Source organism: Artemia sp. Qi Xiang Cuo, chromosome 1 (genome assembly GCF_049724085.1).
Source record: "Artemia sp. Qi Xiang Cuo chromosome 1, ASM4972408v1, whole genome shotgun sequence".
Taxonomy (NCBI): domain Eukaryota; kingdom Metazoa; phylum Arthropoda; class Branchiopoda; order Anostraca; family Artemiidae; genus Artemia; species Artemia sp. Qi Xiang Cuo.
Genome location: NC_142794.1, coordinates 71410876 through 71473211, shown reverse-complemented (window position 1 = coordinate 71473211; position 62336 = coordinate 71410876). Strand labels below are relative to the sequence as shown.

At 35.7% G+C, this 62336-nt stretch overlaps 2 protein-coding genes across 2 annotated transcripts; both read right to left on the bottom strand.

Moving 5' to 3' along the window:
- Positions 1-1699: 1699 nt before the first annotated feature.
- On the bottom strand, positions 1700-26146 carry tll (nuclear receptor subfamily 2 group E member tailless). The gene is made up of 7 exons (XM_089096062.1): positions 26095-26146; positions 22438-22538; positions 20012-20147; positions 16786-17141; positions 12465-12611; positions 10275-10512; positions 1700-2939 (listed from the first exon to the last, which is right to left on the bottom strand). The coding sequence occupies exons 1-7, from the start codon at positions 26132-26134 to the stop codon at positions 2695-2697; spliced, it is 1263 nt and encodes a 420-aa protein (XP_088952188.1). The 5' UTR covers positions 26135-26146; the 3' UTR covers positions 1700-2694.
- Positions 26147-29268: 3122 nt separating this feature from the next.
- Positions 29269-29616, bottom strand: LOC148956678 (uncharacterized). Its single transcript, XM_089091709.1, has one exon. It carries the CDS (start codon positions 29614-29616, stop codon positions 29269-29271), a length of 348 nt encoding a protein of 115 aa, XP_088947835.1.
- Between the last annotated feature and the right edge of the window lie 32720 nt (positions 29617-62336).

Here is a 62336-nt window from a genome sequence, read left to right as displayed (position 1 = left end):
TACTATCAAAGTAGTTTGTTCAAAGTAAAACATTAAAACTAAGATTAAGAAAATCAAATAAAAATTTGTAATTCAATATTTTTAATTTTGAATACCAAAAGCCAGTATATTTGACACTTTTATGATTTATAACTGTAAAAAATTTAATTCTTATCAAAGTGGCAACTAGATAAATACAATCATTCCTAGAAGAAAATGATAATGAAGTACAAAAATAGTATCCGTTAAGGAGGAAAATATAGAAATTCCCAGCATTCCACTCAGGGAAAATATTTCTGATTATAGTGGCTTCATATATCAGCTCATGGGTACCATTGCAATGCAAGCAAAAGTTGACGGCATATTCTTACCGAAATTGTCCCTTGTAGTTTTCTATAATTATACAAACTTTCTTGTGCTCTAATAGCTGCACTAATTACTAATAAGCAAATACATATTTAGGATCGCTATAAAAAGCTGATTCTTTGGTTAAATGTTATCAGTATTTAGGGTCTTATACTTTCGTTATTGACAAGGATCGTTATTTACTTACCATTCATTAAAATGAAGAATTTGATTTTTTGCTTTACTCCAACCGAATCATATAGAAAAAATGTTTGTGGAAAACTGGTTAGGGGTCACTCAGTCATAAATTAGAGCTTATATTTTCCTTATTAAGGGTCAAAATCTATTGGCAGGCAGCCAACAATGGGGCAGCACACGTTTTTTCCATGGTTTTCCCCTATTCTTGTCTCTTTTATTTGGTTTCCTTATAATTAGTTTATAGTCCCAAATTTACAGGGGGAGCATGCCCCCCCCTTCCGGCGCCCATGAAGAATGCCTATCTTTTTCATTACAAAATCAATTGACGACGTGCAAAATCTATAACCCTTTTCCCAGGCACGGTGTAGGTCTTGATTCTTAAAATGGAATTAGAACTTTCAATTCTCTGTGTTGACGACCTCTTTCTGCTCTCGGGGTATTGCAGATATCCTTAATAATGTGTTTTATACCGAAACTAGAGTTTCAACTCAATATTCTTCCCCGTGTTGGATGTACTGAAGACACGCCATTTTGACAACCTGTGTACGCAGTGCGTCGTTTGATTTAGTTCAGGAGTCCCCTGAACATTCCATAATGTTCTATTTTAATATACCCTTGGCCCTTCCTGAAATAACACAGATGCGTCCTTCTGACAAACCGTATGCTCATAGTTAGTTTTTCAATTTAGTTCAAAATCTTCCTCAATATTCCCTTTAAGTTTCTACTTAATACCATTAGCCGTTCTTGATATATTGCAAATACACCATTTTGACAACCTGGATGCACACAGTGTCTTCTGGTTTAGTTCATTATCCTCCCCGGTCTCTCTTGAATGTCTCAACTTAATACCACTAGCAGTGCCCTAGATATTGCTGGTACGCTATTTTGATGACCCGCCTGTACATGGTGTCTTTAGGTTTAGTTCAACACGTCCCTCAAGATTCCCTGAAAATGTTAGCTAATTCCTTTAGGCGTTTGAAAGACATTTTAAGTATAACCCTTTTGACAACCCAGATGCAGCTAGTGTCTTTTGATTCAGTTTAAGCTCCCATCCAACATTCGTTGAAAGTTTCAAAGTGATACCCTTGGCTGTTTTAGAGATATTGGAGATACACATTCTGAAAAAAAGTTCCAAATAAATTTATTCACAACTCCATCTATAAATCTTGTGAATACATTGACAAAAAGGCAAAAGCAAGGCAACGAATTAACAACTTATATCACAGTAGTGCAAAAACACAAATTTTATAAATTCAAATAAGTAAATTTTCAAATATAGAAGGATAAAAATAACAAAAACAAAAGAAGGATTGAGTCATTCCTTAAGCAATGGCATCAATGCAGAATTATGACATTCGTATATCCTTTCCTGAGGAATTATAAATAAATAGAACTAAACCGGCAATAGAGCTTTTCGTAATAACATATTGAAATGATATAATATAAAACTTTCTTCTTTTACATATCATGGGATCTTTTATTTTAAAAATATTTTACTTAACTGAAATTTAAGCCTTCTTCACTGTAGAAAAGTCTCCAAAACAAAATTTTAGGCACAAAAGTTGAACATTTTTTTTTAAACTTCATTTGACGAATTATGAATGTTTGGATCAGAAACCTCTTTATAAAACAAAATTTTGCGGCTTCGCAAGTTTTGCGGCTAAACTGTGTTTATTTATTCCGTTTGTAAAGGTTTTTTTTACAGTCTCTATGGCTTCATACTAAGGCTACACAGTATATATGTAGCTAGTTAACATCTGAATGGAATACCCATTCAGCCTTTTTTTTAGCCAGAAAATTTTCTTTTAATATCGTTAACCCATTCTTTGGGTTAGTTCCTTTCTGCTTGTTTAGTAGCCTAAGCTACCTTGATGTCCAAAATAATAACACCCCGAAAATTTCTTTTATAATAAAAATTTCATTTAAATGATCTCATACGGACCCTGAGTATTCAAAAGCATATTTTTAAAAGAATTTAAATGTGAAAACGATACAGCCAAAAGGCCTTTCTGTTGGTCTCTTGAAGTTTAAAGAAAAAGAAATGTCTTGTTCAGAAGAAATATGCTCATAATTTATTTACGTAACTTTTTCGCAAAGAACTGCATTTCAATGAAAACAAATATTTTGAAAAACATTCAACTCGTATTATTATAAATCGCCACCACAGAGACACTACAAGTCACTTGATTTGTACATATCACAAATTATTCTCTCAATTGGAATATTTCCAATGGTCCTTCTAAAAAATAGTTCTTCAATTGTCAAAGAATTGAGGAGCCGAAGACTTGGAAGGAGTAAAAGCAAGCGGCCAAATCGTAGAGGTTGAGAGGGGTACGCAGCTGTGACATAGCGGTTCAAGGTCAACTGAGCTTGGTCTTGTAAAGCAGCTGCAGTTGGTATTTCTTGCCCACTGACACCTAAAAGGAATAGAAATGTCACCGTATGATGATAAATAGCACAGATTTATTCACTAGAGAAAGTTGTTTTTTTTCTAACCGTCATCTCTTTACTGATGGTTAACTCTTTTTGCTTTAATGTTTTATCTTCAAGTACCCTGATGCACTTGCCTATTTGCAATGCGACAGAAAAGTGGAAATAATAATCTATTTAGCTTATTTTAATAATTACTTTTGGCACAAACACAGATACGCGTTAACCTTGGGGGTGGGGGGGGGGGGTAATTTGGAAACTATAGAACAAATTTTTCAGCGAAGGGGACTAAAAGAAAAAGAAGGGATAAAAGTATTTTTTGTACAAATTTTTGAAACTTCTCATACCAGGATCTGTCTGACTAATCTTAGGACAAAATATTCTCTTATTCCTTTGCATATACTATTAAAAATGAATCAAAATGAACTCCAAGGGAGCTGTTTCCCGACCTGAGAACTCAAATCGGGATAGAGCAATGTATCAACCAAACCGAAATTTATGTATAATTGTGATGACACGTGCTTGTGCCAATGATTTCTTTTTGAGAGGCTTGGGGCTCGGTAAATTTGTAAAATATATCTAACTAGAATAATTAAGTAGGGCCTGCATAAAATTTAGGGTAGAAATAAACTGGACTAGGGAAATTTGGGAAAGTGAAGACTTCAGAAAAGATATCTTTTTTGCTTAAATTTATGCGTAAAAATTAATTTTTGGGTTCTTTCGATCGATTCGTGGTTTTTTTTTCATGTTTTTCTTTTTGCTTCTTTTTATTATTAGAAAATTTATGTTATCTTTCAAAGGTACACGTTTTTGACTATTGGGATGAAAAGAAAGATACCTTATAAAAACGAAAGAAACAGACCATCCAGCAGCATTGTGGTTATAAAATTAATTTTGATGAGTTTCCGTCATATATGTCCAGGAATGATAAGTTATATTTTTACCACCTGCTTAAAAGATCGTCCATAATGCCAAAGAACGACGCAACACTTTTACATTGCCATCAAACAGTTCGTGGTACCGAAATGTAAGTAAGGAGCAACCTGGCTCAATGGTAACTCTATGGTAACTCAATGGGAAACTCTAGAAAACGGTATTTTGATACCAATAGATACATCAAAAGAGTGAGATTTTAATCAAAAGTTACGCGCCTGAGAAAATTTGGCTGATTTTCGAAAAAATGGGGAAAGACCCCCCTAAAAGGTATAGAGCCTTAATGAAAATCACACCATCAAATTCATCGTATCAGAGAACCCTGCTGTAGAGGTTTCAAGCTCCTATCTACAAAAATTTGCATTTTTGCCAGAAGAAAGATCACGGATGCGTGTTTATTTATTTTTTTCCCCAGGGGTGATCGTATCGACCCAGTGGTCCTAGAATATCGTGGGAGGGATTGGAATGGGAATTAAAAGTTCTAGTGCCCTTTTTAAGTGACCAAAAAAATGGGGGGCAACTAGGCCCCCTCCCACGCACATTTTTTCCCAAAGTCACCCTATCAAAATTTTGAGATAGCCATTTTGTTCCTCAGGCTCAAAAATATGATAATGAAATCTTTTAGGATGACTTAATCCCCCAAAGTCCCCGGGTGGAGGGCTGAAAGCTATGAACATTACCCAATGTTAACATACAGTATTGGTTATTGGGAAGTATATAGACGTTTTAAGGGGGGATTTTTTCTGGTAGTGGGGGGGGGGTCAGGGCTTACGTGGGAAGATCTTCCCATGGGGAAAGTTTTCATGGGGGAAGGGACATTGCTATGAAGGGGGCGCCGGATTTCTCAGCATTATTTAAAAAAAGATCAGAAATTAAATTAAAAAAAAACAGTTTTTCAACTGAAAGTAAGCAGCAACATCAAAACTTAAAACGAACAGAAAATATTACATATATGATTGGGTTCACCCTCTAGTCAATACCTCGCTCTTTAAGCCAAAGATTTTTTAGTACTTTCATAAGAGCTATTTATTATACTTAACAGCCTTTGTGATTAAGGGGTTATTTTTTAAGAATTGGAACAAAATTCGAACTTTAGCTTAAAGAGCAAGGTAATGACTAGGGGGCGAACCCCCTAATATAAGTATTAAAAATATATGAATATAGAAGTTCGTTACGTAAGTTAATTCGTAAGTTAAAATTAAATAAGTTTCGAGAAAGCCATTTAACCAAATAAAAGTAAAATAAATATGCAAATTTTGTTTTAATTAGTCATGTACGGTGAGCCAAAATCAAAACCTACATTAATTCAAAAACGTTCAAAATTAAATAAAAAAAAACAAGTTTTTTTTTAACTGAAAGCAAGGAACGACGTTAAAACTTAAAACGAATAGAAATTATTCCGTATATGAAAGGGGCTGTCCCCTCCTCAACGCCTCGCTCTTTACGCTAAAGTTTGACTTTCTCACAACTCTATTTTTGTAAACCATAAAAAACTTTAGCGTAAAGTGCGAGGCGTTGAGGAAGGGACAGCTCCTTTCGTATACGGAATAATTTCTGTTCATTTTAAGTTTTAACGTCGTTCCTTACTTTCAGATAAAAAAACTTGTTTTTTATATTTAATAACTATTAAATTTGACGCGTCATCACATTTGATTCTTCCTAAATTTAACCCAGTTTTCCAGATTAAAAAGTTTATTTTGATCTTTGACATAAAGGGAATTTTACCTAAATGCCATTTTCCTTTGGAATTAGTTTGGAAAAGATTTACTGACAATAATGATATATGTGTGTACTAAGCTTCTTTATTTGAAAAACTTGGATTTTCTAGGTAGAATTGTTCTATTATCGACTCTAGCAGCCTCACGTAAACAGGTTTGCAAGAATGAACAGTATACTTTAAACAAGGTCGTACCCAGGGGGTAAGGGGGTTTGAATCCCACCCCCCCCCCCTCGAAATGTTTTTCTGACTCGTAAAAACGTAACAAAAATGGATATAAACAATTTTGTATGCATATTTTGAGGTTTTTTGTGTGTAACCCCCCCCCCCCCCAAAAAAAAAATCTTTGAGTAGCACCCCCCCCCCCGAAAAAAAAATCCGGGGTTCCGCATTCACTTTAAAGTGAATCAATCAAGTGATAATTTTCTTAAATTACCAAGTACCTTGACAATGAAATATGATTATTTGAATTGCGTAAATGAAGATTTCTAACCTTATATATCTTTTAAAATTTGTAAAAATGGGAAATTCAAATTTTAATGTGCAGACAACCGTTTGGAATTATGAAGTTTTTATTAGTATACTGGCTGCAAAATAAAAAACAAATATAATGAAACGTGCGCTAAAAATAAGTAAAAAACATATGGCACCAAACAGCTTGAGAAATTGTAGCTGCACCTTCTGATCCTGATTGGTGCCATTTTTTTTTTTTTTTTTGCTTATTTGGTTGCTGATTTTGCCTATGTTTCTTTCCTTTTTAGTTTGGTGCGTGCTATCACCAAAAATTACATATGAAGATTTTTTTCTTTAAAAATCGGAATTCCTGAATTTTTTCATTTTTTTTTAGTTACAAATGGTTGTGTAAGTGCCACTTGCCAACCCAAATAATCACATTTCATTGTCACTGTCGATGGTATTTTAAAAGCTTTCGGATCAGAAGAGACTTCCCGTTGTCATTTTCTTTATATAACAGGTGTTTATTAGTTCCTAGAATGGTCTGAGAAATTACTTAAATTTCAATATTAATACATAAAAAGCCAAAAATGTTAAAAAAAACTTATATTGATTGAAGGTCATTGTGCAATCAATCAATCAATCAATTTATTCAACCAATAAATTTATGACAAAAACACTTCAACATAGAATCCATTCCAAGCCTAAAGTATCAACTAAGGCAATTCGATAAAATAAAATATCAACTGAGCAATTCGATAAGGCAGTAAATCTTTACAATTTCAAAGGAAATTCAAAGGATAGCGACTGTAGCTTTCCTTTGAAGGTATAGTTGTCTTTGGGAATCAAGTAACCGCTAATGTTTGAATTAGTAAATTTAATCAATTAGTTTTCCCAATTTATTTTCACAGTCCATTGTTAAAACGCTGAAGAAAAATTGGTAATTAGCTAAAATCTTCACGATTTAGAAGAAAAATGTTAAAAAATGATGATTTTCAAGCATGAATAGACCTAAGCTGGACTCAGGAGGTAAAGAACCCTTGGCACTTTAATAATCCCGAATATGCATGGAAGTAGCCGATAGTTATGTTACTAAACTAAAATTGCTTCATCTGAATTGGCATGTCATAAAAACTGCAATTTACAAGAGTCACATAACTGAATAAATATATTTCAGGCGCTTCAACTGTCATTAGATACCTAGGCTCTGGGCCTTCCAGTTTTTTTTTAATTATCATGCTGATCTTTTTCAATTTGTGAAAACTTCCCTTAATTATAAACCAACACAAATTGTCAGAGGTCATTGTAAATTGAATTCATTTTTACCCATTTCACATTTCAACCTGTGATTGTTGTGATGAAAAGACTTGGTTCCATAATTGTTTTTAGTGTAAAATTTATGAAAATGAAATAATTGAAATACAAATCAAATTAGAAGAGTTTTCGGATACTAGTATATTTAACATTCATGTTATGGTTTAATAAAGAGGCTCGGCACGCGTTTTAGGTATATTTAAACAAAACAAAAAGATTAGATATTGTATTAACTTTTTTCCATTCTCTCTTTTTCATCTTCTTTTCTTTTTTAGTGGATTTCACCTCTTTCTTGTTTTTCCATTTCTTTGTGCTATTTATTTTTCTTTTCCGACCTCTGACGCTACTACTTTTACTAATAACAACTGACCGCAGCACCAAGCCGCTCGAAGGCAAAACAGCTACGTACACCCCTCTCCATCTCAATCTATTCAAACCTTCCTCTTTACACCCCCCCTAGGAAGTTCTCAATTACCCTAAATCTTTCCTTACGACATTCTCCCACCTTAACCGTGGATGACTTGCTTTTCGTTTAGCACTAGACGGTTGGCCGAGAAAGAAAATATTTGGCAATCTGTCATCCTTCATCCGCAGAATGTGCCCTAGCCATCTCAACCTTTCTCATGTTATAACCCTGGAAAGTGGGATTGAACCACACTTTTTGTAAAGTCTACTGTTTGAAATACAGTCAGTCAGTCGGGTACTCAAAACAATTCATAAGCAATTTCTCTGAAAAGCCTCTTGCAAATCTTCCTCTGTTTTTCGGATCGCCCATACTTCCGAACCCTGTTTGACCACTGTCATCACAGTAGCTTCCAATATTCTAATCTTAGTTCGCAGACTTATCTTCTTATTCTTCCAATTTTTCAACTGTAAAAAAACCAACTTCTGATATTTTTATGCTCTATTTCGTAGATCGGATAGTGAAAAACTCTATATGGGTTTTTTGACTTAGACAAATTTATCCATTCATTCATGCCTATAGGCTTTATTCCATAAAAAAAAAACAAGTTTTTTCAACAGAAAGTAAGGAGTGACATTAAAACTTAAAACGAACAGAAATCATTACGTATATGAGGGGTTCGTCCCCTATTAAGCATCTCATTCTTTACATTAAAGTTCGAATTTTGTTCGAATCACAAACCCCTTAATCACAAAGGCCGTTTAAATAGATAGATTTTTTGACAACAGTAAAAGAAACATTAGTGTAAAGAGCGAGGCATTGAATAGGGGGAAAACCCCCTCATATACGTAATAATGTCTGTTCGTTTTAAGTTTTAATGTTGCTCCTTACTTTCTGTTGAAAAAAATAGTTTTTTATTTAATTTCTGATCGTTTTTTAAATAATGCTGAGAAATCCGCCCTCTCTTCAAAGAAATGTCCCTTCCCCCAGGGAAAATCCTCCATGGAAAGATTCTCCCACGTAACTCCCTCCTCCGACCCCCCCCCCACCAGAAAAAAATCCCTTCTGAAAACGTCTGTATACTTGCCAATAAATGTAAACAATGGGCAAAGTTCATAACTTGCAGCCCTTCCCCCGGGAACTGCGGGGGATTAAGTTACTCTCAAAGACATATTTATTAGATTTTTGACTATGCTGAACAAAATGGTTATCTTAAAATTTTGATTGGGTGACTTCAGGAAAAAAATGAGCATACCCTCACCCCCTAATCTGCAAATATATAGCCCAAATTATATTATTATATAAACTAAAATGTTATATTTTCATCGTGTTTTGGTATATTTCATTAATATTAATCTAACTTCATTTCTCGAGTGTGTTCTGGATTGTACGGGAGTACCTATAATTGCATCGAAATTGTAGCGCAACCTAAAAGAACTAACAATTTCAAACCAAGTTTTATTCTAATCCTCTAAAATTTGTAATCAATTAAATATCCATGTTTATTTGGTTTCATTCTAAATTACCTAAGAGTGTAGGCAGAAAATCGCAGTTATAAGTCTCTGAACTAAATACAACCGTTAGGGCCAAAGGTTATTATGTAGAACTTGGGTTTAATCTATGGGTATTTGTGCATTACATTCTACACACGAAAGAAGTCAAGTTTGGTTAATGCTAATGAAATAAAATAAAATAGGATGAAAATATAATAGTTTAGAAACAAATTTCGGCTATATATTTGCACTTTAGGGGGGGGTAAAACATAGCATATGTTAAACACGTAACCTAACCTAAACTAGCTACCTTTTTCTCCCCTAAACCCCAAAAGACAACAGTTTAAATATTGTAAAACGAATAAGAAATCACGCTTTGCGATCCATTTATTCATTGCAAATACCCGTTTGTCTGGTTTCCTGTAGTATTTCCTTGTACAGTCTCCAGCGCCATGTAGAATTTAATGCACAATTACCAATCTATGTTATGAAGAATGCATGCGTTAAAAAGATGTATACTTTTGGCAAATCTACCTCATGTGTCGGAAACTGATAAGAAAGACATCTACTTTTTCTCAGTTCAATATAGAAGAAATTGAAAAGCATATAATAAACCTAACTCAGGTTTCGTGTATGGGTCATTATAGCTAAAGTTTTGATTTAGCCGAGCAACGCTAGATGTCAATGACTGTACGTTCTTTCTCAGAGAAAAAGCAGATGTCTTTCTTATCAGTTTCCGACACTCTTTGGAAAGAACAATGAATTTCAACTCAAGATGAAATGTCACATAATGCCTTTTGAATGACCGTGTACAAAATGAGGCCTGCTGCCAAGATTTTACATTGGGTTTCTGATTTATTTTGGGTCAATGATTCAACCCGAACAATTACTTAAATGCCTATTTTGCCATAAAAGCCCAATTTTTTTTTGTTTATTAAGAAGCCCCTACCCCTCCTTACGGTTAAAAAGGTGTAAAAATACATTAACCATCTAAGACAAAAGAACTTACTTGATTTGAAGAGAATAACCGCCCTGAGGCAAGCAAACTCAGTTGTATCAATATTCATCTGTCGCAGTTTCGAAACCGCTTCTTGAAGGACTTTGAGCTCACTTAAAAGGCTTAGCTGTTTCTCAGAGCTATGATGTGATGCTGAAGTAGCTATGATTGGTCCAGCCTCTATAGGGAGCATGAACTGGGCGGCACCAAGAATAAATAGCTCTCTCCAACTATCTTCAAGCAGAAGTATCTGTTAATAAAGATACTTTTAATTTGTGTTTTTAGTTTGGGCAAATAATATGGAATATAAATAAATCTAATATTTTCTATTATGATATTTATGTAAAGAGAAACGATGAAACTGTTTTCAGATGATTTGAAAATAAATTTGAATGTGCTGTAGTTTTTGTTTACTGATAAGATTACCTTGAAAGTCCAAAACAGAATGGCTAAAAAATTGGTTTTATTTATTTAAAAAGTCAAAAAAAAAGCTTAATCAATAAAGTTATGAGGTCAGACCAAGTTCTAAGAGAAATAATTAATTACTGTTAAGCATGAAAGCTAAAATACTTAAATGTGAATTACAAAATATCTGAAGTTGATTTTTTTTTTTATTTCTAATGCCTTTAATTAAGTTAAAAGGTCTTAAATCATGTAACCAATTTCAAATTAACTAAATAAGAAACATACTCGCTATAATGAAAAAATCAATGATGCAAGTCAAAGTACAGTTAAAGAAGAGTGTTTTAACTGGTGCTCCGTAAATATATATTTCGCTTGCTTACCCCATCCTTTGGAGCAGGGGTGGATCTAGAGAAAAATCTTAGGGAGGGGGCGGGGTGCAATGTGACAAGGGCACCAATGAGGAAAAATTTGGAGGGGGTCCAATTTGACAAAGGTGCCAATAACTGACCAAATGGACAAATTTATTCTAAAAAAGAGTGAAAAAATAAAAAAACTGGGAAAGAGGGCACCAGAAAAATCTTGGGGAAGAGAGGTCCAGGCCCCCGGCCCCCTGGATCCGCCAGTGCCTTGGAGAAATTTCTGCGGCCACTCTTCGGAATTCATAGAATGGTGCTAAAAGAAAACGGTTTTCCAGCTAATTTTAAAACGACATCGGGAATTTTACTTATTAGATAATTGCCAAAGACACCTTCAATCTTTTACATTCCTTACTAGAAACAATGCTACCTTATATTGCATAATTACAAGTACTAAGGACAGTGAAAAAGAAATCTGATTATTGGAATTATGGTTAAAATTAGGAAAAACGAGGAATTTAGTTATAAATGAAAAAAATTCAATGTGCAGTTATGCAGTTTTGGTATTAGTGGGCATCAAATTAAAAAGGAAAAGGAATAAAAAAAACGTGGGCTAAATATCATAAAAATATATGGCACCAAACTGCTTAAGAAGGTGTAGCTCTCCTTTAAAGAAGTAGTTTTCATTGGAAGCAACAGGATTCTAATGTTTGATTTTTACGGGGGAGAAGTATTTTCGTTGTTAACTAATTCGTTTAGCATGTGCATTTTCACGGCTCGGCACAGCAACACTGTCCAGACTCAGCAGCACTTTCTTTTACCATGTTGTTGGAGGCTAATTCGTAACAAATAATTCTTGTTCGAGGATACCAAGTAAAGCTTCTTTCGTGTGATTAGGGTTTTTTGGGGTGGGGTGGGGGTAAAAGGTGGTAACGGTTTTCCATCTGCGTTTGTAGCATCGACTTAATAATCGAAAAAAAAATTATTTCTTAGGAGACATATTCCTTTTACTTGCATTTTACGACCAATTCACAAGTAAAATATATATATTTGAGGGGGGATTGAAGTCCAGTAGCCCCCCTCACACTTTTCCCTAGTTACAGCCCTGGCTTCGAAAATTTCACTTGAGACGGTTGCAAAAGATATTTTTCTTTCTCTCTATTTTACACCACAAGACGAACATGTTGGTATATAATAGCGATAAGACGGGATTTGCAAGCGCGGTCAATAGGCAACCAAACTAGGTATCACCAGGGCTACAAATTAATATATATATATATATATATATATATATATATATATATATATATATATATATATATATATATATATATATATATATATATATATATATATATATATATATATATATATATATATATATATATATATATATATATATATATATTCTCCATTTAAAAGGGACAGATATTGTAAATACCTGATCTCGCTCTGGTAAGGTAGTAAAAGCTGGAACTGTTTTTGCCCATCGAACGTTTATAAAAAGTAATCTGGCCGCCGACTCACAGATGGTCGAAGAGCCAAGTAGGGCTTGTAACGGGTTGACTGGAAGGATACTTTCGCAAAACTGGAAAAGAAGAAAGTACGATCAAAATGAGGACAGGTACTCAAGGCTTGTTACAATTTTCAAAATGATCACCGAGCAAAAAAAAAATTGAGTCAATATCAATATCAAAAACAAGCAAAAAGTATGCAACAGATAAAATCCCTTTTAAAGCAACTTGCTTACGTATGCTGATTAACCTCATTAATGTAAATAAATTCCGAGGAATTTCAGGTCAAACCCCTAAATTTAAGTGGACTCAAACTGAATTCTTTACTTTGTAATAGAATTGTATAAGACCTTGAAAGAGATCCTTTTGCTACGAACTAATGGCCCCTGGTGAATTTAGTGAGCAATGAACAAAAGCATAGCAATGTGGATTGGGTTCACTGTGGCTATTGAAGGAGATTATGTGTTTTTAGAGACCTTCAGTGACAGAAAATAAACGTTTCTGATTACTTGAGATGATTACTGTGCTGTAAACTGAGGATCCTTGGTCTACACTGCTCAAAGGGTTGATGTGGAGAAGTACTGTTGTTGCCTTGTGCATCATTCAGCGTGGAAACACCTAAACAAGTCAGTAACTATGAAAACTCCAGGAAATTTCATCGTACAAGCTCATCGCTCAACAACTTTATGTCTGAGTCAATGCACGAATTAGAACTGTTTCTCAACAATATAGCATTTCATCAGTGATATAAATGCCATTGAAACTCAATGTCTTCATTGTTGGAAGGGTAAGAATGAAAACTCCACGAAATTTCATCGTACAAGCTCACTGCTCAACAACTTTACGTCTGAGTCAATGCACGAATTAGAACTGTTTCTCAACAATATAGCATTTCATCAATGATATAAATGCCATTGAAACTCAATGTCTTCATTGTTGGTAGGGTAAGAATGAAAACTCCACGAAATTTCATCGTACAAGCTCACCGCTCAACAACTTTACGTCTGAGTCAATGCACGAATTAGAACTGTTTCTCAAAAATATAGCATTTCATCAATGATATAAATGCCATTGAAACTCAATGTCTTCATTGTGGGAAGGGTAAGAATGAAAACTCCACGAAATTTCATCGTACAAGCTCACCGCTCAACAACTTTACGTCTTAGTCAATGCACGAATTAGAACTGTTTCTAAAAAATATAGCATTTCATCAATGATATAAATGCCATTGAAACTCAATGTCTTCATTGTTGGAAGGGTAAGAATGAAAACTCCACGAAATTTCATCGTACAAGCTCACCGCTCAACAACTTTACATCTGAGTCAATGCACGAATTAGAACTGTTTCTCAAAAATATAGCATTTCATCAATGATATAAATGCCATTGAAACTCAATGTCTTCATTGTTGGAAGGGTAAGAATGAAAACTCCACGAAATTTTATCGTACAAGCTCACCGCTCAACAACTTTACGTCTGAGTCAATGCACGAATTAGAAGTGTTTCTCAACAATATAGCATTTCATCAATGATATAAATGGCATTGAAACATCAATGTCTTCATTGTTGGTAGGGTAAGAATGAAAACTCCACGAAATTTCATCGTACAAGCTCACCGCTCAACAACTTTACGTCTGAGTCAATGCTCGAATTAGATCTGTTTCTCAAAAATATAGCATTTCATCAATGATATAAATGCCATTGAAACTCAATGTCTTCATTGTTGGAAGGGTAAGAATGAAAACTCCACGAAATTTTATCGTACAAGCTCACCGCTCAACAACTTTACGTCTGAGTCAATGCACGAATTAGAAGTGTTTCTCAAAAATATAGCATTTCATCAATGATATAAATGACATTGAAACTCAATGTCTTCAGTGTTGGAAGGGTAAGAATGAAAACTCCACGAAATTTCATCGTACAAGCTCACCGCTCAACAACTTTACGTCTGAGTCAATGCACGAATTAGAACTGTTTCTAAACAATATAGCATTTCATCAATGATATAAATGCCATTGAAACTCAATGTCTTCATTGTTGGAAGGGTAAGAATGAAAACTCCACGAAATTTCATCGTACAAGCTCACCGCTCAACAACTTTACGTCTGAGTCAATGCACGAATTAGAACTGTTTCTCAAAAATATAGAATTTCATCAATGATATAAATGCCATTGAAACTCAGTGTCTTCATTGTCTTCATGAAAACTCCACGAAATTTTATCGTACAAGCTCACCGCTCAACAACTTTACGTCTGAGTCAATGCACGAATTAGAACTGTTTCTCAAAAATATAGCATTTCATCAATGATATAAATGCCATTGAAACTCAATGTCTTCATTGTTGGAAGGGTAAGAATGAAAACTCCACGAAATTTAATCGTACAAGCTCACCGCTCAACAACTTTACGTCTGAGTCAATGCACGAATTAGAACTGTTTCTAAAAAATATAGCATTTCATCAATGATATAAATGCCATTGAAACTCAATGTCTTCATTGTTGGAAGGGTAAGAATGAAAACTCCACGAAATTTCATCGTACAAGCTCACCGCTCAACAACTTTACGTCTGAGTCAATGCACGAATTAGAACTGTTTCTTAACAATATAGCATTTCATCAATGATATAAATGCCATTGAAACTCAATGTCTTCATTGTTGGAAGGGTAAGAATGAAAACTCCACGAAATTTTATCGTACAAGCTCACCGCTCAACAACTTTACGTCTGAGTCAATGCACGAATTAGAACTGTTTCTCAAAAATATAGAATTTCATCAATGATATAAATGCCATTGAAACTCAGTGTCTTCATTGTCTTCATGAAAACTCCACGAAATTTTATCGTACAAGCTCACCGCTCAACAACTTTACGTCTGAGTCAATGCACGAATTAGAACTGTTTCTCAACAATATAGCATTTCATCAATGATATAAATGGCATTGAAACATCAATGTCTTCATTGTTGGAAGGGTAAGAAAAAATTACCCTTCCGAAATCTTACCGCGGGAAAATCGTATTATACTGCCCCTTAGTATTAAAGCCTGATTTTCAATATGTATATCTAAGCCACTTCAAAACGAAGAAACCTGTCGAAGAAACAGAAGAATTACTTGATATAATCTAGTCAAACAGTCAAAGTAAGTAGGCGCTACCGACATGGTTTCTAATCTCTAATCATCGTCAAAAGATCGGAAGAGACCAATTATTTATTCCTCAGGTATGGAGGAAGGATTAACTTTTGGCGGCTCTTGTGTTTCACAAGAGCATTTCCTTCTTTTCAAATTTACCGCGCTTAAATCCTACATAAGTTTGAGTGTGAAGGTTTTTGATTGTTGACAAATCCTTCTTATACTAATACTTGGATTTAAACTTCCTGTGCAGAATTTTGATGAAATTAAGGCTGACACAAACTTTTGATATGGAAAGTGGAAACCTGACACCCGCAACTTAACTTAATTGGTATATTAATATACAGACGCAGGGTACCCTAAGCCATTTTTTCAAGTTTTGCCCTTAATAATGATTTATTCAAGAAGTATAGAAAGTAGAAATCCTTCTTCTAATAGGGATGTGCTAGTTCTGTTTTTATATTTTTTTTTTTTTTTGGTTTTATTTTGAAGTGTAGCGTACTAATTAGCAACGAGCACCAGCTTGAAGAAAGAAAAAAAACTACGAGCTACACAAAAAATCCAGGATAGGCTGAGAAAAATTTAAACATCTTGAAATTTTGAAGGCCCCGGCCCTTGAATACATTCCTTCCTTGACTATTCTCAGGTTTTTAGGTATTAGTTTTGAGTTCCAAGGACAGCTTTTGGGTGATTATAATCCAGCTATCAAAATCACAGCAAATTCAAGTAAAATAGAGGGGTTACACTCAGAAGTCAATTGCTCATATCTGAATTAAATCTGTCTTTATCTCCAGTATATACACAAAGTATTAATAAGCCATAAGCTATTTTTTATTGGCGATTTTTGAGAGTGTAACGACAAACAGGGTGAGTAAGGTGACTGCCAGATTTCTTCACTAATAATGCTGTCAAAGGTCTCTGCGTGGAAGAATTGAAAAATTTTTACAGGAAATGCAATGTTTACGCTATTCCGGGCCCTATTTCCTGGCTATAAATCCTCTGATTTTTGCTCTTCTTTCTGGCAAAAAAAAAGTTATTTCTACTCATAATCTTTGAAGCTATTCGGTCATCCAAAAATAATGCGAAAATTCCTTTAAATTTATACTATACACAAAACTCACCTTTACCGGTGCTGGAGTAAAATGATGCATTGGCTTATATGTTGTAAACAGTGACATCCTATCCAATAAAGCCATTTGGTGATGAATAAGTGCCATATTTCTTGCCTCATCGAAAGATTGTGGTTTTATTGGAGAATGCATTGCCACTGGGGTCAATGGAATCCCACCGCTTCCTCCCACTGTCAAGTCATAACCAGTAGTTGTTGGGGTAGAAATTGAAGGGGTGATTGGAATTCCTGTTGTGGGCGTGTAGGCATTTGGTGGTGATGGTGATGGAGTTTTATCTTTCTCATTGTAGTAAAGAGACATTTGACGACGAAGTGTTGAGTTCCTTGGCCCTCTTTCGTGCTGGACAGCTGGAAACATAACATTAGTAATAGAAATTAATTGGGAATATTATCTAATTAATACTAATAATTAAATTTGAAAAAATTAGAACATATTATGTCTTTTTAGTTGCGAATGATTAACGGGGCAAATATTATCAGTTAATAATTATAAGATAATTAATCAAAACTGTATGGAATTATATCAGTTAATTTATTAAGATGCGTTGACTGAATTGGAATGATTCTATTTAGCAGTTTTACTAAATGTGTAACAGATCAAATCATGATATTTAGTGGAACCGACTGGAGAAGGGGAGACTCGCCCCCCCCCTCCTCACACACACAAGGTTGAAAAGAATATGGCATTTTAACTGAAAATTATCCTTCTTTAAGTACTTTCATTACAGGAAATGTAATTTCTTTCCCTCCCCAGATTTATAAAAATATTTTTTACCCCGCCCCAGTACTTTTATGAATCGGTCCCACTAATTAAATTAAGTTATACTTCGATAAAAATAGAAGTATGCTCCAATGAAACAATTCGTAGTAACGAACTGTAAGTAAGGAGCGGCCCAGCTCAATAGTAACCGAAACTCTAAAAAACGGAATTTTGATACCAGTAGATATATCAAAAGAATTGGATTTTTATGCTGATTTCAAATATATAAGTTTCATCAAGTCTAGTTTTACTCATCAAAAGTTACGAGCCTGAAAAAAATTGCCTTATTTTCAAAAAAACGGGGAAAGCACCACCTAAAAGTGATAGAATCTTAATGAAAATCACACCATCAGATTAAGTGTATCAGAAAACTGTAGAGGTTTCAAGCTCCTATCTACAAAAATGGGGAATTTTGTGTTTTTTTTGCCAGAAGAGTGATCATGGATGCGTGTTTATTTGTTTTTCCCCCAGGGGTGATCGTATCGATCCAGTGGTTCTAGAATATCGTGAGAGGATTAATAAGTTTCATCAAGTCTAGTTTTACTCATCAAAAGTAACGAGCCTGAAAAAAAATTGCCTTATTTTCGAAAAACGGGGGAAACACCACCTAAAAGTTGTAGAATCTTAATGAAAATCAAACCATCAGATTAAGTGTATCAGAAAACTTTCCTGTAGAGGTTTCAAGCTCCTATCTACAAAAATGGGGAATTTTGTGTTTTTTTGCCAGAAGAGTGATCATGGATGCGTGTTTATTTGTTTTTTCCCCCAGGGGTGATCGTATCGATTCAGTGGTTCTAGAATATCGTGAGAGGATTCATTCAAACAGAAATTAAAAGTTTTAGTGCTTTTTTTAAGTGAAAAAAAAATTGGAGGCAACTGGGTCCCCTCCCACGCTCTTTTTTTCCAAAGTCACCTGATCAAAATTTTGACATAACCATTTTGTTCAGCATAGTCGAAAATTTAATAAATATGTCTTTGGACATATTTGGATGAAGTCATTCTCCTTTGGAGGATGACTTAATCCCCCAAAGTCCCCGGGGGAAGGGCTGCAAGCTATGAACTTTGTCCATTGTTTACATATAGTATTGGTTATTGGGAAGTATACAGACGTTTTCAGGAGGGACTTTTTCTGGTTGGGGGGGGGGGGGTCGGAGGAAAGGGTTAGCCTACGTGGGGGGATCTTTTCATGGTGGAAGGGACATTTCTATGTAGGGGCCACCGGATTTCCCGGCAGTATTTAAAAAACGATCACAAATTAAATAAAAAAAAAGTTTTCCAACTGAAAGTAAGGAGCAACGTTAAAACTTAAAACGAACAGAAATTATTACGTATATGAGGGGGGTCACCCCCTAGTTAATACCTTACTCTTTACGCTAAATTTTGTTTAGTAATTTCGAAAGAGCTATCTATTCTAATTAAACGGCCTTTATGATTCAGGGGTTTGTGATTCGAACAATTCGATCGTATTGTATATGTCGTATCGTACGAAAAATCATAAACAAAATAAAATTAATAAGTAAATTTCGTTTTAATTATTCTTGTATGGTGAACCAAAATGAAAGCTGCATTAATTCGAAAACGTTCAGAAATTAAATAAAAAAAGTTTTTTTTAACTGAAAGTAAGGAGCGACATTAAACCTTAGAACAAACAAAAATTTATCCGTATATGAAAGGGACTGTCCCCTCCTCCACGCCTCGCTCTTTACACGAAAGTATAACTCTGTCTCACAACTCTTTTTTTTAAAAAATAAAAAACTTTAGCGTAAAGAGCGAGGCGTTGAGGAGGGGACCACCCCTTTCATACACAGAATATTTTCTGTTCGTTTTAAGTTTTAATGTCGCTCCTTACTTTCAGTTACAAAAACTTGTTTATTTTATTTAATCAAGCTAAAAGATTATTCAGAGACTAATACCTGAGCTGATGGCTTTATAGTTCCACTTGTTTAAAAAGAAAAAACAAGAACATAAAAACTACCGTGCTCTTTATTGATCTTAATTGTTGAATATTAAAAATTACACCTGGAAGTTGAGCATGGCGTGTGTGTGTGAAGTGTGAGCGATTAAGTTCAAGCAAGAATAAATATTGAACGTGGCCTAACTCACCAAAATAGAGGAGGGGATGCGTTATTGGTGCTGTGATCGTGTAAAACTTTGCTTTGATGGAGAAATGCTGCTACAGTGTGGCTTGGACATACAATTCTACTGCAAACCCTTTTCTTCTCCTCGATACCGCTATTTCGTCAATACTACAAGGTTTTTGGGAGAGATTATAAAACGAGTGTTCAATGTGACACAGATTTAGTCAACGAATTTCTTTGTTGTCAGCTTTTCTCTCTTTTTTCCTGTTCGATTCTCGAATTTAGACTAGCATGTAAAGAGAAGGTATGCACACATTGACTGAACTCATAGCATTGTCCACGCTCTTTTAAAAGAAACGATCTATCTGACTAGGACTTACCATCCTTATTCATTCCAGCTTCAGTACATTTTGTAAGTCTACAAGCTCTACATTGATTTCTATGCGTTTTGTCTACAAGACAGCTTCCCTCTATCTTGGCCTTGCATGCATACTTTCTATTCCGACGAATTGAACGCTAAAAAAGAAATAATATTGAGATTGGAACTAACTCTGGTTTTGTAAACTTATTATCAGCAATGATCATGGAGGGATGGAACTTCTGTAACATTTTCGATACAAATAGGCAATTAAAAGATTGATCATTCTCACTTCATTTATATTCACTTTTAATATACACAAAATTTGGTAGACGCCAGACACAGAAGCAGGAATTTTTCTACGAGAAGGTACTTAAATCCATCAAATCACACAAAAAGCAGAAAAAAAAAAAACCAAGCAGAAAATATTTGAAAACCTGCGACATTTCTGGAGAAGGGTTACATACCCTTCAAATCGGGGCCTGCCTACCCAGACTGCCCACTTTGAGCGGTCGGGGGGGGATTGACAGAGGAAAGATTTTACATAAATAATGTTTAATTTTAAACACAAAGAACGAGATTTTGTGACTTTAATTCACTCCCTTGGCTTTGGTCTGAAAAGAGTTGTGTAAAATCGCTGCATTACGCGTTCAATATCAGGTAGGTGCGAACGAATTTACTACGAACAGAGGGGCCGAACTCCTGTATAATTTTCAGTTTAGTTTCAATAAACCAATCTATTACCTAGCTGCCAAATTGGTCAAATGATATATCTTTTGATTTGAATTTTAGTTTTTTCCTAGCATGTGTGATAGAACTACCTAGGGACTGCTATTTTCTGAACTTTAAAGCGAAAGATCTGCTGAGTTTAATCGGAAAACAAAAGTTACACTTTCTGATGACGCAAGTTTCATTAAATCTGAATATCTCTACCTCTGGAACAAAACAGGAGAAGTTAAATGGTTTTCTAAAATTCCGGGAGAGTAAGAGGCGGCTTTTACTTTTCTGTCGTATATTCAAATTTTTTATCCATGCTTTACGAGTTATTGTAACACCTCCGAATCAATTTTAAAAAGTTTGGTCACACAAACTAAAAAAATCACATCAGATTGGCCTATTATAAAAAAATATATTTATATAAAATATATTTATATAAAGTATAATTATAAAAAAAAATTATAATGGACGAGACAGGATGATCATTTAAGGCACTGTGTCACCTCAAAGCTGCTATAGACAGTTGCAATTTCTAAAGATGGTTTACTATGGCTTTAAGCCAAGAGTACCGCCATGGAATTTGTAAGGGCGAGGGGGGGGGGGGGTGACATATACTAACAGGAGTTCTATCTTTTGCTGCATTAAAGAAAAATTCATATTTTCAAAGGGGGAGGCTCGCCCCTACCTTTCTATTGATGATTATATTTCTAGCAGAGCTTAAACTATGTGACAATGTTTCTCGAAGATCTAGCTTGTTTTGAATTTTTGTTGTATATTTTTTACATAGGCTATAATGAATTGTTGTAATGTTTACATTATAGTCGGTGATCGCCCTTTCCATTGCCCGTCATTCTGGTTTTATTTGTTCTCGTGTTTCCTGTATGAAATTGTTACTTATAAATCTCTCACCCCACAAAAGTAATCAGAAAACATTAATGTCCGCCCTACTGACTCCCCCCGTCCAAAAACTATAGATCCGACAATGCAGTGAATTTGACCTCACCTTAATTATTCTTGAATGACTCAGATTGGAAAATAGTTGAAGATGAAATAATCAAGGTCGCGTCGGCTCTTTTGAAACATAACTAATCAGTTTGAATAATTTAAATCAGCTACCGACATCAATTCGGCTCTACCTTTATCTATAAATCCCTCAAGTGTGATTTCATCACTGACAAATTTAAACTTAACCCCCTTTTGGAGCTGTAAAATTGCGCCAAATGTTCATAATGAATGCTTGTGCCTACAAAGATTGAAGCTATGCAAGTGTTTCAATGATTTTTTGGTTTTGCAGCAAGGTCAGAAATTTAATAATACAGAAATAAAAGGGAAGCGATTTGAAAAAGATTGAAAGCAGCATCAACGAGTAAGCATGGAATTCATGTAATATAATCAAATTCTGAAAACCTTCCCGTTTCTGAAGGAACGTAAAATGAAAGAAGCAGGGTTTTAGTGATTTATCACTATTTCTAGTGATTTTTTATGTTGCCTAAACAAAAAAAAACACTAAATCAGCAAATAAATCACAGGATAATTGAAGAAAATCTCGAAATAAATCTAAAAATCTCTGAAATCTAGTAATTTTTTGTCACAGGGTTGGCAACACTGGAAAGAAGTAGGCAGAAACATTGAAAAGTAACCCGGTTTTATAGTGATTTAAATGATGAAGACGAAACAACAGATATAATCTTAGAAATACTAAGATCTAAGAATCTTAGAAATACTCTATACCTTGAAAAAACCTGCACATCCATCACAAGCAAAAATACCATAATGCTTTCCAGAAGAATGGTCTTGGCACACACGGCATGGAATATCGTATAAGATTCGACCTGAAAGAAATTTGAGCTGGTAAAACATTTAAGGCTCTTTTAACTGATTTTTTTACTGTTTTTTTCAATGAAAATGCGAAAAAGAGTATCTAGCAACGCAAATAACCAAAACAAAGTATTCTTAGAAATTTGGAGTGGGGAGGCAAAAACAAATTAGGCTGCAAATCCCACCCCAACTCCCCCTTTAAAAATGTCACTATCTATAAATGGCCTTTGTCAAAAAGTCATTCACGGTGTAAAAGTGTATTAATTTTCGGCCATAGGGATTGATGAAAATTGAAGAAGCTGTTTTTTCTACAGTCAGAAACCACACGGGCTCTGTTTAGTGGATACTGTAATAGCGAAAGAGATGCTGCAAAGCATTAAAAACCGTATTTAAACAATTTAAATTTTCTCGAAACGTGTTTACATCGAACTCTCCTGATCTGAAAAAAAAGTGGCCCAGGCAAGTACATGGTACTCTATTTCAGGGTCACTTTAAAGGGTAGGGGGGGGGGGGTCAAAAGACAATAGACAAAAGACAACTTATATGAAAACTATAGGAAGTCATAGTCAAATAATAATAAATGTGTGATTAGGGAGGAGGCATTGTGCCTGGCATTAAAGGCTTTTCTGTCAAAATCAGAATGTAATCGAATGTTTTTTTTTAGTTTTATACATTCGTAATTCAGTTGCATGTTTTACTTATATTGTTGAAATTTATCTTTATTCTTATGTGATTCTTTGTAGTTTATTGAATTTTTTTTCTTCTTTTCTAAGTATTTTGTATTTTTTTAAGGCTTTTGGTTGTCTTTGTCATGAAGGATTGGTCTTGCTTTAAATATTTTTCTATGATCAAAGTATAATAAATAAAAAAAAACAAATTTCTTTAAATGAAAATAAATCTGTGAAAATGAAACTGGCGTTAAAAAATTAAGAACAATAAAAAACAGGGAACTTTTGCCTTTAGATGTTTTTTTTCAATAATACGGCCTTTGAAGTATATTAACTTTAACTGGATGGTCAACTGATTTCCACAGAAAACTGATACAAATTCAAAATCATAAAAAAAAAACTTTGACATTAAAAAAAGATTGATCTATAAAGAGAAACTACCCATCCCCTCCTTTGGTTTGTATGAAGCTCACTTTTTGGAGTAGTAAGTTTCATTTATGTAAATCTGTTGAGCAAGAAAGAAAAATGAAACTTTCACAGGTAACGGTACTTGCCAGTTATTGAAAACACCCAAAAAGTGAAGTCAGGTTAATCCTAATGAAAAATAACAAAATTTGATGATAAAATAATATTTTAGAAACAAAATTATGAAAACCTAACCTAACCTAACATAACCTACCCCTCCCCACCCCTAATGTGCAAATATATGGCCCAAATTATACAAGTCCAATGTATTACTGTAGCTATGAAACCGATTTTCTGAGATGTATACATATATATATATATATATATATATATATATATATATATATATATATATATATATATATATATATATATATATATATATATATATATATATATATATATATATATATATATATATATATATATATATATATATATATATATATATATATATATATATATATATATATATATATATATATATATATATATATATATATATATATATATATATATATATATATATATATATTTTACCTATGCTTCAAAGTTTAGTTTAACCTGTAACAAAGACGGTGTCCCCAGTCTGCCCTTAATTCCTAAATATAGAAGTAGGCTTAACGCATAAGTATGCTAACTCTGTGGTTGTTTTTTTCAAATTGAAATGTTGATGAACCATCTGTTGATGAGAAATGATGGTAAAAAAAAAAAAATTAGTAAACTAACATAAAGTAGCAGACATTTGTATATAGCTAGGGCTAAATCCAGTGACTAGACATAGACGAGGGTTGGGACGCAATCGCGACGGCAGCGATCGTTATATCTAGAAATAGCACTGAATACAGAATCGAAATTTAATTTTGCCCTCATATTTTTCTCTTACCAGATAAATTCACCCGCCTTTGGATAGAAGTCACGTTTTATGTACCTAAAAATTCACAGGATATGCAGTTAGTTTGTCAACTTACAAAAGCATAGAGGGTGAAAAAAAAATGCGTTTCGAAATCCAGAGAGAGCAATATTTTTTCATTTTTAATTTAAATACAAAAGAATTTTTTTAATTTTAAAAGGGAAATGTAAGGGGCAAACGCTCAACTGAAGCGTGGGCGCTCAGAAACATGGAGGGGGCTTTGCTAGGGGGTTGCTTCGGCTGGTTGCTCCACAGAAATTGCCTACGGATAGTTTTGGGTATCCGAGTGATTGACCGTATCTCAAACAGTAAGCTTTACGAGATATGTGGGTCATTCCCGCTTTCAAGGGCTATAGTGAAAGAAAGGTTGAGACGAGGATGAAGGGTAAAAGACTACCAAAGAGCGTCGTTTGTACCAAATGAAAATTAGGTCACACCCAAATGGTGTGAGAAGATATCGCAAGGATATATTTAAGAGAAATGAGAAGTTCTTGGGGGAGGGGGGGGGGAGTTAAAAGGGGAGGTTTTGAATATCTCCGGATAGAGGAGGAGCCTGCGTAGCTGAGTTTTAGGCGGCTTGGTGCTGCAGGGAGTTGTTAGTAGTATTATTATTAATAAACGTTGAATCCCTTCCCCCATTTGAATTATCTGCATATAGTATCTCTGAGGCAAAACAAAAAGATTTCGATAAGCTGACAGAAGATTAGAAGTAGTTGGAACATTACAAGTTCATTTTTAAATTGAAATATGATGTAAATACTATATCATAGTAAAGCTAAGTAAAAGATAATGAATTGAAAAATTAATCAATGATTTTTTTTTTGGTACTTGTCTTTAAAATATAAAACAACCTCGAGAGCTTGTATTTCGAATACCCGGTATTTCACGATGTCCATACCCGGCAATAACCTTCGGCTCGTTGAGAAACAACGTTATAGCATATTTTTATTAAATATTTAGCTGGTATTTTGGTTAGGTTACGTTATTTTAGGCTATGCGCTCTGGGTGGCCCTCCTTCAATAATTCTTTCTTGTAGTTTTCATAATTTTGTTAGAAAAGCATTGTATTTTCATCATATTTTGTTTTATTTCATTAGCATTCATCAAACTCCACTTCTCGAGTATGTTTTATATAATAGACAAGTACTATTTTTTCTTATGGATGACGGTTTGATGTCACCATCCAAGGACGTATTATTTACGAAATGTTTTCACATCTGACTCATACACGGGGGAGGACGCTTCGGGACCATGATTCTCCCTGAAATCTTAAGATTTGTATGATATATTTCATATTATTCACCTGATTTTTTTGCTTATTTTTGAGCCCCCCCCCCCTGATTATATTCCTTCGCATATGCCTGAATCAGATCACAAAAATATTAATTTATTGGTGGTAAAAAATCAACTCCCACATTCATCATCCATTAATGCAATACGAAAGCATTAAAATATCCTAACTATAACTGACAAGAAAATGAAGTTTACAGGTGTTGAAGTTAAAAGAGGTAGACCTTCAACTTACTTGATGGTGTCGTAGAAGGCCTCCGTAGCTGAGAATCCATATTAAAAATCACTTCTCCTTTACTAGTGAAGTCTAAAATATTTCTAACCAAACTTTTGACATACTTGTCATAGTCTTTAACTTGTAAACCTTCTTTTCATCCCTTATTCCTATTGGCTGCCTCGTAGTCGGCCTGTTAAAGGAGCCGCTCTTCTCGTTTCTGATTGGTTTGTTGGGAAGCGGCTTTTGGGTGCCTTTTGGCAGCAGCTTTTTGAAAGACGGGCTTTCAAGTCAGGGGTTCGTAACTCCATTGATAGCACCGCCTCAGTCTTTTTTTAAAGGTCATGTTTAGAGGAGAACCCTCTGTAAAGTTTAAATGAGATGCGAGAAATAATAAAGGATTGAGAATACTTAAGCCTCACTCATGAAGATTTGAACTCCTGATGCGCCTAACTAGCTTAGCAGTTACCACCACCCCCCATAAGAAAGTCCAACCTGCACCCTTGGCCTTATCCAGGGAGTATATCCATAACATACTCCCTTACATAGGTAGTATATCATTTATCTATAAATTGTACTTTATCCATAGAATTTCCTTTTAAAGAATTTTTCATAAAGAGCGACCCATGTAAATAGTAGCTGAAATCCCAAGAAATTCTGTATATCGCTAAGTTGACAAGTCACAAGGTCACTCGTCATTATATAATGTATGTTTAGGGCGTAGAACCTATAGTAGAAAGATTTTTAATAATGTTCATACTATTGCCTGTTCTGAAAAATTTGTTCCATATTAACCCCCAATCCCATCCCAAATATAACCCAGAAACTAAACTATGGATATGTTCCTAAGTACATCTATAACCCTTTACCAACTGCAATCAATTTGCAAACTTTTAAATTATTCATTCGAATTTGCTTTAAGTAAAAATGCCGAACGTTCCGACTGTCGTATCTAAACAGAGTAGTTATAATAACTTGCACTAACCGCAAGCCAGAATATATTTAAATTTATTTTAGACGTCTTGCTTACCATCTACACTTCACGACGCTTAAACCGTGAACATTATTCGTAAGGGATAACTCTGAAAAAGCAAAAAATAATGCCTCTCTGATGTTAGAGCGTTAATGTAAGGGAGAATTAAAGGGGGTTGCAATCATCTTTATATATAGGATAGTTTCTGCTTGTTTTTAGTTTTGACATGGCTCAACTTAAACAAACAGAAATTGCTCCGTATTTAGAGGGGCTGCCACTTCCTCAACTCTCGGTCTTAACACTAAAGTCTTAAAGTTCTTTAAAGATGCTTCTCATTCAAATTCAACAATTCTTGTGTTTGAGTGTGTTTTTCATAGGGAATTGTGATAAAGTCAAACTTTACCAGAGAGAACGAGGGCTGAGAAAGGAACTGATCCCTTTATACAAGGAATAACTTCTGTTTGTTGCTCCTCGCTTTCAGTTCAAAAAACTTGTTTTTTTAATTAATTTCTGACTATTTTTGAAGCAATGCCAAGAAATTCCCTTCTCTCTTTCCCTGTGCAAAATTTTCCCTATAAAATTCCCCTAGACACTTTCCTGTCCACATAAAATTCTCCAGGGACTTTGGGGGGTCGGGTCTACGTGTTCAACCCCTCCCCCCACCCCCTGCGGAAAATATCCATTGTAAACTCCGGCTCCTGGGAGTAATTGCAATCAAATAGCTATGTCAAAAGTTTGATTGGATTGTTATATATATATATATATATATATATATATATATATATATATATATATATATATATATATATATATATATATATATATATATATATATATATATATATATATATATATATATATATATATGTATATATATGTATATATATTTTTTTTTTTTTTTTTTTTTTTTTTTTTTTTTTTTTTTTTTTTTTTTTTTTTTTTTTTTTTTTTTTTTTTTTTTTTTTTTTTTTTTTTTTTTTTTTTTTTTTTTTTTTATATATATATATATATATATATATATATATATATATATATTATATATATATATATATATATATATAGAGCATTTCAACTTACATACCTTTTCTTAATTTTATGATTACAGCTTTGATACGATCACCTCTGAGGAAAATTGAGGCAAAAAATAAGAAAAAAAGAAAGGGCTTGGTTTACACTTCAAGACTATCAGATGTGTTATATTTGATTGTAATACTTACTTATTTAATCCTCATGTCGGGGTGGAGTTGAGAGCGTCGGCAGCCTTCTCCCCGTGGGGCGATCTACGGGAAGTGCCTCTGCATCAGACAGCAAAAATTTCAACTTTGTCCAAGAAATTCCCGAGACGATCACTCCACCGTTCTTGAACGTTTCTAGTCACTACTGGTTGGTTCAAAGTCGTAAAGAATCCGAGCCGGAGTGTCGGCAGGCAATCGCAAAAGATGTCAAAACCAACGAAGTGTCCGCTCGGCAACCAGGTGTGACAAAGATGACTGGGAAGTCAGAATTCGTAGGCTGTCGTTGCTGACAAAATCTGTCGACCGGATTCCCTCGATTTTTTGAAGCCACTTAGATTGAAGAGTATTGAGACAGCACTGGATAGCTGCAGTTGCAGACTTACCCTCCAAGGATGTTCATTTTGGTGGCTCGTTTTATAATTGACTTTTTTCAAACATGACTCAGTCTTCCAAAGACGGAAGAGACCTTGGCTGTGCGAGCAGTAACTTCATGGTCGATGCAGCCATCCGATGACATAATAGAACAAAGATAAGTGAAGTGGATTTGGTTTCGGGCGACCAAGTAATTAGAAATGTCGGCATCAGTCTTTGGCTGCAATACCAGACTTTCGACTTCTTCCAGTTAATGGATAGTCCTGTCCTGACAGCTTCACCCAGAAGTGCGTTTAGAGCCATGAGTAGCTGTGACTTGGAGTTGGTGACTAGTGCTACGTCATCACCAAAGTCAGAATCAGCGATAACTTTATCCCCGTACTTGAGTCCAAAACTCAACTTCTTGGTCCTGCAAGTCATAATATCATCAATAATGCAGTTAAATACCGTAGGAGCAACTGAACAGCCTTGCCTGACTCCTGTTCCTTCTGGAAAGAACGCGCTACGTGTACCATTCACATACACACAACTCTTAATCTCTTGATGCATGGCCTTGAGTAGGCGGGCATAATTTGACGGGTGACCAGTATTAAAAAGGATATTCCATAGAGAATCTCAATCAACTGAGTCAAATGCTGCCTTGAAATACCCATAAGCAATGAAAGTTCGCTGGCGGAAATCGTTCAACTTCTCAAAGATTTGTCTTATGGATAATATCTGCTCTGTCGTTGATCGACCTGGCATAAAGCCAGCCAGATCTACTCTGCGCTTTCGTCGGAGGTGTGCAAAACATTGCTGCAACAGAACTATAGAAAAGAGCTTGCCTGGTACCGGGAGGAGCATTATCCCTCTACAGTTCTTGCACTCCCTCCTGGAATATTTTCTCTTCCACACTGGTAGGATCACTCCTGTACCCCAATCTTTCGGGAGGATCTCCGAATCCCGTATTGCATTAAATAACATTTGGAGCCATAATAGGATAAAATCATATGGTTTTCATTAATTTCACCGCGCTTACATGGTTGCTGCTCCTTCTTGGTATGATTACAAAAATTTTCTTATGCTAACAACTTTCAGTAAGCAATTTCAAAACAATATAATTTTACACATCTGTAATGAAACTGTTTTTGAAACGTATTCTGGGTAAAGAATGACTCGTAAGAGTAGCCAATCCTCTCAAAATTTCATAACAGACACTATAAACAAAAATTACATAAAGCATTGCCTTAAAGGCTAATTACAAATGTATAATGCTCGTTAAGTTCAAAGATAATCAGCGGCAACGCTGTAGCGTTGCAAATAATAAAGGTCATGCGGCTCCAATGTTTTATTATTTATTATTTTTTTCCCCAGAGGCACTTCACATGGAAGGGGTCGTCGTAGAAGTTTCCAAGGAGGACCATTCAATTGGAAATCGAGAGTTCGAGTGCCCTTTTTGATAGTTAAAAATTACTGGAGGGCAACTAGCCCCCCCCCCCACACCCATCATTCCCCCAAACACATCCAATCAAAATTTTGAGATAGCCATTGTGTTCAGCGTAGCTGCTTTCCAGATAGAAAATATATTTTTGAGGAGGACACTCCCCCACAACCATCAAGGCAAGAGTTTTAAGTTGTGCCCTGGGGGCATATAAGGTTTTTATAGAAGGCGTTATCGTAAAAACTTCAAAACTGGCTAATTCGACGGGAAATTCAAAAGGCTAGTGCCCTTTTTAATAGTCAAAAATGATTGGAGGGCAACTAGTCTCCCCCCCACGCCGATTTTTTCCCCAAACACATCCAATCAAAATTTTCAGATAGCCATTTTGTTCAGCGTAGTTGATTTCCAGATAGAAAATATGCTTTTGAGGAGGACAATCCCCCACAACCCTCAGGGCAAGGGTTTTAAATTATGCCCTGGGGGCATATAAGGTTTTTCTAGAAGACGTAGTCATAGAAACTTCAAAAAAGGCTCATTCGATTGGAAATACAAAGGGATAGTGCCCTTTTTTATAATCGAAAGTGATTGGAGGGCAACTAGCCCCCCCCCCTCACGCCCATCATTCCCCCAAACACATCCAATCAAAATTTTGAGATAGCCATTTTGTTCAGCGTAGCTAATTTCTAGATAGAAAATATGTTTTTGAGAAGGACAATCCCCCACAACCCTCAGGGCAAGGGTTTTAAGTTCTGTCCTGGGGCATATAAGGTTTTTACCGAAACCGTTGTCATAGAAACTTCAAAAAAGGCTCATTCAATTGAAAATTCAAAGGGCTAGTGCTCTTTTTAATAGTCGAAAGTGATTGGAGGGCAACTACCCTCCCCCCCACGCCCATCATTCCCCCAAACACATCCAATCAAAATTTTGAGATAGCCATTTTGTTCAGCGTAGTTGACTTTCAGATAAAAAATATGTTTTTGAGGAGGATAATCCCCCACAACCCTCAAGGAAAGGGTTTTAAGTTAAACCCTGGGGGCATATAAGGTTTTTATAGAAGGTGGTGTCGTAGAAACTTCAAAAAAGCTCATTCGATTGGAAATTCAAAGGGCTAGTCCCTTTTTAATAGTGGAAAGTGATTTGAGAGCAACTAATCCCCCTCTCACGCCCACCTTTTCCCCATACACACGCAATCAAAATTATGAGACAGCCATTTTATTAAACGTAGTTTTAAGTTCTGGAAATTAGGTCTTAGAGGATGGCAACTCCCCCACAACCCCCAGAGAAAGGGTTGTACGTTATGCCCTGGGGGTATATAAGGTTTTGTATGGACAAAATTGTCGTATAAATTTCAGAGAGGGTTCATTTGACTGGAAATTGAAAGTTCTAGTTCACTTTTTAAGCGTAAAAAGATTTTGGAGGGTAACCAGCTTCGCCCCTCCCCCGCACCCTAAACCATTTTTTCCCAAATGCATCCAATAAAAATTTTAAGATAGCTATTTTGTTAAAAATAGTTCAAAGATCATATAACAAAAATTCCGGTGTCGACACACCCCACCAGGACGCGGGGGCAGGCGTTTTGAGTTATGCCCTTGGGGTATATATTGGTCTTTTGGAAGTGATATTCGTATTAACTTTAAATAGGGATCATTTGATTGGGAATTTTAATTTCTGGTTCATTTTTTAACAGTCAAAAGAGATATGAAGGTACCTAGGCCCCCCTCCCCCTCCAAGCCCTTTTTTACTCAAAACCCATCCTAAAAAAACTTTGATATAACTTTTTTTTAAATAGTTAGAATAATATACAAAGAAAAATCAGGGGTCAACACTGCCCCCCAGGGCCCGAGGGCAGGGGTTGTAAGTTATTACCTTGGGGAATATATGGTTCTTATTGAAGGGATGCTCGTAAAAAATTCAGAGAGGGCTCATTTGATTGGAAATTGAAAGTTCTAGTTAAGTTTTTCGAGTCAAAAGATATTGGAGGGCAACTATCCCCCCTCACGCCCCTTTTCCTCAAATGCATCCAATAAAAATTTTGAGGTAGGCATTAAGTTAAAAATTTCTCAACAGTCAGATAACAAAAACTAAGGTGTCGTCACAACCCCCCAGGGTCCGGGGGCAGGCGTTGTAAGTTATGCCCTTGGGCATATATTATTCGTATGAAAGGGATGCTCGTATAAACTTCAGAGAGGGCTCATTTGACTGGATATTGAAGTCCAGCCCTTTTTAAAAGTCAAAAGTGATCAGAGGGCAACTGGCCCCCAAGCCCTTTTCCCCCAAATACATCTGAAAAAATTCGAGGTAGCCATTTTGTTAAAAATAGTTCAAAGATCATGTAACAAAACTGCTTTACGTATCGTCATTTCGTTAAAAATAGTTCAAAGGTCAGATAAGAAAAACTCCTGTGTCGACACAGGCCCCCCCCAGGGCCGGGACAGGTGTTGTAAGTATTGCTCTGGGGGCATATATGGTTCTTATGGAAGGTATACTTGTATAAACTTCAGAGAGGGTTCATTTGAATGGAAATTAAAAGTTGTAGTTCCTTTTCTCAGAGTGAAAAAGATTGGAGGGAAAATAGCGTTTCCCGCCCTCCACGCCTTTGGGCGTGTCGGATGGATAAACCCATCCGATAAAAATTTCAGGTAACCATTTTGTTAAAAATAGTTCAACCATCAGATATTGAAACTCCAGGGTCGATAAAACCTCCCAGGGCCCAGGGACAGCCGTTGTCAGTTATACTCTGGGGATTTAAATGGTTTTTATAGAAGGGATACTCGTATAAACTTCAGAGAGGGCTCATTTGATTGAAAATAGAAAGTTATAGTTTACTTTTAAAGAGTCAAAAGAGACCGAAGCTTAATCTAGTCCCACCACGCCCTTTTTCCCGAACCCATTCGATAAAAATTTTTAAATAGCAATTTTGTTAAAAATAGTTCAAACATCAGATAATAAAAACTCCGAGGTTGAGACAACCCCATTTTTTCACTTTGATATTGTTACTTTGATATCAGTTTTGATACTTTGATTTATATTTTATTTTTTTTTTAAGTTTGACTTTGAAATGAGGAATTTTTAAAAACTTGAAATTTTTTGAAATAAAAAGCGAACAAAAATTAATTAAAAAAAAACTTTGCAAAAAAATAAGTTTTTCAACGAAAAGTAAAGTGAATTTCAACCTTTGTATCAAAAGATAAATACCACGTTTAAAATACAGTCTCAAAATGACCGGACTCTACTAATTGGGAATAAATGAAACCAAAAATAAACAGAAATTGAATAGACAATCCTAGCAAAACATACAGCAAGTAATAATACAAATGAATAAATAGATCTTAAAGCGAGTAATGCTTAGATTGCATATGAAAATCAAGCTTAAGACGAAAAAATTTTTTTCTTATTGAAGTACAAATGGAGCTTAAAACCAACAGAAATTAAATAAACAATCAATGCAAACAAACATACAATAGATATTAATGTAAATTAATAAACAAATCTTAAAATGAGTGAAACTTAAATTGAATATGCAAATTAAGCTTGAAACAAACAAAAATCACCACAAACAAGAGTTTGGGTATGACTTCCTTCTCTCACTGTAAGAGTCTAAAACCTACTGCATCATTGACACTTTACTGAATACCATACGTGTCTTTAAAAGTCTTGGAAAGTACAAATAAAATCATATTGATCGTTTGATGTATAGTGATAAAGATTGTTGAAACATCTATCAGTTCAATAATTTATTTCGCTGTAATTGTATTTTTATTTTCAATGCTGTAAGAACTGGAAAAGAAAGTATTTGTAATATAATCCGCCAATGACGCAGTAGGCTTTTGGTTTTTATTTACAGTTAGGAAAGGAGGCAGTATCCAGTAACTTTTTTGTAGGGAAACTATATTCGTCTTTAACAACTTTAAAAAGAGCTAATAAATTAAACAGAATATTTGATGTATAATGATGTTAATTGCTGAAATCTTATCGGTTCAAAATTTTACTATGGTTTTAATGTTTATTTTCAGAGACAAGTACAAGACAAAATATTTGTCACAAAATTGGCTTTCAGTAAAGTGCCAATGACGCCGTAGCTTTTAGACTTTTACAGTGAGTGAAGGAGGTCATACCCAAACTCTTGTTTGTGGTGATTTTTGTTTGTTTCAAGCTTAATTTGCATATTCAATTTAAGTTTCACTCATTTTAAGATTTATTTATTAATTTACATTAATATCTATTGTATGTTTGTTTGAATTGATTGTTTATTTAATTTCTGTTCGTTTTAAGTTTCATTTGTAGTTCAATAGGAAAATATTTTTTTCGTCTTAAGCTTGATTTTCACATTCGATCTAAGCATTACTCGCTTTAAGATCCATTTATTCATTTATATTATTACTTGTTGTATGATTTTGCTATGATTGTTTATTTAATTTCTGTTCGTTTTGGGTTTCATTTATTCTTTAATAGTAATTTCTGGTCGTTTTTAGTTTGAATTTTAAAAGGGATTTGTATCTGCTGATCTTAAGTTTAAAATGGCCTTTACTTTTCTTTGAAAAACTTATTTTTTCGGAAAGTTTTTTTTTTAATTAATTTTAGAAAAGGGGCAATCATAGCCAAACTGTAGGGTGACCTTATAGAAAACTGCAGCATGAAATATAAAATGTCAGTAGACCCTGGAGAAGAAAACTATCAGCAAACCTACAAAATGCCAAATTCTAGTTGTTTGTTTTTTTTATCTTGAGGAGGATGGACTTTGATGCTTCTTTGTTGTTTTCTTTCTGGGGCGATAGCGTCAAATCAGTAGTCCCAAGAAGTTAGAAATGAGCTTGAAAGTTCAAAGTTTTAATTGAAATTTAAATTTCTATTGAATTTTTCAGTGACACGAGAATTCCGCGATAAAAGACATTTCCTGCCATTATGTTGGCATAACAAAAATAGGCTATAGGACTGATGTGGACCAAAACGCTAACGGGTAAAAATTCTGAAATAACTATTCAATTTTTAAATATAAAAAATGTTCTAATTAGTCTTTAAGTTTCAGAAGCCAAAGAATGCCCCAGGGTATCGTATTCATAGACCATGGTGCCGTGTGGTCGCACATTCGTTCCTAAGAACACAAACAGTCCATGCATATAAAGCGGTTAATTATGCCACTTATTTAATATAGATATTTTTTTAACCTAATTGGTCTCGGTTGTTTATTTGAGTCCTTAAGAATTTTTGTGCCTTGGTAAATAATTTGCATGCTAGTTATCAGGGATGAGGGTTAGAGGGTCATTCGGCAAATAGGAAGGAGGTGCCAAAAACGGATTTTCAGGCCCCGAAGTTTTATTTGCCAGTGACAAATCCTTCAGAAAAGAATGGAACGGGTACAGGAGGAGTGGTTGAAAGTTTTCGATTTGTAACCCTTCAGTTTTGAAGAATATTTTTATACTGAAAATGTAATATATTAAACTGTCAATCCGCCTTCATTTGTTGTTTTTCGGACAGTTCGTGGTAACGAACTGTAAGTAATGAGCGACCCGGCTCAATAATAACCGAAACTTAAAAAAAGCGGAATTTGATACCAATAGATACATCAAAAGAATTGGATTTTTATGCTGGTATTAAATATATAAGTTTCATCAAGTTTAGTCTTACCCATATAAAGTTAGGAGCCTGAAAATATGTGCCTTATTTTCGAAAAAAGTGGGAAACACCTCCTAAAAGGGATAGAATATTAATGCAAATCCCACCATCAGATTCAGCGTATCAGAAAACTCTACTGTAGAGGCTTCAAGTCAGTGCTTCCGTTTCTACTATATTTTAGAGTGGACTACTTTATTTTGAATGTTTGTCCTCTAATACTTGTAGACCTACTTTAGTACTTTTTTCCTACTTTAAATTTGAATTTTCCACTTTTTTCCTTACCGAGTTTATGGATTTTTGTTACGGAAATAGGAATTTTGGAAGCAACGGCGGGATTTCGGCAAAAGTGATTGAAAACGTTCTTGTTTTTGTCGGACTTGTATAGACCCGCGAAATTTGAAACAAAGTAACCAACGTGGAAGGACTGACGTGATAGACAAATACAAATAGAAGCGCCAATGCACATTTACAATTTTACTTGCTTAAAAAAGAAGTGCTAGAAGTTGTCAAGAGACTTTGTCAAAATTTCATGGTAAAAGACTATGTGAAACAATTGAGTCTGTTCAGCCCGTGAACCTTAAAAGAGAAGAGTTCTTCCTACCCGCCTCTAAGGTTTACCTAAGACTAGAAGCGACCACCCGCCTGTTTTCCTTACAAGGAAAAGATAAGAAGTTCACGGAGAAATGCAAGAGCATCAAGGAGATTGCCCAGAAATTTCATATTGAAGCTGTGTCCCAGTTAGTCGACTGATTTCCATTTGATCACGACTTTTACAACTTTGTAGAGATTGTAGACCCAAAAGTCACATTGGATGGTGATATTCTATCGTTGCGGCTTTTTTGCCAAAAGTTCGGGCACCCCTCGTGAGATTTTGGGCGAGTTGAAAAAAAGTGGCGGGCATTGATGCTGGTTATTCCAGACGACAGTTTGGTCAGTGGTGGAAACCCGAATGATTTTTGGAGCTGGGTGGCGTCCATCAAGACGCCAAGTGGAGTGCTAAAGTTCACTAGCATTCTTCATGTCATTCGGTTTATTTTTGGACTTCCCTGCTCATATGTCTTTGAGGAAAGCGTTCTGAAAACAGCAAAAAAGGAAAAGAGGAATGGTCTCAAAAACGTAACTTTGGCCGCGACGATTTCTTTCAAGTATGGGATGAAGCGTAAAGGCCCCCTACGTTCACTGACAGTTTAAAGAAAAAAAATGAAGTCCATGAAATTCGATACGACTGCGTCCGAATGCGTCGCTTTTTTAGGCATTGGAAATGACGATGGGGATAGCGACGACAACGATGACTCGGAGTATTAATCTTAGTATTTGGTGTTTTCTCTTAAATCTTATTATTTGGTAATTCACATTGAATTTTTCTGAATACGGTTTAAAGTGCGTCTACATTCGGGTTTTTCTGGAAAACTGGGAGGCAGGTAGCAGTCTACACTAGGTAAAATCGAATAATTCAAAAGATCAAAATGCAGGCAATGTCCTTAAATCAAGCTTTAAGTGAATCATTTTTGCTACTACACTCTGCTTCAAATTAAAAACTCAATATAAAAAAAAGAGTCAAAACAAGAATATTACGTGAAAAAGTGGCCGGTTGGATATCATTCATGCCAATCCTTCGTACCAATTCAAATAAAAACGCGGGTGTTGCAAAAGTAGTAATAGAGAAAGAAAAATAATGGCAAAGAAAAACAAATAAATAAAATATATTCATATGGTCCAAAAATCTAAGATGAGGACCCGGAATCGATAAATCAAAGCCGAACTTAACCAGTCGATAAATACGAAGCTTTGTTTTTGAGGTCAAAAGAAGATATTTTGGTACAAGTAAAAGGTCTTGAGTTGCAAAATAGGTCGTCTTGAACAAATGCTATTAAAAGTCAGCCTAATAAGGCTTTACTTGTAACTTGGAAAGAAGTCAGAAAATGGGGAAACTTTTAGAGACATTGGTATTAAAAATAGGGATTTCTAAGGATTTTTTACCAGTCTTTTAGGGATTAAAAAATTTTGAAACGGAAACACTGGTAAAATAGTGTAAGAATCAATTTTTTTAACATTCCTGTTCAAATAGTAAGCACGATAACACACTTACTTCCGGATTGTACCTTACTATAATTCTGCTCTTATTTTCGCGCTTAAGTGCTTTATTCCCACAATAATGGAATGGAAGCACTGCTTCAAGCTCCTATCTGAAGAAATGAGGAATTTAATATATTTTGCCAGAAGAAAGATCACGGATGCGCGTTTATTTGTTTGCTTATTTGTTGTCTTTTTCCCCAGAGGTGATCGTATCGATCCAGTATCGATCCTTGAATATCTTAAGAGGGCTCATTCAAACGGAAATTAAAAGTTATAGTGTCCTTTTTAAGTGACCAAAAAATCGAGGGTAACTAGGCCCTCTCTCACGCTCGTTCTTTTCTCAAAGTCACCCGATCAAAATTTTGAGATAGCCATCTTGCTCAGCATAGTCGAAAATCTAATAACTATGTCTTTGAAGATGACTTTATCACCCACAGTCCCCGGGGAAGGGCTGCAAGTTATGAGCTTTGCACACTGTTTGCATATATTATTGTTTATTGGGAAGTATAAAGACGGTTTCAGGGGGCTTTTTTCTAGTGTGGAGGTCGGGGGAGGGGATTACATGGGAAGATCTTTCAATGTAGGATGTTTTCATGGGGGAGGGACATTTCTATGAAGGGGACGCCGGATTTCCGAGCATTATTAAAAAAAACAATCAGAAAAAAGATAAAAAAGCAAGTTTTTTCAACTGAAAGTAAGGAGCAACATTAAAACTTAAAAGGACAGAAATTATTGCGTATATTAGGGGGTTTGCCAACTAGTCAATACCTCGCTCTTTACGCTAAAGTTTTTTTTAGTACTTTCAATTGAGCTATCTATTGTAATTAAATGGCCTTTGTGATTCAAGGGTCATTCTAAAAAATTGGACCAAAATTCAAACTTTAGCGTAAAGAGCGAGGGACTGACTAGGGGGCGACTCCCTTATATACGTAATAATTTCTGTTCTTTTAAATTTTTAATGTTGCTCCTTACTTTCAGTTGAAAAAAACTTGTTTTTTTATTTCCCCCACAACAAGCCCTGTAAGTTTGTAAGTCGGACACCAAACCGTTCTTAAGATATTGGTGATACGCCCATTTGACAACCTTCACAAAGAAGGTCCATCTTCATACCCTTAGGCTTTAGGCACAATTTTAAAGTGGTCACAGTATTAGTATTAGTAGTAGTATTACAACCAGTACTAGTAGCTGCCGTAGTATTAAAATACTGTCTTTTGGTCAGTTCAAAATCCCTCTCGTCAAGTCCTGGAAGTTTCAACTTAATACAATTAGCCGTTGCTATATTGTCAATATACCCTTTTGATAACCTGTATTTTCAAAAACCTGCAAAAAATTTCATCTTAATACTCTTAGCCTTAAAAGTGGTTGCAATAGAAGTAGACGCTGCAATAGTAGTAGTAGTAGTGCTACTGCTACTACTAGCAACTCACAGCAGCATCAAACCACCTGAGGCCAACACAGCTACGGACGCTTCTTCTACATCGTAATCTGTTCAAAGCCTCACTCATTATACCTTCCCAAAAAGTTTCCATTTACCTTAAGTCTTCCTTTACGAATCCTCAAACCCCAACCGTGGACGACCTGCTTTCCACTTAGCCCTAGACGGTTGGCTGAAAAGGGCAATCTTCGGCAATCTGTCATTTTTCATCCTCAGAACATGCCCTAGCCATCTCAACCTTTCTCTCATTTATAGCCCTAGAGAGCGGAATTGAACCAAACTTTCCGTACAGCCTGTTGTCTGAAATACTGTCAGTCAGTCGGGTACTCAAAACGATCCTTTTTGTCATTTGATCTTCCCCTTTAAGCATTCTCTGAAAGTTTCAACTTATATACCAAATCCATTTTTGATATAGGCCCTTTTAACAATCTGCATGAACATAGCGTATTTTGATTTAGTCCCAATTTCCCCTTAATATTCTCTAAAATTCTCACCTAACCTTAATAGTACTAGTATTATAATAGTAGTAGTAGTAGGAGTAGTAGTAGTAGTAGTTGTAGAAGTAGTGGCATTAGTAGTAGTAGTAGATAGCAGCAGCAGTAGTAGAAACCCCGGAAGTTTCGTCTTGATACGGTAAGCCGATCCAAAAATATTGCTGATGCACCCTTTTCACCCCTTTTTGAGGCCCTTTTCATCTTAATACTCTTAGCCTTACAAGTAGTTGCAGTAGTTTAGTAGCAGTATCAGTAGTAGCAGCAGTAAAAGGGGCAGTGGTAGCATTATCAGTAGTAGCATGCCCGTGCTACCTTTTGGTTGATTGATCTTCCCCTTTAAGCATTCTCTAAAAGTTTCAACTTAATGCTCAAATCCATTCTTCACATACGCCCTTTTGCAGTGGTGGATCCAGAGGGGGGCGAGGGGGCACCCCCCCCCTAGCGTAGTCTAAAGTATTGTAATTTACTTAATTAATTCTAGTTTTCGTTAATTATACTTGCTCCTAACGCAAGTTTACCGAATCAACCTAATTTGTCCCCCCCCCCTAAAAAATTGTTTTCGGATCAGCCTATTTTGTCCCCCCCCCCTAAAATAAATCCTGGATTCGCCCCTGCCCTTTTGACAGTCTGCATGCCCATAATGTGTTTTGATCAATTTCAAATTTCCCTCAATATTGTGTCAAGTTTTTACCTTCATACGCTAGCCTTAATATTATACTAGTATCATATATAATTATGGTAGTAGTAGAGGAGGGGGTACCAGCGCCACGCGACACCCCTGCTGCCACCTATAACTTTTTTTTTTACATAATTTATTCAAGGATTATCGATCGAGTCTAATGTGTGTCAAGGTCAATCGATCTGTTGTTGTTGTTTGGCCACGTGCGAATGACACGAGGGATGATTTACATAATCGATGGGGGAATTATTGATTCACGAGCATGGGGAATTATGAAACAATATGGTCATAGAGTCCCTAGGGAGAAAGATTACGTAATCGCTCAATGACCTCTTTTTCCATGGTCGATTTATTTGATGTTTCTATGTGTAATAGCTCGGGGGCGAAGGTTGCACATGCGCATTGAATTCTAACGGGAACAATGTTATTGATCTAGGACTCGAGGGGGAAGTGAATGTCCGAGAAATTGATTGCGTAATCGAAGGGGAAGTGAATTTCAGAGAACTTGATTGCGTAATCGATGGGGAAGTAAATTTCCGAGAAATTGATTGCGTAATCGAAGGGGGAAATTAAGAAACAAACATGCCTTCTTTAATCTGTGATTTACATAATCGCTAGGGGAACTTATTGATTCACGAGCGTGGGGAATTATGAAACAAACATGGCTTCATTGTTGTTTGGTTAGCTTAACCTGAGAACTTGATTTACATAATCTAGCGGGTGAATTGTTGATTCAAGAAGTGGAGAAATAGGAAACATGAAGGCTTCTTTAATAATATCTCGGAAGTCTTTTGGTCATTGTAAACTAAAAGTTATTCAATGTTTTTTTGTTATCTTAACCTTTGTAATAGCACCTGTAAACTTGATTTAAATAATCGCTAGGTGAAATTATTGATTCTCAAAGGGGAGAATTAGAAAAAATAAAAGCTTATTTAATCTTAGGTCTGAGGGATAAACGTTCTTTAGGACAGAGAGAAAAATTAATATTCTATTTTCAAATAGGGCTTCATTGATCTTTAGTGTCAGGAATTATAATTGACATCACTTGTTATCTTGGAATTATGCGGGAGTCTAAAGAGATAGAAATTCTATTTTTAAATACGGCTTCACGGAGCTTTAAGTCGGAGAGGTAAATTGATATTCTAACGAAACCCTAATAGTTTAGCTAGGAAAATTTATGAGATGAAGAGATTAACGTAGGAAAGGGTTTCCTAGAAATTTGAAATGCGTTAGCGCACAGATGCCATACAAAAGGAACACGCTGAAATTACGTTTAGGGATTATTTGGGCGAAACCGTTTTATCCATTTTATGGGATTATTTCGGCGAAACCGTTAGAGACATTTTGAAAGAAGATTTTAGAAAGGGTTTTAGAAGAGGTTTTGAGTGTGGTCGTTATAATACACAAGTTCCATTTGAACAGTGTTGTGAGGTCCTCTAACCCAACCCCAAAGGGTTCCAATCCTCCTACCCCAACCCCAAAGGAAGCCCCCCGGTCCTCAAAGGTCCACCGGGCTCCCAAAGGCCCTCCACCGGTCCCCAAATGTCCCCCAGGCCCCCAACTGCCCCCCGGACACTCAAAGGTCCCCCAAGCTCCCAAAGGGCCACCGGCGCCTCCAAAGGCCCACCCCAGACCCTCAACGGCCATCCCCGGGCCCCCCAAAGGCCCATCGAGCTCCCAAAGGACCAACGGGGTCCCAAAGGCCATCCACCGGTCCCCAAATGTCACCCAGACACCCAAAGGCCCTCCCTGTGCCCCAAAGGCCCTCCCTGTGCCCCAAAGGCCCTCCCCCGGCCCCCCTCCTCCTCCTCCTCCCACCTCCTCCTCCTCCTCCTCCTCCTCATCCTCCTCCTCCTCCTCCTCCTCCCTCCTCCTCCTCCTCCCACCTCCTCCTCCTCCTCCTCCCACCTCCTCCCACCTCCTCCTCCTCCTCCTCCCTCTTTCTCCTCCTCCCCTCTCCCCCCCCCATTCCCTCCCCATTTTTTATACTTTTTTTGTGCATTGAGACACAGAACGACCCCCTGCCCCCGGCCCCTCCCCCTCCAAAGGTCTGATTTTTTCAAAGTTCATTTTGAATTTCTTTCATTGAAATGCAAGAGTTGGAATATTTCAGTAGTGTTTGATTGTCGTTTACCATGTCACAGTTACATTTTCTTGATTTTTCAAACTTCATTTTGAATTTCTTTCGTTGAAATGCAAGAGTTGGAATATTTCAGTAGTGTTTGGTTTTGGTTTACCTTTTCACAGTTACATTTTATTGATTTTTCAAATTTCATTATTGAATTTCTTTCGTTGAAATGCAAGAGTTGGAATATTTCACTAGTGTATGGTTATGGTGTACCTTGTCACATGTACACACATGTATACACATGTACACACATGTGCTTATCATGAGCGCTCATGATAAGTTAACCTAACCTTTTCCGGTGAGTATGGTTAGGTTAGACTAGATTCAGTTAGGTTAGATTAGACTAGGTTAGGTTAGCCTACGTACGCTTCACTTAGGTTAGCTTAGGTTAGGTGAGAGACATGCAAAAGTTAGGTGTATGATTAGGTTAGGTTAGGTTAGACTAGGCTAGGTTAGGTTAAGTTAGGTTAGGCTAGGTTAGCCTACGGACGCGCGCGTACGTAGGCTAACCTAGCCTAACCTAACTTAACCTAACAGAGCCTAATCTAACCTAACCTCACCTCATCATACACCTAACGTGTCGCATGTCTATCCCCTAACCTAAGCTCACCTATGTGACGCGTACGTAGGCTAACCTAACCTAGTCTAATCTAACCTAACTGAATCTAGTCTAACCTAACCATACTCACCGGAAAAGGTTAGGTTAACTTATCATGAGCACTCATGATAAGCACATGTGTGTACATGTGTATACATGAGTGTACATGTGACAAGGTAAACCACACCCATACACTAGTGAAATAGTCCAACTCTTGCATTTCAAAGAAAGAAATTCAAAATGAACTTTGAAAAAATCAAGAAAATGTAACTGTGACAAGGTAAACCACAACCAAACACTACTGAAATATTCCAACTCTTGCATTTCAAAGAAAGAAATTCAAAATGAAGTTTGAAAAATCAAGAAAATGTAACTGTGACATGGTAAACGACAACCAAACACTACTGAAATATTCCAACTCTTGCATTTCAACTATATAAATTCAAAATGAATTTTAAAAATCTAGAAAATGTAACTGTGACAAGGTAAACCATAAACAAACACTACTGAAATATTCCAACTCTTGCATTTAAAAGAAATAAATTCAAAATGAACTTTGAAAAATCAAGAAAATGTAACTGTGACAAGGTAAACCATAACCAAACACTACTGAAATATTCCAACTCCTGCTTTTCAACTAAAGAAATTCAAATGATCTTTGAAAAATCAAGAAAATGTAACTGTGACAAGGTAAACCATAAGCAAACACTACTGAAATATTCCAACTCTTGCTTTTCAACGAAAGAAATTCAAAGTGAGCTGTGAAAAATCAAGAAAATGTAACTGTGACAAGGTAAACCATGATCAAACACTACTGAATTAGTTCAACTCTTGCATTTCAATGAAAGAAATTCAAAATGAACTTTGAAAAATCAAGAGAATGTAACTGTGACAAGGTAAATCAAGACCAAACACTTCTGAAATAATCCAACTCTTGCATTTCAAAGAAATAAATTAAAAATGAACTTTGAAAAATCAAGAGAATGTAACTGTGACAAGGTAAAACATAAACATACACTTCTGAAATAATCCAAATCTTGCATTTCAACGAAAGAAATTAAAAATGAAATTTTAAAAAATCAAGAAAATGTAAATGTTACAAGGTAAAACATAACCAGACACTACTGAAATATTCCAACTCTTGCATTTCAACTAAATAAATTCAAATGAAATTTTAAAAAATCAAGAAAATGTAACTGTGACAAGGTAAACCACAAGTAAAACACTACTTAAATATTCCAACTCTTGCATTTCAACGAAAGAAATTCAAAATGAACTTTAAAAAATCAAGAAAATGTAACTTTGACAAGTTAAGCCACAACCAAACACTACTGCAATATTCCAACTATTTATTTTCAACTAAATATATACAACATTAGATTATTAAAATCTATATATTTTAAATGTGACAAGTTAAACCACAACAATACACTAACGAAATATTCCAAATCTTGCATTTCAACGAAAGAAATTCAAAATGAACTTTGAAAAATCAAGAAAATGTAACTGTGACACGTGAAACCACAACCAAACGCTACTGAAATATTCCAACTCTTGCATGTCAATGAAAGAAATTCAAAATGAACTTTGAAAAATCAAGAAAATGTAACTGTGACAAGTTAAACCACGACCAAACACTACTGAAATATTCCAACTCTTGCATTTCAATGAAAGAAATTCAAAATGAACTTTGAAAAATCAAGAAAATGTAACTTTGACAAGGTATACCATAACCATACACTACTGAAATATTCCAACTCTTGCATTTCAACGAAAGAAATTCAAAATGAACTTTGAAAAATCATGAAAATGTAACTTTGACAAGGTATACCAAAACCATACACTACTGAAATATTCCAACTCTTGCATTTCAATGAAAGAAATTCAAAATGAACTTTGAAAAATCAAGAAAATGTAACTGTGACATGGTAAACCAAAACCAAACACTACTGAAATATTCCAACTCTTGAATTTCAATGTAAGAAATTCAAAATAAACTTTGAAAAATCAAGAAAATGTAACTGTGACAAGTTAAAACACAACCAAACACTACTGAAATATTCCAACTCTTGCATTTCAACGAAAGAAATTCAAAATGAACATTGAAAAATCAAGAAAATGTAACTGTGACAAGGTATACCATAACCAAACACTACTGAAATATTCCAACTCTTGCATTTCAACGAAAGAAATTCAAAATGAACTTTGAAAAATCAAGAAAATGTAACTGTGACAAGGTAAACCACAACCAAACACTACTGAAATATTCCAACTCTTGCATTTCAATGAAAGAAATTCAAAATGAACTTTGAAAAATCAAGAAAATGTAACTGTGACAAGGTAAACCACAACCAAACACTACTGAAATATTCCAACTCTTGCATTTCAAAGAAAGAAATTAAAAATGAACTTTTAAAAATCAAGAAAATGTAACTGTGACAAGGTAAACCACAACCAAACACTACTTAAATATTCCAACTCTTGCATTTCAACTAAAGAAATTCAAATGAACTTTAGAAAATCACGAAAAAGTAACTGTGACAAGGTAAACCACGACCAAACACTACTGAAATATTACAACTCTTGCTTTTCAATGAAAGAAATTCTAAATGAGCTTTGAAAAATCAAGAAAATGTAACTGTGACAATGAAAACCACGACCAAACACTACTGAAATACTCCAACTCTTGCATTTAAACGAAAGAAATTCAAATGATCTTTAAAAAATCACGAAAATGTAACTGTGACAAGGTAAACCACGACCAAACACTACTGAAATATTCCAACTCTTGCATTTCAACGAAAGAAATTCAAAATGAACTTTGAAAAATCAAGAAAATGTAACTGTGACAGGGTAAACAACTATAAAAAACTACTGAAATATTCCACCTCTTGAATTTCAAAGAAAGAAATTCAAAATGAACTTTGAAAAATCAAGAAAATGTAACTGTGACAATGGAAACCACACCCAAACACTTCTGAAATAGTCCAACTCTTGCATTTCAATGAAAGAAATTCAAAATGAACTTTAAAAAATAACGAAAATGTAACTGTGACAAGGTAAACCACAAGCAAACACTACTGAAATATTCCAACTCTTGCATTTCAACGAAAGAAATTCAAAAGAACTTTGAAAAATCAAGAAAAATTAACTGTGACAAGTTAAAACAAAATCAAGCACTAAAGAAATATTACAGCTCTTGCATTTCAACTTAAGAAAGTCAAATTGAACTTTGAAAAATCAAGAAAATGTAACTGTGACAAGGTAAACCACAACCAAACACTACTGAAATATTCCAACTCTTGAATTTCAACGAAAGAAATTCAAAATGAACTTTGAAAAATCAAGAAAATGTAGCTTTGACAAGGTAAACCAGAACCAAACACTACTGAAATATTCCAACTCTTGCATTTCGACGAAAGAAATTCAAAATGAACTTTTAAAAATCAAGAAAATGTAACTGTGACAAGTTAAACCACAACCAAACGCTACTGAAATATTCCATCTCTTGCATTTCAACGAAAGAAATTCAAAATGTACTTTGAAAAATCAATTATATTTATCTTTTATTATGTAAACCACATGCATACACTACTGAAATATTCCAACTCTTGCATTTCTACGAATGAAATTCAAAAAGAACTTTGAAAAATCAAGAAAATGTAACTGTGACAAGGTAAACCACTATCAAACACTACTGAAATATTCCAACTCTTGAATTTCAACGAAAGAAATTCAAAATGAACTTTGAAAAATCAAGAAAATGTAACTCTGACAAGGTAAACCACAACCAAACACTACTGAAATATTCCAACTCTTGCATTTCAACGAATGAAATTCAAAAAGAACTTTGAATAATCAAGAAAATGTAACTGTGACAAGGTAAACCACAACCAAACACTACTGAAATATTCCAACTCTTGCATTTCAAAGAAAGAAATTCAAAATGAACTTTGAATAATCAAGAAAATGTAACTGTGACAAGGTAAACCACAACATCACACTACTGAAATATTCCAACTCTTGCATTTCAATGAAAGAAATTCAAAATGAACTTTGAAAAATCAAGAAAATGTAACTGTGACAAGGTAAACCACAACCAAACACTACTGAAATATTCCAACTCTTGCATTTCAATGAAAGAAATTCAAAATACACTTTGAAAAATCAGGAAAATGTAACTGTGACATGGTAAACCACAACCAAACACTAGTGAAAGATTCCAACTCGTGCATTTCACTGAAAGAAATTCAAAATAAACTTTGAAAAATCAGGAAAATGTAACTGTGACATGGTAAACCACAACCAAACACTAGTGAAATATTCCAACTCTTGCATTTCAACGAAAGAAATTCAAAATGAACTTTGAAAAATTAAGTGAATGTAACTGTGACAAGGTAAACCGCAACCAAACACTACTGAAATATTCCAACTCTTGCATTTCAAAGAAATAAATTCAAAATGAACTTTTAAAAATTAAGAGAATGTAACTGTGACAAGGTAAACCACGACCAAACACTACTGAAATATTCCAACTCTTGCATTTCAACGAAAGAAATTCAAAATTAACTTTGAAAAATCATGAAAATGTAACTGTGACAAGGTAAACCTCTACCAAACACTACTGAAATATTCCAACTCTTGCATTTCAACGAAAGAAATTCAAAATGAACTTTGAAAAATTAAGTTAATGTAACTGTGACAAGGTAAACCGCAACCAAACACTACTGAAATATTCCAACTCTTGAATTTCAACTAAAGAAATTCAAAATGAACTTTGAAAAATTAAGTGAATGTAACTGTGAAAAGGTAAACCACGACCAAACACTAGTGAAATATTCCAACTCTTGCATTTCAAAGAAAGAAATTCAAAATGAACTTTGAAAAATCAAGATAATGTAACTGTGACAAGGTAAACCGCAACCAAACACTAGTGAAATATTCAAACTCTTTCATATCAAAGAAATAAATTCAAACTGAAATTTGATAATATAATTGACTGAACCTCAGACAAGGTACAAATAACAAACCAAAACGTTAAAAATACAAAATCTAGCATTTCAAAGAGAGAAATTCAAAATGAACTTTGAAATATTAAAGGAATGTAACTGTGACAAGGTAAACCCCAACCAAACACTACTGAAATATTCCAACTCTTGCATTTCAACGAAAGAAATTCAAAATGAACTTTGAAAAATCAAGAAAATGTAACTGTGACAAGGTAAACCACGACCAAACCCTACTGAAATATTCCAACTCTTGCATTTCAATGAAAGAAATTCAAAATGAACTTTGGAAAATCAAGAAAATGTAACTGTGACACGGTAAACCGCAATCAAACACTAGTGAAATATTCCAACTCTTGCATTTCAACGAAAGAAATTCAAAATTGACTATCAAAAATTAAGTGAATGTAACTGTGACAAGGTAAACCGTAACCAAACACTAGTGAAATATTCCAACTCTTGAATTTCATCGAAAGAAATTCAAAATGAACTTTGAAAAATTAAGGGAATGTAACTGTGACATGGTAAACTACAACATCACACTACTGAAATATTCCAACTCTTGCATTTCAACGAAAGAAATTCAAAATGAACTTTGAAAAATCAAGAAAATGTAACTGTGACAAGGTAAACCACAACCAAACACTACTGAAATATTCCAACTCTTGCATTTCAATGAAAGAAATTCAAAATGAACTTTGAAAAAATCAGACCTTTGGAGGGGGGAGGGGCCGGGGGCAGGGGGTCGTTCTGTGTCTCAATGCACAAAAAAAGTATAAAAAATGGGGAGGGAATGGGGGGGGAGAGGGGAGGAGGAGAAAGAGGAGGAGGAGGAGGAGGAGGTGGGAGGAGGTGGGAGGAGGAGGAGGAAGGAGGTGGGAGGAGGAGGAGGAGGGAGGAGGAGGAGGAGGAGGGAGGATGAGGAGGAGGGAAGAGGAGGAGGTGGGAGGAGGAGGAGGAGGGGTGGGGGCCGGGGGAGGGCCTTTGGGGCACAGGGAGGGCCTTTGGGGCACAGGGAGGGCCTTTGGGTGTCTGGGTGACATTTGGGGACCGGTGGATGGCCTTTGGGACCCCGTTGGTCCTTTGGGAGCTCGATGGGCCTTTGGGGGGCCCGGGGATGGCCGTTGAGGGTCTGGGGTGGGCCTTTGGAGGCGCCGGTGGCCCTTTGGGAGCTTGGGGGACCTTTGAGTGTCCGGGGGGCAGTTGGGGGCCTGGGGGACATTTGGGGACCGGTGGAGGGCCTTTGGGAGCCCAGTGGACCTTTGAGGACCGGGGGGCTTTCTTCGGGGTTGGGGTATGAGGATTGGAACCCTTTGGGGTTGGGTTAGAGGACCTCACAACACTGTTCAAATGGAACTTGTGTATTATAACGACCACACTCAAAACCTCTTCTAAAACCCTTTCTAAAATCTTCTTTCAAAATGTCTCTAACGGTTTCGCCGAAATAATCCCATAAAATGGATAAAACCGTTTCGCCCAAATAATCCCTAAACGTAATTTCAGCGTGTTCCTTTTGTATGGCATCTGTGCGCTAACGCATTTCAAATTTCTAGGAAACCCTTTTCTACGTTAATCTCTTCATCTCATAAATTTTCCTAGCTAAACTATTAGGGTTTCGTTAGAATATCAATTTACCTCTCCGACTTAAAGCTCCGTGAAGCCGTATTTAAAAATAGAATTTCTATCTCTTTAGACTCCTTCATAATTCCAAGATAACAAGTGATGTCAATTATAATTCCTGACACTAAAGATCAATGAAGCCCTATTTGAAAATAGAATATTAATTTTTATCTCTGTCCTAAAGAACGTTTATCCCTCAGACCTAAGATTAAAGAAGCTTTTATGTTTTCTAATTCTCCCCTTCGTGAATCAATAATTTCCCCTAGCGATTATGTAAATCAAGTTCACAGGTGATATTTATCAGGTTAAGCTAACCAAACAACAATGAAGCCATGTTTGTTTCTTAATTCCCCCCTTCCTCAGACCTAAGATTAAAGAAGCCTTTATGTTTCATAATTCTCCCCTTCGTGAATCAATAATTTCCCCGAGAGATTATGTAAATCAATTTCTCAGGTTAAGCTAACCAAACAACACTGAAGCCATGTTTGTTTCTTAATTCCCCAAGCTCGTGAATCAATAATTCCCCCTAGCGATTATGTAAATCACAGATTAAAGAAGGCATGTTTGTTTCTTAATTTCTCCTTCGTGACGCAATAATTTCTCGGAAATTTACTTCCCCATCGGTTACGCAATCAAGTTCTCGGAAATTCACTTCCCCTTCGATTACGCAATCAATTTCTCGGAAATTCACTTCCCCTCGAGTCCTAGATCAATAACATTGTTCCCGTTAGAATTCAATGCGCCTGTGCAACCTTCGTCCCGGAGCTATTACACATAGAAACAACAAATAAATCGATCTTGGAAAAAGAGGTCATTGAGCGATTACGTAATCTTTCTCCCTAGGGACTCTATGAGCATATTGTTTCATAATTCCCCATGCTCGTGAATCAATAATTCCACCATCGATTATGTAAATCATCCCTCGTGTCATTCGCACGTGGCCAAACAACAACAACAGATCGATTGACCTTGACACACATTAGACTCGATCGATAATCCTTGAATAAATTATGTAAAAAAAAAGTTGTAGGTGGCAGCAGGGGTGTCGCGTGGCGCTGGTACCCCCTCCTCTACTGGTAGTAATAGGAGTAGTAGTAGCAGTAATCGTGTTGTGGTATCAGTATTAATAGCAGTAGTAGCATGTACATGTTGCCTTTTGGTCAGTTTTGGTCATCCCCTCATGATGCCCCGGAAGTTTCATCTTTATATGGTAAGCTATTTTAAACATATTGCTGATACGCCGTTTTGTCAGTCTGTATGCACAATGTATGTTTTGATTTAGTTCAAATTTCCTCTTAACATTTTTTTAGATGATTTTTTTCAATATCCTCAGCCCTGGTAGTACTCGCTACAAAAGGAATAGTTTTAGTGGTAGTTGTGGTAGTAGTAGTTGTAGCAGTGGTAGCAGTAATCAGTGGTAGCTGTAGTTTTAGTAGCAGTAGTAGTAGTAGTAGTATCGTGCAAATATTGCCTTTTTGGTCAATTGATCATCTCCCTTATCCTTTCCTGAAAGTTCCACATTGATATACTCAGTTATTCCTTTGTTACGCCCTTTTGACAACCTGTATACCCATAGCGTTCTTTGATTTAGTTCAATACTCCCCTCAACATTCTCTTAAAGGCTAATCTGAATGCCGTTCGTCTTTTTGGAAAGTAAAGGTCCAATATGCCCACCTTTTTCAATAACATATACTATATATCAACAATGGACGTATTGTCAAACTTACAGCCCTTGCCCTGAGGGCTGTGGGAGGGAGTTTGGCCTCTCCAAAGACAAAATTAATGGATTTGTTTACCATGCTCAACAAAATGACTGTCCCAAATTTTGATTGGATGTATTCTGTGAAATCATGGATGTGGGGGGAGGTGCCCTACAATCACTTTTGACTCTTTAAAAGGGCACTTGAACTTTCATTTTCAATGAAATCTTATATGCCCTCGGGACATAACTTACAAACCTTGCCCCCCAGGCTCTGGATGGTCGTCTCAACACTTGAGGCATATTTATATAATCTTTGGACCATATTTAAGAAACTGGCTATTTCAAAATATTGATTATGTGAATTTGTGAAAAGAGGGCGGGGGTAGGGGAGGCTGGGAGCTAATTGCCCTCATATCGATTTTGGCTCTTAAAAATAGAACTAGAGCTTTCAATTTCTAATCAATTGAGCTTCCTCCAAAAGTTATTTGACCACCCTTCAATAAAAATCTTATATGCCCCGGGGTAAAACTTACAACCCTTGCCCTCAGGGTCTGGGGAGGTATCTCAATCCTGAATGCATTGTTATATGATCTTTGGACTATTTTCAACCAAACGGCTGTCTCGAAGTTTAAATCAGATTCATTTAAGGAAAAGATGATGGGGGTAGTCTAGTTGTCCTCCGATCACTTTTAAGTCTTAAATAGAGAGCTATAACTTTCAATTTCCAATCAAATGAGCCTCCTCCATAGTGCCTGTGACCATTCCTTCCCTAAAACCTTATGTGTTCTGGGGCATAACTGATAACCCTTGCCTCCAGGCTCTGGGGGCTTGTGTCAGCCCTAGAGTTATTTTTATGTGATTTTTGGACTATTTTTTATCAAAACGGCTATCTTAAAGTTTCAATCGAATGCATTTGGGAAAAAGAGGTGATGGGAGGCTAGTTGCTCTCTCACTTTTGACTCTTAAAAAGGGTAATAGAACTACCGATTCAATTGAATGAACCCTCTTCGAAGTTTATACGACCACCCCTTCCATAAAAATATTATGCCTTAACAAAGGGCCACTAGGATAATTATAGCCCTTGCCCTGAGGACTCTGGGGGGGTTGACATTCCTAAAGACATAATTACTAGACATTTCAACTATGGTGAACATAATGGCTATCTCAAAATTTTAACTGGATGTGTTTGGGGAATAAAAAGCTTGGGGGGAGGGGACGGTTGCCCTTCAATCACTTTTAATTCTTAAAAATGGCACGAGAACTTTCAATTTCGAATCAAATGAGTTCCTTTCGAAGTTTCTACGACAATTCCTTCTATACGAAGTGGTTTGGTGAAAAAAATAATACATTTCGCCCGCATCGCTCTTTACTGAGGCAGGCCTATTGTGCTGCCTATGGATGCTAGCATCTAAAAAATACAAAACTTTATATTTTTCCTGGGGAGGATGGTCACAAATACGGAATTGTTTTATCTCCAGGGCTCATCTTGCGAAAAAGTTGTTGTAGATTACGGAAACAGGTTTACATGAGCAAAAGTCTAAGATCTAGTGCCTTTTTAAATAAAAAAAGAGATATCGCCCAGAAAAAGGCTAATTCCTTACAATCGTCTTCTACAATAATAATTGTGACCCAAACAGGGGCAAAAAGCTATCAAATCAAAAGTTTTAGACTGACAATCGGCTTAGAACTATCCCGGACCTTACCACTTACAAGAGTATAATGATGCATGGCATTACTTCGCTCTCTATACATACATTCAATATTTAAGAGACTAACCATTATTATAAGCCATTTCGAGGGGTCTTCCACATTCCTCCATCTGATGGGCCTCCTAGAGTAACACATGTGCTGCACAGTTCTACCATGTGTGGCAAAGTCCCCGTGATGCTTGGCACCGTTACGCCCCGCTTGACACTTGCCGCCTGGTGTACATGTTTTATGGAAGTGTGTAATCCCTTGGATTATGTATTCAGTAAAAAATAACGGCTATAAAGTACTTCATAGCTGCACGACAGCTCATCAGACAACAAGAAGAAGAACTTCTAGGGTTGAGGCAGGTCAATTTCTTATGGGCAGAGGAGGATAAATAATTTGTCCAAGTTTAAATTGTAGCATAAAGAGTGGGGGTTTAGGCGGCGGTAAAGCCCCTCATATTGAGGATATCCATGGATATAGTATTAAAACGAATAGAAATCAAATATATGAAAAAGAAAAAGTTTTTCAAATGAAAGTAAAGAGCGTTATCAAAAATTAAAATCAACGAAATTGTATTCTGTATGGCTGCCACTTACCTTCTCATAGCCTCATAAACCTGTATCTTTACCCTAAAACTATGCTAAAAAAATATTCTAACGTAAAGAGTTTATAATTGCTTCTTTTTCAAAATACCTCGCAAGAACGAAAGCGTTTATTGGTGTGTATTTGCTTTCAAAATTACATTTTTAGTTCATATGTTTTGAAAGGCAGTCGGCAAATTTTGACTTTCAACACCAACTGGCTACATTTTAGTGCTCAAAAGTACTTTTTAGTAAATTTTTGGCGTATAGAACGATAGTTTGTCCTCAAAATACTGGCAATTTGTATGAATGATATCGCAAAAAAAAAAAAAATTTCATGGGGCAGGATCAGAATAACCCCCCTTGCGTACAAGCTTGAAGTATATTTAACCTGAACTGCACTAGAAACAAAGTAAAATACTGACTCTCCAGTGGCGTGGCTTGAAGTAGGTTCTCGAAGATGACTCATGCCCCTCCCATCTCACCAGACATGTAAAATTAAATTCAAATATATTTTACCTTAATCTTACAATGGCAACAAAAAACTTTCTCAGTCGGAATTCCCTCAAAATAGCATTTTAAACACCGGTGACCTCAATTCACTAAAGTTTAAAGATGACAAAATGTATTTCTCAAAATCCAAGGGCGGGGGAATTTGTAGTTTGTCTGAATTAAAATACTGAAAACAGACATTTTTAACAAAAGTGCCCCCCAAAAAGGTAGTTTTTTAAAAATACAGGAATAAGGGGACAAAAAGTATGGCGGGACTTACATGGCCCCCCTTCCCTTAACTAAGTCACTGCTGAAAGTCTCGGGTAAGGCTTCTTCGAAGCTAAAAAGATAGGTAACCTTTAAGTGTAAACGTGTCCAAAAAATGTCAGAAACATTTTGAACAGTCGTTGGACATTTTGTTCCAGAATTAAGTACTTTTGAAAAGAAAGAAAATCCTTGAATGTTAAATAAAAATCAGTACCCTTATTCAATAAATACCTGATCAAACTTCGATGAAGTGAAGCGACACAATTTCAACCGGAAATTTCTGCTTGTCCCCAGTGCACATAAGTAAAAATGGAATATAGGTCATGAGGGCTTCTAAACGCAAAGCCATGAAAATTCGTAATTGAGAGATTTAGGCAAAAGTTTTTGTTGTTGTCATTTAGCAAATTTTTATTTTGACGAAAAGAAAGCATGAATATTACTCCCCCAAAGAGAATTTAATTATTAACTTCAAGCCTCTCATAAAACTATATTACCAAGTGAGTTTTTGAAGTTTTGCCACCAAAGCACTTTCTTTGTTAACTTTTTATACTATTCAGTAGAGATTTTCAGCTAACCATTCGATTTAGTATCATAAACAAAAATAAACTAGTTTTTTTTAACTGGAAGTAAGGAGCGCCTTTAAAACTTAAAACGAACAGAAATTATTCCGTATAAGAAAGGAGCTGTCCCCTCCTCAACGCTTCGCTCTTTACGCTAAAGTTTTTTATTGTTTGGTAAATTAGAGTTGTGAGAAAGAGTCTAACTTTAGCATAAAGAGCGAGGCGTTGAGGAGGGGATAGCCCCTATCGTATAAGAAATAATTTTTGTTCGTTTTAAGTTTTAATGTTTTTTTATTTAATTTTTGAACATTTTTGAAATAATGCAGGTTTTGATTTTGGCTCACCGTACATGAATAATTAAAACAAAATTTGCATGTTAATTTTACTTTTATTTGATTAAATGGCTTTCTCAAAAGTTGTTTAATTTTATCTACAAACGTTTTTATTAGTAATAAATATACGTAACTTACGAATTAATTTACCGCTCCTCCTTCATGGATAATTCTCTTCTCCCCTGAAAACTTCCTCTATGAAAAGATCGTCCCAAATAACCCCCGACCCACCCTCCCACTACCAGAAGAAATCCCCCCTGAAAACGCCTCTCTACTTGCCAATAACCAATGCCATATGTAAACATTGGGTAAAGTTCATAACTTTGTAGTCACTGTTGTCATATCAAGCAGCGTTTGTCACAGTCACAGTCACAATAGTCATGATTGGTATTATTCACAGTCACAAGGGTTACAGCCGCAAGTACTCAAAGTGGCAATTAGTCGCAGTTGCAGAAGCAAGTAGTCGCTGCCCCAGACAAAAGTAGTTGCAAGCAGAAGCAATTTCAGTCGCAGAACAATGTTGTCGCAATAGCCTCCACAAGTAATCTATAAAGTCGCAAGTAGTAGCAGTCCCCATCGCAAGTAGTCGCACTTGCAAATAGTCACAAATTGTCGCAGTCAAAGTCGTTGTTACTACGTCAAGTAATAGTAGCAATAGTGGTGCTGAAAGTTTTAAATTAATACCCTTAGCGACTTCTGAGATATTGCTATTACATCCCTTTAATAGCCTGGACTTATATAGGGTGTTTTGATTTAGTTCAACATCCCTATGTCATAATTCCTGGAAAATTTCAAGTTACTGCTCTATGGCTTATAGCCCAAGGCTCAGCCGTTCCTGAGATATTGCTGATACACCTTTTGACAACCTGCGTGCACATAGTATGTTTTGATTTAGTTCAACACCAAACTCACCATTCCCTGAGAGTTTTACCTGAATACCCTTAGCATTAGCCATAATAGTAGCCATAGTAGCAGTAATAGTGGCAGGAGCAGTGGGAATAGTAGTAGTTATAGCAGTAGTACTTTTTTGGTTAGTTCCAAGTCTATTCACCTTGTCCTAATAATTTTAACTGAAAACCCTAAGCCGTTTCTGAGACATTGCTGATACACCTTTTTGATAACCTGTATATATATATTCTGTTTTGATTTAGTCCAACATCCCCCTCAAAAAGCCCTGAAAGTTTCACTTTAACATTATTGGCCCTAGTAAAAGTAGTACTAGTAGCAACAGTAGTATTAGTACTATTACCAGTAGTAGTAGTAGCAGAATGCAAATAGTACCTTTTTATTAGTTCAACATTCCCCTCAATGTGCCCTGAAACTTTTGACTTGATACTCTACGCCGCTCCTGAAATATTGCTGATACGCCTTTTTGACAGCCTGAATACACACAGTATGTCTTGATTTCATTAAACATTCCTCACGTTATTTCCTAAAAATTTCATCTCAATACCATTAGTCTTAGCAGTTGTAGTAGTAGTAGTGGTAGGAGTAGTATTTACAGTAGTAGGAGCACCAGTAGAAATAGTTGTAGCAATAGGCATGCAGTATATTTTGATTGGTTCAACATCCCATTCAACATGCTCTGAAACTTTCAGCTTAATGCTCTAAGGCTTAGAGTAAGGCTTAGAGTAATACTCTAAAGCTTAGAGTCTAAGCTGTTCCAGGGATATAGCTATTACGCCATTTTGAAAGCTTGTATCCAATTAGTGAGATTCAATTTAGTTCAACATTCACTGAAAGATTTACCTTAATACCCACTTCAATATTAGTAGTAGTAGTCATAGTAGTGGCAGTAGTAGTAGTAGTAGCAGTTCTAGTAGTAGTAGCAGTAGTACCAGTTGTAGTAGTATTCACATAGTGCCTTTTGGTTAGTACAACATCCGCCTTAACATACCCTAATTTTTCAACTTAATACCCTAAGCCTTTCCTGGGATATTGCTGATACGCCATTTAGACAGTCTGCATATTCACAGTACGCTTTGGTTTAGTTCAACATCCCCCTAAACATTCCGTGAAAGATTCACCTTAATAACCTTAGTAGTAATCATAGTAGCCAGATTTTTCTTGAACTTTCAAAATTATCCAAATTTCTTCCTAAATATCCTTTCTTGCAGGTTGGGTTCAAAATCAAACACAGCCCATGTTGGTGCGTATTGTGGCAGATTAAGGAGGTTGCCGTACCAGAAAAAAGTGCGCTGGAAAAAATGTGTTGAGAAAGCAGTTTACGAAGTGCGTGACAGAAGGGTCTGGTTGGTAACAACGACAGTTCAGTCAAGAGTCAGTCCGTCAGTCCAGTCATGGAAAATTCCCTCTCCCCACAAAAAAGCTCCTCAAAGTAAAGTTCCTCCCCACTAAATACCCTTCCCCCGGATAATTCCATCGTCACTAAAAATCCCCCAGGAAGATTTCCTGCAGACGATTCCCCCTGAAAAATTCTCCTTAAAGTACTTTCATTTGAAAAAAAACTTAAGTTTCTGATTGTTTTTCAAATCATCTCGGAAATCCCCCATCCAAGGAAAATTTCCCCACCTCCAGTGGAAACTTGCTCCTGTGGAAAATTTCTCCGCAGAGTATTTCTCCCGCATAAAATCCCTCTTGGAAAAATTCTCCTGACAAATCAAACCCCACTGAGAATTTGCCTCGGATCAGCTCCACCTGTTAAATTTAGTTGGCAAAGACAAATAAAAAAAAGTCGGTACAGAGCAAAGTTCTTCCCACATGTAATATCCCCCTGCCGGGAAGTTCCCCCTGGACAGTTCCATCTTTGCTGAAATCCCCCAGAAAAAATTGTTGGGGACGATTTCGCCTGAAAAATTTCCCTTAGCATACTTTCATTTGGAAGGATTTAAGTTTCTGATCATTTTTAAAATCAACTCGGAAATCCTTCCTCCGAGAAAAATTTTTCCTGGAAATTTCTCCACCCCCAGTTGCAGTGGAAAACTTCCCCAAGAAGAATTTTTCCCGTGGAATATCCATCCCCCACCCTTGAAAAAAAAACTCCAGACAATTCCGACCCCACTGAGAATTTCCCCCGGAACATTTCCACATGTTAGATTTAGTCGGCAAAGAAAGAGTAAGACAAATAAAAAGGCCTTCGTTAAGGAATTTTGGCCGGTTCCCAAACTGTACAATTTCCCTTGGAAAGCTCACTCTGGAAAATTCCCTCCCCTTGTCCAATTCGCCCCGTAGAAGCCCTCCCCCCAAGCTAAAAATCCCCCCGGTCAGGTGCGTAATTTGCTATGGAGCGGGGGGTAAATGCACCTCCCAGATCTTGGTTTGCTCCCAAGACCCCAGTTCGCCCCCCTCTCTAGCTGTAATTTAATTTCTTCAAAAATATTGTCAAAACTAATATAAGCCTGCGCAATTCAAGCATCCACAGAAACGGGTCAGTTTTCTTTAGTATAAATTTACCTTTATGGTACTATATGGCTCATTTTTCGGTTTTCACTGTCATTTTCACTTGACTTGGGAAAATTGGCTTAACTTTGCCCCCCCCCCCAGGTTTTGACAAAATTATGCCACTGCCCCAATGTCCGCATACTTTCTAATATACAAATACCACATCTTAAAAATGGATAAATCTCGTAACTTACAGCCTATTCCCAAGGGGCTGTGGAGGGTTAGTTTACTTCCAAAGGCATAGTGATTGAGAATTTTGACTATGGTGAACAAAATGGCCATATCAAAATTTTGATCAAACGACTTTGGGGAAAAAGGAATGAGGGAGGGGCGCTAGATGCCCTCTAATCTTTTTGGTCACTTATAAGGACACTAGACCTTTTGATTTTTGATCAAATTGACCCTTTCCCGGTTTTCTAGGATCCCTTGTTCGATACGATCATCCCTGAGAAAAAAAAATTGCAAAAACTGCAAAATTCCACATTTTCGTATATAGGAGCTTAAAACCTCTAAAGCGCTTTTCTCTAATATACTGAATCTGATGGCTTGATTTTCAGTAAGGTCACTTGTCGTTTTAGGGTGTTTCCCCACTTTTTCAAAAACTGGAAAAATTTTCTCATGTTCGTATCTTTTGATGGATAACATTAAACTTATTGAACTTTATATATTTTGAATCAGCACAAATTTCGATTCTTCGGTATATCTATTGTTATCAAACCTTTGTTTTTTAGAGTTTCGGTTACTATTGAGTCGCATCGCTCCTTACTTACAGTTCTTTACCACAAACTGTTTTATTAACGACATTTTACCGACGTGGAAATCTTTCATTTAGATCGTTTATTATGTAAAATTGTCAAGAATACCAATTGATGCGAGAAGGGGGTAACAAATGCCGTTTTTTGTAACTTTTCAGTAGAGCAAAAAAAAAGGAAAAAAGTTAGTCGGTTCTGGCCACTCTGAAAAATGAGGCTAATGGGGAACATATTCTAAACCAACTTGTTATGCTCTTTTCAGTGGTATAAACTAAATGCAAGTATTCTGATCGAACTCAAAATTATTCCATTTCGTGGTGCTTGTCTCCTTTTTCCTTGACAAAAAAAGGAGGCAAATGTCAGGTCTCCATGTTATACCTTCATAAGATACTCTTCTGCTATTTTGAATTGCAACAAGACCTGATAAAAAAGAGACATGCACCACTTAAAGGGATATTTTTCTTTTTATCTTTGTAACGGTGAAATATAAGACAGTTCTGACTGCACCATTCGATTCCTTGTGCTTAGTTTACCCCTGACACGTACATGACTCATTTCGACTGAAATGACATTCGCACTCACTTTTAATTATCAAAGCCAAATTACCTTTCTTAAATTTGGAAAAGTGTGTTGTTTTTTTATGTTCAGTATTATTTAAAATAAAAATCTTGCCTTCCCTAAAATTTCTGTGAATTACGCCACTGACACCTCTAGGTTTTATTGATAATGCACATTGCCATATATTCACAAAAAGTTAGGGGAGGGGGAGAGGAAAACTTATTGTTCAATCTCTAGGGAGGACAAGTTTGTCATTTTTAAACAATAGAAATACAAAAAAAAATCTTGTGAAATACTCCGCTATTTTTCTAAATCCTCCGCTGTCACCCCAGTTATTATACTAGCTCAAGTTGAAAAAAGGGCTTCTCAATTGGTAGGGGAAAAACCGGGTGTTTTAAAGGATAAAGGAAGAATTCTAAAAAAATAATATTCTTGTTAGACCACAACTAGCCAGCGGTAACAGATTGGAGGAATAAACCAAGGGAACCAATTACGGAAAATGTAGTAGGCGAGGATTTTTTTTTTTTTTTTTTTTTTTTTTTTTTTTTTTTTTTTTAAGAAAGATACAAAGAAGGCATTTTCCAAAATCCCGGGGAAATTTTCCCTTAGAAAAAAAAGACAAAACAAAGGTATTTTTAAAATCTAGGGAGAGATTGAAGCCCCCCTCCATTGGTGCCCCTGTGTTAAATTTGGTAATGAAAAATAAAGTCCAAAAGCATATTGTCGGGTGGAGCAGATAAATTATAATTTCAGTTATTTTTTCAAGATCCGAGTGATTTTGTTTTTCATCTGCTGGCAGCTCTGCTTAGGTTAATTCAAGTAAGTAATTTTTTTAATGTTTCCATACAGTGTTTTGTCAGGGATAGTTTTCTGATCATTTAAGACCAAGTCCTAAATGATTACTGGACAGTTTCGAATAGAAAGAGGTGCAGCTCCTCCTTACTTATGAGTTTTGAAAAGTGACAATGGAAGGGGTTTCAGGGCCCTTCGCTTATGCAGATTATAGCTCCTTGCATGAATCTAAAATGGTATAATGTAAGAGGTCTCACCTTCTACGGAAATGTGTCTATTAACATTCAACCTAAAATTCGGTATTTGCGCAGTTTAGAGCCCCAAAAGCCATTATTTGGACCTTTTGACTATTCTGATTGAAATGACTGTATTTACATTTTGATCCATCGCTATGTGGGATTAAAGAACACATCAAGTGTTGAAACTGCTGTTGTTCTGCCCATTAATTGGTTTTGGCTCGAAAAAGAGTCAAAAAGAGAAATTTGATTTACAATCAAAATGGACTTTCCTCTTATTTCCTCCTAAGCATCTCCTGTAGATGATTAGGCCAGCAAGAAAAATAATTAAGAACCATCGATCACGATTAAAGAAGTTTAGGGTTTTTAACATATTTTGTTGTTTTAAGTGCAGGTGGTACATAACTAAAGTTAATAGTTTTGTATTTTATAGATATTGGTACCACTTAAAAATTAGGGATTAAAAAAGTAGAAAAGAAAAAGATGGAAGCAACATTTCTATTCGTGCTTAAGTTGGGGGGGGGGACGGGGCTGGGTCCCATGACCACACTTCAGAGATTCCATTTACACAGGCGACAATTTACTTGACTTCGTGTGCATACGGTGGAGCCTCTCTAACGAACTTATATTCATAGAATTCTTTGATGTTTCGAAGTCTTCCAATTCCTCTTGAATTTCCCTATCTCAAAAATGTTAATTTTACCGTTATCTGTCAAAATAATTTTGACGAAAAGCTCAATATAGGAAAATTTGGTGCCATATACACCTCGCAGATCACCTTTGTCTATGGGCATTTTGAATAAAAACCTCTTTATATTGAAGACACTTCTTAAAAGAAGACATTTATCACTGAACCGGTAAATCAGTCAATGTCTGTATTGGATGATGACCGAAAGTCACATTAACAGGTAGATAAACAGTCATTTCACAATTTTTAAGGAGATTTGATACCTTAATTAAAGGATAATTCTATCTCGTCCATTATAAACTTTTTTAGTTTATGTGGCAGAACTAGTTAGAATTCATTGGACAGTCTCTCCATAACTTGTAGAGCTTGTATAATAGATCCGAATAAATGACAGAAAACTAAAACCCAATGCCTACTTTCCCTGAAATCTTAGAAAAAACTATTTAAATTTGCCCGTGTATGTGTAAGATTTCAATTGAATGAAACTTACATCCAATTTCAATTTCATGCCAATTCCAATTTAAATTCCAATTTAATGAAACTTATATCATTAGAAA

Bases quoted from the DNA above. Each gene is read 5' to 3' on its own strand.
- tll (XM_089096062.1), bottom strand. From the start codon at position 26,134: ATGGATTCTCAGCTACGGAGGCCTTCTACGACACCATCAA. The intron at 20,148-22,437 runs GTATAGAGTATT...TTTCTTTTTTAG, and splicing joins GATGTGCAGGTTTTTTCAAG to CGTTCAATTCGTCGGAATAG. The intron at 17,142-20,011 runs GTAAGTCCTAGT...TTATGTTTCCAG, and splicing joins AGCTGGAATGAATAAGGATG to CTGTCCAGCACGAAAGAGGG.
- LOC148956678 (XM_089091709.1), bottom strand. From the start codon at position 29,616: ATGTTATTTAATGCAATACGGGATTCGGAGATCCTCCCGAAAGATTGG.